The 72089-nt window shown below is 39.8% G+C and overlaps 2 protein-coding genes across 2 annotated transcripts in view; one reads left to right on the top strand and one right to left on the bottom strand.

The window, feature by feature from the left end:
* Positions 1 to 9511, top strand: part of NR2E1 (nuclear receptor subfamily 2 group E member 1) — an 18935-nt gene extending 9424 nt beyond the window's left edge. The window contains exons 4-9 of the mRNA XM_068551208.1: positions 356 to 591; positions 1872 to 2018; positions 4134 to 4230; positions 4618 to 4767; positions 5008 to 5113; positions 9286 to 9511. Of these exons, the coding sequence (XP_068407309.1) occupies positions 356 to 591; positions 1872 to 2018; positions 4134 to 4230; positions 4618 to 4767; positions 5008 to 5113; positions 9286 to 9448 (899 nt within the window). The 3' untranslated portion in view covers positions 9449 to 9511. The remainder of the gene's footprint in view (positions 1 to 355; positions 592 to 1871; positions 2019 to 4133; positions 4231 to 4617; positions 4768 to 5007; positions 5114 to 9285) is intronic.
* Positions 9512 to 26496: 16985 nt separating this feature from the next.
* SNX3 (sorting nexin 3) lies at positions 26497 to 70888 on the bottom strand. The gene is made up of 4 exons (XM_068551456.1): positions 70566 to 70888; positions 35302 to 35397; positions 28756 to 28880; positions 26497 to 27258 (listed from the first exon to the last, which is right to left on the bottom strand). The coding sequence occupies exons 1-4, from the start codon at positions 70725 to 70727 to the stop codon at positions 27153 to 27155; spliced, it is 489 nt and encodes a 162-aa protein (XP_068407557.1). The 5' UTR covers positions 70728 to 70888; the 3' UTR covers positions 26497 to 27152.
* Between the last annotated feature and the right edge of the window lie 1201 nt (positions 70889 to 72089).

Here is a 72089-nt window from a genome sequence, read left to right as displayed (position 1 = left end):
CGGTCGAGACCTAGCTACTCCTGCCCAGAGGGTCTCTGGTTTCCCTGCTACCTTCCCTGGGTGCGGAGGAGCCCTCAACCGACAGAGAACACACCTAGTCTTGCCTGAGGCTCGGGTATTAGTGTGACACTTTGGGCCGGGCTGCTCTTCTCGGCTTCAGCTTCCTTATGCAAACAGTGTAAGGGTTAAACGGTCTCAGAGCGCCCTCCACCCTCACATTCCTTCTCCCTCCTTCTCTTCACCTCCCGGGTGCCCTTGCCTGTCCAGACGCAGCTTTTGGCCCGAGAGCGCGGCAGCGTCTAAGTGTCACCGAGTCTCTGATCTCGGGCGTGCGCCGGTCTGTCTGTCTCTGTAGCCGTGCAGCATGAGCGGGGGCCTCGGACGTCCACCATCCGCAAGCAGGTGGCCCTATACTTCCGTGGACACAAGGAAGAGAACGGGGCGGCCGCGCACTTCCCCTCCGCAGCACTACCCGCGCCGGCATTCTTCACCGCGGTTACGCAGCTGGAGCCCCACGGCCTGGAGCTGGCCGCCGTGTCCGCCACCCCTGAGCGGCAGACCCTCGTGAGCCTGGCTCAGCCCACGCCCAAGGTCAGTGACCTTGCTGGGCCCGAGACCTTTCCGAGTGGAGGGCGGAGAGGGGCGCGCCCATTCTTTCTCAGCTGGCATGGCTCAGCCAAAAGATGGAGAGAGAGAGACCTCACGGGGTGCTCGGGGCTTCGCCGAGCTCTGCGGGGAGCTCTAGACCTCCCTCTCTCCCCTGTTGAGCTAGGGGTGCTCAAATTTTAGTGTGCAGTAAAGTCACTCTCTGAGCTGACTACAAACGTGGCCGCCTAGGCCCATCCCCCTTTCAGCAAATTTGAGGTGGGGCCCAGGAACCTGTGTCTTTAGAAAACACCTAGTGTAAAGCCCTGGCTGAACTAAGAGGGCAGCCTAGGTGTTCCTGGAGGACAGAAGAGCAGAGTTTGTTTTTAGAAGAAAGAAGTTGCCTACAGCTGGCAGAAGAGCTCCTGAATTGCAACTGCAGGGATCTAATCTCTTGGGCAAAGCCATGGGTCCCTAATGCAAGAGAGAAATGTGGAGCTCACCTTGTTAGGACAGTTTGAAGAACCTGGCTTCATTTCCCACTCCCCGTACTCTCTTCTGAGCCGCATGAATTTACACAAGAATTGAGCCTCTACTAACAGGGACACAGTCAGAACCACCTCAAAAGGCTGCCACCTAGGGACTACCTTCCAGGCTTCCAGTTGGTACCTACCCAAAGCCCCCAATCCAGGCCGAGAAGGGCTCCAGATCTCTCTCCCCCTGAGGAGGGCCAGCTGCAGCCCCACACTGCAGGGAAGCCAAACACCTGGGCACATGCACACACACAATATTTGATATTGCTTTCTTATCCTTGATGTGTATAATAAGCTTGGGAAAGTAGTGTTATGAATATGTCGTCAGTTATGAATGGGAATGCTCTATGAATGATTAAGATGTCTAATTGAAATATTTCCATAATATACTAATCCTTTCTAAAAATACTCATATGCATATTTGTGTTTGGGATGCCTATTAATTTATACTTTCTCCACATCTATTTTTATTTACTCAAATGCAAGAAGCTCTTGTCTAAATTGGGAGACAGGCTTGGCACTTGGCTCAGCCTGGGGAAAATTTGCTGCAGGGGATAGAAAAGCCAGATGCCCCTCTTGAAGGAACAGGCCGCCAAAGAGTGGAAATGAGCCTCTCCCATCAATTATTATTCCCCAAACTCTATAGATATTCCTATCTCCTTCACTGGTCTAATTAGAAAGTTTAAAATTTGGCTCTTCTTGCAAAGCTGCAGTTTCCTTACTCCCTGGTGTTTCTCTGTCTTCCCCACCCAGTACCCCCATGAAGTGAATGGGACCCCAATGTATCTCTATGAAGTGGCCACAGAGTCAGTGTGTGAATCAGCTGCCAGGCTTCTGTTTATGAGCATCAAGTGGGCTAAGAGTGTGCCAGCTTTCTCCACGCTATCTTTGCAAGACCAGGTATGACCAAGAGGGCGCTGAGCTCTTGGGGGAAGGGGATTGGGAAAGAAGCAACAGTAGTCAGTCTTAATGAAACTAGAAGTTACCTGGATAAATCACCAAGGCCAGGCAGGCATCCGTTCTTAACAGCAGTAGGAAATGATTTTTCTTAGCTTCTTGCTGTGGGTTCAAAATAGCTAGCTATGGAATCCTTACTAAGAAATGTAATTATGTTATTTCAGGAAAGTTGGATATGATCTAAAAAAACGCAAATATACAAGACCAATATCTTTTTTTTAGTTTAATTGAAACATCAAATTTAATCACAAATTTTAAAAATCTTAATGATTTTTAAAATTGTTAATAAAACAATATTTTCTTAAGAACACTGGAACTGAGAGACATAGAACGTGATGAGAGTATTCCCTTGTAAGATTTTGGGAACTAGTCTCATTATTTTATATTTGCAGCTTTATATTTTCCATTGTGATGCTCATAGTTTTGGCCACTGATTGATCAGCATGAAGGATTAAAGAGTGCATTGCACACCTCCCTTGATTCTTCAAGTGCTTTTAGAGTTTTTGTAAACAAATAGGTCTGGTGCATAATCCTGTGGTTGTAAATGACATTAAGAGGGAGAAAACAAAGTATGTGCCTTTAAAATTGCATCTTACCGAAACTCAGAAGTTTTGTTGTTAGGAATATCAGAAATGGCCTCTGCCAGAATTTTTCTGCCCTTAAGGGAAAGAAATAAAATGAAGTGTTCACAAAAATTGGCTGTCACCAGCACATTCATGGAAATTAATGACAAATTTCCCAAAAGGCTAATAAGTAGCTCCAAAAGCAAAGGATTTGTTTCTTTAATTCATTTGATACCTAATTAAAGCATAATAGTGCCCCTTAATATGAAGTACATTTCCTACAGAGAGCCCTGGCAATGTGCTCAAAACATTTAATCTTCTAGCATGGGATGTTCTTTTTTTCATGGCCTGGACTTTCAGACATGTTCAGAATTAGACATTGTTTACCTTGCATTTTTAAAGTATTATTTTCTGTATTTAATGCAATAAAACTGAAAATAAAGCACTTTGAAAATTAAACCTTTTGGTCTAATTGTGATTTTGGTTACAAGCCTTCACAATTCAGCCCTTAGCTCTCAAAAGAAAACCCTCTCACATCCAGAACTGACTGTTTTTTGAGAGATTTTTCAAAAACAAATTTTTCAAGATGGTTAGTTTCTATCTTTGACCAGCTTTACTGGTTGACTCTGACCATTTGCTCTGTGTATGTGTGTGTGTGTGTGTGTGTGTGTTTGTGTGTGTGTGTGTGTGTGTGTGTGTGTAAGTTGGCTATTTTTTCTCAAAACAAGTATTTGTAGACTATTTAATCCAAACAAAATTTACTTACTGTCTGCCACTTAGCCCTTCGGTGGAAACCCTTCAACAACAAGCAAACTGCAGTGAAGTGGAATCCAGTATATTAATTTCGAAAAGGAGCCAGATTTTCATTTTAAATATTCAGTAGCACATTTTAATAGAATGAAAATGACAAGCACCTTGATGCTGTCCACTTATGAGTCTCAGAAAAATCAGGCAGTGAGATGAGGTAAACTCAGCAAAACCCGATTAACATAATTACACCCTGATTTCCCTGCATGCCTCTTGGGAATTAGTGATCCGCTCTCCCAGCCCAGCCCGCTCAACCCTCCAGGAAGATGGGGGCCCACATCTGCATGCTTAGTCTGGAATCCTCAACCCCTGATAATATCAACATTTTCTATGAGGGGAATCTGCCTGCTGTGCTGCTGGTGACATTTCATAGAGCCTGGGTCTCCTGAGAAGTTTCTAGGTGGTCAGGAACAAATGGATGCAAGAACAAGAAGGGTAAACCCTTTTCCAAGGGAAGCAAAATTTGGGGAACTGGAATGGCTGACTCTCAAATGCATGTGCTTAAGTATAGACACCTTTTAATAAAGGAAAACATGAGAAAATAAGGGAAAGCTAGAATATTCAGAGGAAAAACTATCAGGACAGGCATTTAAAACACTTCTTAAAATGATGGAAATTTACATATTGAAATTGTTTATAAATTTATAAATTACACACTATATTATATTATACATCTATTGTATGACAGCTGATGCTTTTGGAAGATGCTTGGAGAGAACTGTTTGTTCTAGGAATAGCACAATGGGCCATTCCGGTTGATGCTAACACTCTACTGGCTGTATCTGGTAAGAATTGCACAATTTAATGACTTTGTTGTAGAAATTACCATAAAAATACATTACTGAAAAAAGAACAACATGTAAAGAATAACAAATTCCTGCTGAACAATAGAGTATACCTGTCATTTATAAATCTATATTTAAATGCAAATAATGTTGTTTTGTTGTATTCATGACTGCTTGCATTGTTATTTAAATGCAAATTACTGTGTTTGTTATCATCCAAGAGAAGATTTTATATTAACTTTCATACAATATAGCCAGTTTACATGGAATCAGATATCTTAGAGTGACAATTGAATAGATATTGATATGCAGGATTTTGTCAAAAATCAATATTAAATCATGAAAATGCCTTCATGTTAGAGCATTTATTGCATATTTTTATTCTAGGCATGAATGGTGACAACACAGATTCCCAGAAGCTGAACAAGATCATATCTGAAATACAGGCTTTACAAGAGGTGGTGGCTCGGTTTAGACAACTCCGGTTAGATGCTACTGAATTTGCCTGTCTAAAATGCATCGTCACTTTCAAAGCTGGTAAGCAGACACAAACTGCTGTCTCTTCTCCTTCCCCAGTTTTGCCATCACTAATTCAGCCACCTCCAAGTCCAAAAAAGAGGTGATGGTTTTCAAGAGAGCTGATACTCTTAGTCTGACTCCATTTTCGATAGCCATGGAACCTGCATGTTCTTCTGCTGGCCATCCACTTCCAGAGAGTGCTTTCCCCATCTGCATTTCCTGTGCTGCCTATCACAATTTCCTGGTCTTCATTTCTAGTTCCTACACACAGTGGTTCTGAACTGAGAAGTTTCCGGAATGCTGCCGCCATCGCAGCTCTTCAAGATGAGGCTCAGCTAACTCTCAACAGCTACATCCATACCAGGTGACCCTTGTTTGCCTTGAACATGTACTTAAGAAAATTGCTTCCATTGTGAATGTGTGAGCAGACAGCAAAAAGCCAGTTCAAACATTGTGACTAATTATCCTGTTGCCAAGCCAGTTAATTTAATTAGAATCTATGTCCTCACGTATTTCGAAGGGTAGGTGAGAGGAGCAAATCAAATTAGATTACAAAACTGAAAGCACTGCCAGACACCTTACACCTTTCCTGGATGAACAAGTTGATCCATCAATATAGCTAAACACATTGAGGTGAATGGGCCCAGATACGAGAAAGGTGAAAAATGAAGGCTAAAGTGTTATGTTAGTTGATATATTAGAGAGTGGTCACACGATCCTTTAAAAAAGGCAAGTGCCTTTCTTTGGATGCCAATCCCAAATAGAAGGACCAGAGAACTTTCTAAAGAGGTCATCTTTAACCCCATCATGACTGCTGTCTGGCTTTGGTGATTGGTATCTGTTGAGCTATTTTGAGTCATAGCACCCATCATGTTACTTCTGGCCAAGCAAAGCCCACTGACAGAGGCTGTTCTTGGCTATTTGTAGAAACTCTCCGTCACTGGGGTTCCAGCAGTGCTCCTCCTGGCCCACCAAATGGGCAAATCCACCACGAGGTCTACAGACTTTCTGATTCCGTTTTCAGACGAAAAAAGCAAGGCTTTTAAAGAGCAGTGAAACCTTGCTAGCTTCCTAAGTTACGGCTGCAGTAGATCTGAGGTTAGAATAGAGTTGCTCTTCTTACTTATTCTCTAGATTGATCTTGAAGAGAAGCCCATGGAAACCAGTCTCTATCATCTCAACATCACCCATAGACACTATGCTGGGAGTAACTAAATCAAATGGGTAGAGGCAGTTAATGCTTCCATTACTGAAGGGGTCAAAGAAACCCCAAGTCACCTGTATTCATTTGGGATGATACCACTTCTGCAGGGATCTCCTTATTTCTTTTATAAATCCTCTTTTGAATACTAATGAGTAAAACTGTTCCCTGTCCCAGAGTCGTTGAATGTAGATTTCGGAATTCCTATTCCTGAAAGCTTTAGGCTTCACAGTAGATCTTCAATAGCCAACAGCAACCGATATCTATTGAGTGCTTACTGTGTGCCTTACAACCCAGCATATTATGATTTTCCCTAAAAGTAGGGCGAGTATACAAACAAGTAAATTTGTAAAATGTGAGTTTAACAACAACAACAAATTTTTCCCTGTCCATGGAATATCACTGAAACTGTGATGAGTGATAGAGCCTGTGTATGTTTTTCTGAATTAAAGTTCCGTGGTTTTAAATTTAAAATCCACATTAACTTTCAGAATGTATATAGTAAGCGCTTAAGTTTGTTCAGAATTATAAAATGGAACAGTACATAATTTGGGCACTTTTTCCCTACTAAAAACTAAATTGTATATCATAACTGACCTCTGACATTTAGAGTCTTTAAGGTATAAAGAACATCACACCAGGAGAATATGATACTAGGTATTGATTCAGTCAAGCCTTTGCTGAGTACTCGCTTTGTGCAGGGTGGCTGGTGAGCACTGTGGAAGACGAGAAAGGACAAGATACTACCCATGATCATTACAGGAAGTAGGCAGAAGTGTTACTCCAACTCAGACCAGGGAAGAGAAAAAGCAAAGTAGGGAGTGAAGAGAGATGAATTCTAGTTGGAGGGAGTGAGAAAAAAATCTGCAAAGTCTGATGGATGGAGAAGACATGTGAGCTAGTTCTTGGATTCCAGCAGGAGAGAAGGGGACCAATAGGAGGCAGAAGAGGGGCTGGTAGAGGTGCCATGGAAGGTGCCAGAGAGGGAGTAAGGAGAGTCTGAGAGAGCCTGACGTTTCAGGAGCTGCTTCTAGGACGACCTGAGAGAGTTAAACCACAAATTAACAGAAGTCTATTTTAGAGAAATGACAAGTATACTACTTCTCTGTCACCCTCAAAACAAGGAAATTATTCATGGAAGGAACACATCTGCTTTGACATGAGCCTTTCATTTCATGATATCAGCTACAGCTAGAATTTAATATTAATATCTAGAGTCATACATGTGACAAAACTGACTATACCTTACTGCTTAGCTCCTTCAAATCAGCGAACATTCTCCTCTAGCACTTTCCTGTCTAGAAAAACAAAATCTGAAATGGAGAAGTTAACGTGGCAAACTGAGCTAATTGTGCATTAATTGTTAAAGCTGCAAACTGAGCTAATTGTTACAGCCCGGTAAGTGATTTCTCTAATTATCTAGGACATAAGGAGAGGGCTAGAAATTGGCATTTCAAACAAACTATGTATAACTACGTGTAACAACTATATATAGCTATATATAATAATAAATAATTTAGTTATATATAATAAACTATATAACTGACAATCAAATACCCAAATCTGTGACAGACACAGAACACTTACACCTGGAAAGAAAACTTCCAGTTATGTATGCTGATGGATGAAGTCAAGGGCATAGATACTCTACAAAATAATTTTGAGCAGTCAGAGGGCCCCTCTCTTTCTTTCCTTCTCTCTCTGTCTCTGTCTCACACACACACATACACATGGTTATTGTTTCTGGGTAGTAGAGTACTCCACATATAATAAACACTTAATTTGTGTTGACTGACTAACCAGCCCCTTCCTAACTAGAGAATAAAATAAGTGGGTGAGTAGGTGAGTGGATAATCTACTCACAGAAAATCAAGAGTTAATTGTCTATGGAGTCACCAAAATACGTCCTTTCTGAAAGTAATTATTTCCCACAGTGTTTTCTCACTGTGGGAAACTTCAGCATGTTGGGTGGATGCTGCAGACACGGTGGGGGCTTATTTAGGCAGCCACTGCTTCCCACCCACTGCAGGGGCCTTCTCTCCTCTGCCTGCCTGAGAAGGGAAACAGAGCTGTCGAAGAGAGTAAGTGGCCAAGGTGGAAGGGAGACGTGGGTCTTGGGATTACTTTCCAGGAAACGTAGGAGATGTTTTTGGCAAGTAGAGTAAGCGGTGGGATTTATGTATTTTTTTAAATGTAGAGGACCTCCACCGTGTCCATACCACATTATTAAAGGTGGTCTGGTGGTCCCTGTCCATTGGTGGTCATGAAGCTGGGCAGTGAAAGAGCCAAATGAGGTCCTCAGAGGCCCAGAATGAATTATCAGCCTCATATCAGGTTGAAGAGAGGGACTCTCTTGTGCCCAAAGCTAAGAGACAAGCATGAAAGTTGTTCCCCTGGACTCTGTTTGCATGGTGGGGTTATTGGACAGTTAAACTCAATGTTCAGCCACCTAACTCCTGTGTAGGAATTGATATCTGTCAGTTTCTAGCACCTGTGGCCGTGGATTGAACCTGGCTGAGTCACAGATAAGTGTCTCCAGAGGTCAGTCTTTTGGGTGGTTTGTGTCAGTGGAGGGAGACCTCCTGGTGGACTGTATTGACACCTGATTCCAAGCTATTGACTGAAGACGCATCAGGGCTGCAGCGAGGAGGTGGCTTATAGGCATCTAAAGGCAGCAGAAAATTGAACTTGCACATCTGAGCACAGATGCATGTTGGACATCAAGAGAGGAAATTGTTCAGCAATTTCTCACATCTTTAATTATATGCCAATTTCATTGACATGAAAGTTGGGTGGCACTGCCAGCCAACAGAACTTAGTCTTTAATTTGCAGTGTAATAAGGAGGGAATTATTCCTGAGAGTGACTAAGTATAGTGCCTGAATAATAATTTAGAGAATTGCTTAGAAAAGGAATCCATTTTATTTGAGGGAAATAGCCTCATGAAGGAGTCTTGAGAATCAGAAAATGTGAATGTTGTCACTAGTTTTGTCATCAGTACCATTGGTTGGTTTCTACACTGGCAACGTTAAGTTTATTATTTGGTCTAAACTTAGTACCATGTTTCTTAAAATTATTTTTTCTCCAAAAAAACTGCAACCCCTGTGCTAATGAGGAGACAGTCACCGTGTGCTTTTGGCAGCGTCATTATGTTCTCCATGCCTCGATTATTCCACCTGCAAAACAGGGACAGTAGTGCCTGGCTAGGACTCTGTAGTATGTTATTAAAGAGGCTGAATCAGGAAATTAAGCTGAAGATGGTGTGTGTTCAAGGATGAGATATTAAGCCTGTTAGTGATGGATCTTACCTTGCTTTCATGGCTTCTCCTATTCCAGATATCCCACTCAACCCTGTCGCTTTGGAAAACTCCTGTTACTTTTGCCAGCTTTACGTTCTATTAGTCCATCAACCATAGAGGAAGTGTTTTTCAAAAAAACGATCGGCAATGTGCCAATTACAAGACTGCTTTCAGATATGTACAAATCCAGTGATATCTAAGCTCTCCAAGTCCCTACTTTTCAGGATGGGACAGTATCTGATGAACTTCTACCCATGGAGAACAAGCCTCAACTAACAAACCCTTCAGGAAGCATAAACCTGGGAATGTGTAGCCTTCAGGAAAAAATGTCAATTGACACAAAACAATTCCAGTAGCTCTGACCTGCTGCCTCACCCAGGGTGGGGTGGCCTGGAAGGAAAGGGGGTGTAAGAGGACCGCCTGAGCAGAGAGGACTCACTGCTACCATGCCCTGGGAGGGGACCGAATTCGGGGTTGCCACAGGCCAGGCCATTCTGCCTCTTACCTGGAAGATCAGGCTGATCTATCAACAGCTGAAACATAAGTAGAACATTTTTTTTCCCTTTTAGCGTATAAAGTTGGGTAACCAAATATAGTTCTGTGTATAACATCATACAGCAGCCTTCAGAACTATCTTATGTTGAAGAACTTATTTTAAAAATAATGGTTAGGTTTTAAATCAAAAGTTTTATCAAAAGTTTCCCTTCTATTGTACTACTTCATAAAGTGGCCTTCAGAACTGAGTTAATAAGTGAAAGGTAGCTTATGCTGTGAGATTTGCTTTTTTCTCTCCTTCCTTTCTCTTTCTTTCTTCCTCTTCCTCCTCCTCCCCTTCCCCTTCCCCCTTCTCCTTCTCCCCCTCCTCCTCCTTCTCCTTCTTCTTCTTAATACCATAGGCCAGGCAACCTTGTCAAAGGAATTGGTGGACGAAAATGAGATTCTCACCAGGACTTCAGGTTGGATAACATCTAAAAATAGAAGAGCTTTACTAAAAGAACACAAGTCGAGGGAGGATGAATAAAAACAGCAAAACCAAATAAAGTGGAGATGAATGATGGAGTGAGGCAGACTGCTGTCCCATTAACATAGTGCTGAAACCAAAGGCAATGGGGGTCCAAACTCGTGTTTCCACGAGTCACACCAGACGGTAAATGAACAGAGACATGAGACCAGAAGGAACTTCAAGGAGATGGATGCTAAAGGGCTTCTTGATCCAATGCTAACAGCCTGAGACTCTTCAATGCCTTTCAGAAAACCGGTTTCTAGTAAAGCTTTGAATGCCTGCACGTGCACACACACACTTCGTCCTACACTGTAAGCTGCTCCTTTGGTATGAATCTCTACTTATGGAAATGTAGAAACAAACATTTTAAAATAGCTGCTGTACTTTTCACATTTTGATTTATTAGGTACTAGCACTGAGGAAAAATATTCAGCACTTGGACTATTATAGGATGAGTAAAACTTTCCTTGTATAAAGTGAATTAACTGATTTGTGAAGTTAAAAGGTTGTACTCATTGTATTTACAAAGAATAAAAAATATATTGAATTTAAATGAACTCTGCCTGATTTCTTAGCCTCCCTCCCTGGCTGGTTCTTATCCACCAGTTATAAGGCGGCCGTGGCAGCTGGTGTAAAAACTGAAGCTCAGAGCACTGCAGCCTGAAGAACTGAACCACAAAGGCAATTTCCTTTTTACAGTGAATCCCATTTGTAAAACGATGAATAAAGAAATAAAACATAAGATTCCGTTCTCTGCAGCTCTCAAATGTAATTGCATCTGTTAGAAAAATTGCTGTGTGAGGAAGAAAGAGGCCGATTAACAGAGTCTTCATTCACTCACTCCTCTGTTTCTAACTCTCTTGCCAACATTTCAGTCCTGACCAGGAACTTAAAATTATTTAATGATCAAAAAGATAAAGTGTGAAGAACCATATTGGTGAGTAAGATGTGGAAAGAGCGGTAGAAAGTGCGTTGAGATGTTCCCAGCAAATCTCAGGGCACTGGTCCCACAGCCAGAAGCCGGTGGTGGAAATCAGAGTTGCCCAAGGCCATGGGCACTATGCGTTCCTCCTGGGCAGCAGCTCCAGCAAGAGTCTGGAGCAGAGGCACTAGCATCTCTTGGCTAAACTGACTTGGCAGATAGCATGTGTGGAAGTTCAATCAGCCATCCACTCCTAGTCCACTAATTCCACTGAGAAAAAGAAGTTGGTCTTAAAGGAAAGCAAGTTACTCAAAGATGTGTACAAGAATGTTCTTTACAACACTGTTCATATTTAAAAACTAAAATGTCCACCAACAGAGAATAGATAAATTGTGGTAAATACAGACAGTGTTACCATAGTTCAAGTGAATGGACTAGAGCTGATGTATAACATAGGTAAATCTGGAATATGGTGTTGGGGGAAGTGAATCCCAGAGGATACATACAGATTGGTTTTAATATAAAATTTTGCAACCTACAGAACAATACTCCACCATGTTTATAGATATACAAATGTATAGCATGTGTTTAAAACAAACACGAGTATGGTAAACACTAACTGTATGATAGTGGCTACCTTTGGGAATGGATGGGATTGCTGAAGGGTACCAAGAAGACCCTCCCTCAAATGTTTCTGAAATGGTTGATTTCATAAGACAAAAGAGAATTGGAAACAAATATAAGTTCAATGACAAGATTTGGCAAAGATGAGCAATGGATTCAAGGCTGTTCATCCATGTATTAGTCAAGTTTTACTTCAATAATGCTGAATTACAACCCCCAAGACTTTGAACAACAAACTTGTATTTCTTGCTCATGGGACTGTTGGGCTGGGCACCTGGCTGCAGTTTGGGTTCAAGTGGGCTCCAGCGTTTCCTCCTTCTGGACTAGCATCTTCCCTAGAGCAACTTCTTTGCATGGCAGAGTGCAGAAGTGCAAGGGGCTGAGCCAAACCATGCGAACACATTTAAACCTGCTGCTCCCGACATGTGTGTTCACTTTCCACCAGCCAAAGCCAAACACATGGCCAAACCCAACCTCATGGGGGCAGGGAGTGTACGCTTCTCATGGAGGAGGAGGAGGGGGGAATCGCTGACATAATAAAAGGATAAAGAAGATGTGGCACATGTATACAATGGAATATTACTCAGCCATAAAAAGAAACGAAATTGAGTTATTTGTAGTGAGGTGGATGGACCTAGAGTCTGTCGTACAGAGTGAAGTAAGTCAGAAAGAGAAAAACAAATACCGTATGCTAACACATATATATGGAATCTAAAAAAAAAAAAAAAGGTCATGAAGAACCTAGGGGCAAGATAAAGACACAGAATAAAGTCCATTCTCTACTAAAGAATGGACTTGAGGACACCGGGAGGGGGAAGGGTAAGCTGGGACAAAGTGGGAGAGTGGCATGGACATATATACACTACCAAACATAAAATAGATAGCTAGTGGAAAGCAGCCGCCTAGCACAGGGAGATGAGCTCGGTGCTTTGTGACCAACTAGAGGGTTGGGATAGGGAGGGTGGGAGGGAGACGCAAGAGGGAAGAGGTAGGGGGACATGTGTATATGTATAACTGATTCACTTTGTTATAAAGCAGAAACTAACACACCATTGTAAAGCAATTATACTCCAATAAAGATGTTAAAAAAAAAAACTATTACAGTCATAATCTAATCTATTTGAAATACTCTCAGTAAAGTTAAAAGGGAGTAAGTTTTCTGTGACGTGCCACAGAATACTGATTTCCCACCGGAATTGCCTTTGTTTGGGGCATCTCTGCCATTACAAAGAAGAATCAAACCTGGCTTTCGTAAATCAACTGTAGTTTCAAAACAAAACAAAACAAAACCCTGGCTTTCAACACTTGAGAAAGACCAGAATTAAAAACCCAGTAGCGCTCTCTTCTGGGATTCTGAAATCTCTGCTGTATGCAGCCTGTATACTTTAAGAACCTCACAGCTTGCTTAGATTTTAAGGCAGACATCCTCTAGGGCTGCTGTTGTGGGGAGGTGTCACTGCAGTCTTGGATATACAAATTCCAGATATACAGTTTCAAGGTCTGCAATCTGAATATACCAACAAGAGAAGGTGAACCCAGCCAAGTGATTATTGCAGTCAAAAACCAGTCTTCAGTGCTTCTCCTTTGACAAATGCTTTTTCTGAATCTGGGAGGGTCACCTTTTAAGAGCAGTAATTGTGTACGATGACAATTAGATATGGAGTCTTACATTTGTGTTTGAATTACTTTTAGTTGTTCTTTGATGCTAGGGAAGAGAAAGAACAGAAGATGAGTTCAGAAACTGAATTGAGATTCCCAAATTATTTCACTTGTAGTTCAAGATTTTCAGTTCAGTTTAGGAGCCCAAGAACTGAACCCACTGGCCAGAGACCTGCACTGTGGTTGCTGTCCTTAATCATTTATATAAAAATGGAAACCCTCTGTGGTGATTGTTTCGTGATATATAGAAATATCGAATCACTGTGCTGTGCGCCTGTAACTAACATAGTGTTACAGGTCAATTACACCTCAGTTTTAAAAGAGGAAAGGACATGTAATCACAGTATTCTAATAGGTTCTGCAGTTAACAATTTTTTACATTGTTATAATAATACAAACACTAATTATTGGTATAATTAAAAATATGATAAAATTTTTGGGAGAGGATGAGGGAGGAGAGGTGGAGGTACTAAATCTTCATCTCATAATATTTATACATTTAAAAATTGCCTTTTCTTTTTATTGTATCTATGAGACGATAGATGTTAATCATTTCACAATACGTAAGTCAAAGCGTCGTGCCGTGCAAGTTAACCGTATACAGTGATATATGTCAATTATTTCTTAATAAAACTGGGGGAAAAACAAACAAGGTAGAGAACAGGAAAAAAAAAAAAAAAAAGGAAACACTATACTTCTCTGAAGTTATTTGTGTATGTATGTGTGTCTCCCTCTCCCGACGGTACATATGGCTCTACTTCATTCGTTTTACCATCTGCCTAGTACTTCACTGTATGGATGGACTACAGTTTACCCAACGAATTCCTTATTGGTGGACTTGGGTGGCTTGCAGTTTTTCACTGTAGTAAATTAAACTACAAAGAGCTGTCCTTCTATGTACACTTCTGTGGACTTGTGGGGTATTTCTGTAGGATAAATTCTTAGAAGTGGCATTTCTGGGTCACAAACATTATATGCATTTTTAATTTTGATACATACAACCAAGTGGCTCTCCAAAAGGGTTGTATCAATTTGCACTCTGTGAAGAGGGTATGAGAGTGCCCATTTCATTGCTCAGAATTTAAAAGTGCTTAATCAGACACAGGCTTGATGAACACTTCAGAAGCTGTTAGAAAAATACAGAGAATACATATGTTTCAATAATGAATATGCCCCTGCTACTGGACTGGTGAAGTTGGTTTCACTTTGCACCCATGGTTAGAGCTTGGTTCCCTAAAATTTTCAATCCAGGCCACTTCTGTGAACTTTTGACAGTACCCGTATCACAATGAAGGTTGAGAGACAGTGGATAAATGAAAATATAGAAGGAGCTGGGCAGACACTTTCTGTTGCTAAGAAGCTGCTCTAAGACTCTCAAGTCACTCATTTTACAATAACATTTTTTATATTTGCTTATGGAGGGAGATCCCTGGTGGCCTAGTGGTTAGGATTTCAGGCTTTCACCGCCACGCCCTGGATTCGATCCCTGGTCGGGGAACTGAGATCCCACAAGCCGTACGGCATAGCCAAAGAAGAAAAAAAGAAATGGCTTGTGGAAATTGAATAATAATAATAACCCTCTTTAACTGAATGGCTCCAATACCTTTACACCATATGGCTTATTTTTTTTTAATGCAGTCTGTTTTTCAAATTCTGTTTTTAGGTTTTTGAGGCTCATTTTGGAACACGAGGTTTTTTTCCTCCACGTATTGCTGACCTGCATACAGACCGTCAGGGAGGGTTGTCAGAGCTCTCGACCACCGCTGAGCTGGGCTTGTTGGCAATGTACAGAGGGCAGTCTCTCTGATGAAGAAAGGAGGATGCCGCCACATATCCTGGGCATCTTTCTGACGTACCAAAGTATTGCAGTGTTTTGCTGGGGAGCTGTGAGTAGGGTCAGGTACTGAGGCCAGGGTCATAGGTTTGATACTCAGGGGAGCCAGGTGGCCTTATTTTGTCTGTGGCCGTAGTACCTCTAACGTCCTTCAATGCTTATGTCCCAGGACACTGAGCAAGTGGCAGTGGAGGCCTGGGCTCCTCTACTGTGAAGGCTGGAGAACAGCTCCCAGCTCTTGTCCCACCAAGTGTCATCCAGGCCACCTTCTTTGCATTGACCCAGCCATGAGCCTAGAGGAAGGAGCGCTGGCCAGGGTGAAGAGAACTGGGGTTCTAGTTATGACCAGTGTGACCTCCGGCAAGTCAGTTAACCTCTCTGCACCTCAGTATTTTCATCTGTGCAAAGGAGCACTAGGCTTAGTGATGCCTAATTTCCCTTCTTCTGTTCTCATCATTCTCATCATTATCTTTTAGTTGGGGCCAGGAGACCGCTGGAAGAAATTCTCCTTGGTGGCAAGAACTAATCAGATTGATCGGATTTCCAAACGTGCTCAACCTTGACTACTTTCCTCCCAAATCCTTTCGTTTCAAATTGTTCTCAATCTTGGCTGCACATAGCATCACTCCAGGAGCCTTCGGAATGCTCAGTGCCCAAGCTGCATCCACACCAGAGCAATTACACCAGAATCTCTGAGGCAGGGCCTGGGCACCAGTATTTGAAAGCTCCCCAGTGATTCCAGTGTGCGGCCAAGGATGAGAGGCACTGAGGTGGCCTTCGGTTGGGAGGCCTGGGACAGGGGTCATGTTCAGGCTCCCAGATCGTCTGTGTCCCTCATCCCTCATGCCTGGTTGCTCTCCGCCTACTCACTGGTGACCTTTAAAAAAGTTAATTCTTTCCCCTTTTTCCCTGCTCTGGCCTGTCATTGAGCTCACCCAGCTGATTGTGGCGCTTATGATTGAGAACCTCTTCTGACCGCTTCCCTTTCCCCAGAAATTAACGTGATCATTAAGGCTTATAATTTCACTTACCAGTGCTATCAATCAAGGGGCTGCGAAACAGAGTTGAGTGCTTTTGTAATTGGCAGCAGCCTGTGATTCGGAGCAGGGCATCCAGGGTCTGTGAGGAGGCTGGAGGAGGGGAGAGCTGGTGTGCAGGGAGGGGCTGTGCCTCCTTGAACTGACTCCCTCAGCTCTTTGTGACTGGCTCCCAGAGGGGCCAGTAAGCTCTCAGTGTCGTCTGCCCTGAATGTCAAGGCGAGGAAGCCAGTTCCTGCTGGCAGCGCTTCAGGCTAACCCTTGCCCACCCCAAGCTCTCTGCAACGGAAAGGAAGGTCTCTTCAGGTTCTGAAGAGAGGAATAGGAAAGATCAGTGGATTCTTTATACACTGGGCAACTCACATCTTGTCAGGGAGGAGCAGTGGGTCCAGATTATCTGTAGTTCAGAAGTGAGGTTAAGGCTGTCAAGCCTAAGGGAGTGACGCGTTCCTCCCTAAACCGCTTGCTTAAAGATACCTTGGAACCCCATAAATAGCAGTTGAGCATGGAGCAATGCATGCTCTGTGCCCCCTCCCCCAGCCCAGAGTGACTCCAGGCTTCTTCCTGTATGCTGGGAGCTGGTGATCAGAGTGGCCCTGGGACTACAGCTGTTCTCCCTCCTGGGAGGATTGGGCTGGCTGATGGAGTTTCTAACAAACACAGTGCCTAGTGGAATATCTCATACATACGTGGTAGGTGGATTATGGGCCAGAGGTGAAGGGGTAGTTATTTTTATTTCAAATAAAACAACAATATTAAAAGTGACTTTCTTTTATTAGATAGTAATATAGGAAATTTGTAGGGGAAAAGTATGTATAATTCCACCTCCCTAACACTATTTTTATTTTTGCCTATATTTTCTAGTTCTTACACATGTACCTCTATATTTTAACATAGTTGTAATCAGTGAACATATTTTCCATTCTGATACTACTCTTAACATTCTATCACTAACATTTTTTACAGTATCTATGAAACTTCAGAATTCCTTTTGATGTTTTCATAATAATTCAGATACTTGGCATGTGCCATAATTTACCTCTCATTCAGTTTTGGGTAATTATTAACCCAAATGTTTAATAAAGTAAGTTCACATTATATGGAACAACACACATAAGACCTACCCATGTAAAATGTTAAAATGTAGTTTCCTGGTTCCTACCTCCTGAGATTGGGATTCAGCCAGTGTGAGGTGGGGCCTGGGCATCTGCATTCTGACACTCCCGATGCAGGTGGTCCCAGCTCCGTAGGCTCAGGCAGGTGAGTGACATCTCCAAGGTCACATAGCTGCTCTGAACTCAGAAGCTCCCCAGCTTCTACAACTGAATTTTGCAGTCCATATAAAAGACCAGTCCCCTGCTTCTCAATATGGAATGTGTCTACTGAGTTAGTGCCTACATCAGGAGCTTACTTTTCTTCTCACTTATCTCCCAGGGCTCCTTCCAAGTGCTTCCCCCTCAGCAGTACTGGGGCCCCAGGACTCAGTGTGCTTGAGTGCTCCCAGGAAGGGAAAAGAGTCTGGCCAGTGGTGTCATATTTCTTCATAAGAACTAGAGATCTAGTTCCCTGGTAGCCTAGTGGTTAGGATTCCGGGCTTTCACTGCCATGGCCCAGGTTCAATCCCTGATCAGGGAACTGACATCCACAGAGGTCAAGGATGGAAAACACATTTTCTTTTCTCAACAAATTCTTAGAAATCACAACGACTCCCTTAAATGTTTTTTCTTTGGTCTTTTAAGCAAATTACTGACACATGCACAACATGGCTGAATCTTAAAACGTTTTGTTGAACAAAAGAATCCAGACAAAAGGAGCACTGGCTCAAGGACACAGAGCTTGGGATTTGAACCCAAGTCTGGGTGACTTTAAAGCTTACCCCTTTCTACTAGTCCCCAGCCTGCCTCTTGGTTTCTAGTCTGGGCTGTGGGTCTGCTGTTAGGGGAGGCCCTCAGTCAAGTCCCTTCCTATGTCGGAAAAATGAGAGGCTTGGATTGAATTGCTTCTAAGATTCCTTACAGTTCTAATGTCCTATGATTCTGTAAGTCTAGTTCATTTAAACCATTTACTTATTTTTGAGTAGTTTACAGTCACATGATATAAAATTCAAAAAGTTCCAAAGGGTATGTATACATGTCACAGAGCAGAGGAGACTAAAGAGACATGACAAATAAATGCAATGTGGTGTCCTGGATGGGATCCTGTGACAGAAAGAGGGTATCAGTAGAAAAGCTGGTGAAAGTCAGTTTGGAGTTTAGTTAACAGTAATGTACCAAGGCTGGTTTCTTAATTTTGACAGAAATACCGTGGTCATATAAGATGAGGGGAAACCGAGTGAGGGGGTACATAGGAACTGTTCATATTATCTTTGCAACTTTTCTGTAAATCTAAAATTATTACAAAATTAAAAGCTTTTTTTTTTTAAGAGTTCATATACAGTGAAAGGTTTTCCTCTCAGCTCCATCCATTGGGCACCCAGTCCCCCCAATCAGACAACCAATGTTTCTTGTTTCTTATATAATCTTTCAGAGATATTCAATGAATAATCAGAGAAAATATCTATATTATATAAATATCATTTCTCAAAACAGAAAGTATGTCTGTGAGGTAAATTCCTGGGAGTGGAATTCCTTGGCATATAGTTTTGATAGTTATTGCCAAATTGCCTTCCACGGTGGGTGTGCCATTTATCCTCCTGCTAGACACTGTGTTTGAGGGCCTGTCATTTCACCAACAGAGACTCTTGTCTGAGAGACCAGTTCACTTCAGTTTAAGTCATACTGTCAACTCCCAAAATATTCATGAACAAACCTCTCTAGAATGCTGCCAACAGAACATGCGTCCATTCTGAAGCACGTAGCCAAGGCACGCAGGGCGGCTGCAACGGCCAGAGGCAGCAAGGCTATGAAGAAGTGAGAGCAAATGAGTAAAATTCCTAACTTCAGTCACACTGTCCTCAGGAGAGGACATTCACAGAAGGCCATTGTCCATGCTCCCCAGCACACAAAGGGTCAAGCCTCACAAATTTGCTCATAGTGGGGAAAAAAAACCTCAGCAGGTCAAAGTGTTCAGATTACAGGTCCAGGAAAATCCCTTTGCAGAAAGAAGACAGCAAATCCCCAGTGCGGTTGAAAACAAAACTTTCTTCACCCTCAGAGACTCTTCAATGAATAAACCAGTTAAACATGGTTTGGATTTACTGAACATGAAAACAACTGGATTAAAGTATAATCTAGCTAGAAAGGAAAGGAAATGTACTGAGAAAGCTAAGTAATGACAAAGCTGCAGTGTCTACATGTGCCAAGCAGGGATGGCCATTCCAGTTTTATAACCAAATATTCTTAAATGTTTAGCTTTCCTTTAGATCAAGATAATGAATCCCTGCTTGCATTGGCCTCTTTGATAACAACACTGGCATCAAGGCAGCCGTGTGAGCACGAGGGACAATGATGCCCAGGAGGCCGGAGGCCCTGGCTGTCAGGATGCATGTTCTGGCCTGGGCCCTGGCCTGACTGCCAACAGTCTGTGCAATCCATATAGAAGGCAGCATCGCACAGGCACAGGCTTTAGAATCAGAAAGACCTGGGTTTGTATCCCAATGTCACTTCTTACTGGCTCTGTGACCTTGGACAAATTACTTACACTCTGTCTCAACTCTTCTCTTGGTAAAATGAGGATAACACCCATCCAATAGAGTTGTTTTGAGAATTAAATGAGGTAATAATGTGAAAAGCCCAGGCTGAAACCTAAGTCCTCAGCTGATGGTTGGTCGGTTGTTTCCCAGTTTCCCTCTCATGCATGCACACCAGAACACTAATACCGAGTGAACCTACCCCACGCCACGCAGACTCAGGCACATCCAAATTACATTCTATTACAGGAGGCTTCTGAATTTTTCACACTGGGGGTTCCTAACCGAAGATCCCTACTCAGATGTTTATAAAAGCACAAAACACATAGGAATACAAAGGAAACCACACTCAACCAATTTGTTGAAATACATTTATCCAAGTATTCTTTTTTAACTTGTAAAAAAATATGTGCTTTTTTAAAAACACGTTAAATGAGATCTTGGGGCAGGTCTAACACTACAGTAATTTTCAGATAGTGAAAGTATTTCAAGATCTGCAGCAATAAATGTGATATTTGCATTTTTAAATTAGTGACAGTCACAAGTTCTGCTTATACTACTACTCTGGTTTGCTACTACATTCATAATGAAAAAATGCTACATTTCAGTTACAGAATACTAAAGACACAACTTTTTTCCCATCCAAATTGAGACACCAGGTTAAGAACTCGGGTATTATAAAATATCACCACCTCTGGCCTCAAGATGACTGATAAAAGGCATTTAGGACTTCCCTGGTGGCGCAGTGGTTGGGAATCTGCCTGCCAATGCAGGGGACACGGGTTCGTGCCCCGGTCCGGGAAGATCCCACATGCCGCGGAGCGACTAGGCCCGTGAGCCACAACTACTGAGCCTGCGCGTCTGTAGCCTGTGCTCCGCAACGGGAGAGGCCGCGACAGTGAAAGGCCCGCGCACCGCGATGAAGAGTGGCCCCCGCTCGCCGCAACTGGAGAAAGCCTTTGCACAGAAACTAAGATCCAACACATCCAAAAATAAATAAATAAATAAATTTATAAAAAAAAAAAAAAAAGAATCCGCCTGCCAACGCAGGGGACACGGGTTCGAGCCCCGGTTCGGGAAGATCCCACATGCTGCACAGCAACTAAGCCCACGTGCCACAACTACTGAAGCCTGCATGCCTAGAGCCCGTGCTCCACAACAAGAGAAGCCACCGCAATGAGAAGCCTGCGCATCGCAATGAAGAGTAGCCCCCACTCACCGCAACTAGAGAAAGCCCATGCACAGCAACGAAGACCCAACGCAGCCAAAAATTTAAAAATTAATTAATTAATTATTTAAAAAAGGCATTTAAAAACTGTCAAACCAGCACTCCTTTATTTTACTCTTCCCCTCCGGCTTCTTTCAAGATTTTCTGTTGGTCTCTGATTTTCTGCAGTTAGAATATGATATGCCTGTGTTGTTTTGTTTTGAATTTATCTTGGTGTTCTCTCAGCTTCCTGGATCTGTGGTTTCTTGTCTTTAATTTTGGAAAGTTCTCAGCCATTAGAACTTCAAATATTTCTTTTGCTGTGTTCTCTTTTCTTTCTGGTATTCCAGTTACACGTGTGTTACACCTTTTGCAAAGATCTCACAGTTTTTGGAAGTTCCGTTGTTTTTTCTATTGTTTTCTCTTTGCATTTCAGTTTGGGAAGTTTCTACTGACCTATCTTCAGATGCACTGATTCGTCCCTGTTTTATGTTGAGCCTAGTGATGAGCCCATGGAAGCCATTCCTCATTTCTATGACAGTGATGTTGATTTCTAGCATTTAATTCTTTTTTTAAAAAATAAATTTATTTATTTATTCATTTAATTTTTGGCTGCATTGGGTCTTCGCTGCTACACGCAGGTTTTCTCTAGTTGCTGAGAGCGGGGGCTTCTCTCTGTTGCAGTGCGCGGGCTTCTCATTGCAGTGGCTTCTCTTGTTGCAGAGCACAAGCTCTAGGCATGCGGGCTTCAGTAGCTATGGCTCGCGGGCTCTAGAGCGCAGGCTCAGTAGTTGTGGTGCATGTGCTTAGTTGCTCTGCGGCATGTGGGATCTTCCCAGACCAGGGCTCAAACCCGTGTCCCCTGCATTGGCAGGCGGATTCTTAACAACTGCACCACCAGGGAAGCCCTTGTCTCTTTCTTAACTCTGGGTTTCTCTCCTCCTCAGAGTCTGTCTTGCAGCTTTTGGCTGTAATCCACTATTATACTGGAGCCCTGGTGGTGTGGTGGTAAAGTGGGGGGCAAGGGCACATTCTGTAGTTTCCAGATTAAGTCCCAGTGTTTAGTTGGCCTGTGACCGTCACAGGTGTTTCCCAGGGGTATAGCTTTACCCCTGTGCCCCTTCCTCCCTTCTCTGGCTGCAGCATTTCCCTGAAGTCTTGACCCCTGTTGACTGTGTTTTATTTTTCCTTTAGGTGAGATAGGAAGGCTAGAGGGGCTGGTGTGGGAAGCATGCCCTTCTCCCATCAGGGATAAGGCTCTGGAAGTCTTATCCTGGAGAGTAAGCCTTTGTAATAAAGAAGGTTCTGGTATTTCACACTGATTATTCATCTCCTCTCCCTGCCAGAGACATAGGGGATCTTTCTTGATCTTCACCATGAGAATCTTGTGGGGTTCCTGGAGGTAAAGCCCAGGTACATGTGGGGGTCCCTCTAAGACTGTGGTCTCCAGGAGTCACTCTTGTGCTACAGCACACTCAACCCCCAGCAATTCAGTATCAGTATTACCGTATGTGTGTTCCTTACCAGTTTATGGCTCTAGCAGTTCCTGCTCCGGGTAAACAGGTTTTGACTGAGTCTGGCTAGATAAGCCTCTCTCCAGATTTGGGGGTGGTGATTTGCTCTGCAACCTCAATTCACTGATGGGTGGGTCTAAGAAAAGTCATTGATTTTCAGTTTGTCCAGCTTTTCCTTGTTGTAAGACAAGGGTGCCAACTTTCAAGTTTTTTACACGTTGGGGCTGAAACTCAAGTCCGATTTATTTTATTTGGAATGGCCTTTCCCCTCCCTCCACTTGAACTCTTGTGTCTCTTCCATCCTCACATTTGCCATGTCTCCTGTCTGTACTATGTGAGTCTTTTCATGCCAGTGTCCTAACAAGACTGAGTTTCTTGAGAAAAGGGCCTTTGTTAACCTCTGGTCTATGTTAACACTTTGCTCATATAAAATGCTTAGTGTTGCTGTTTGATTTTACTGGGTCACTTCCATTTACGGCACTCATTCTATCTAACAGTAAAAAGCATCTGTGGTGAGGCGTTAACCCAGCATCCTCTAAACTTCCTTTTGTGCTTTTAAATGACTTTTCCCGGTCTCAAGGTCCTATTTTCTTAGCAAAGTTGGAATAAGGCAAACTTGATTAACTGTAAATCAAGATTTACAAAAGTAATTTCTCAAGATCTGATAAGTCCTGACTTTTTCTCAATTTCCTGATTTCTTTTTGTAATGACTTAAGTAGCCAGGTTAAGATCAAATCTAACCAAATACCAGGAAATCAAAGGGCCTCCTAGCTAAGTGCCCAAACTTGGCTGTTTCAGAATTACCTGGGAAGCTTAAAAAAAAAAAAATCCTGGACTCAGTCTTAGGCAGTAATTGTGGTGCACAGCTAAGTTTAGGAAAATAAGATACTTCTGATCAGCTAGCTCTCCATGCCCCAAAGTGCTTTTTATACCCACACTTAAAATCAAACTAAAAAACAAAACAAAATCAATTCATTCATTCACTCATGCTCAGCCTAGAGGACATTGGAAACGTTACTGGAAATTCACCCTTTCATTCAATCAATAAATTTACTGAGCATTAAGTAAGGGCTGGGTAGGTGCCAAGTCACAGCCCTGGTCCACAAGAAGGAAGTGAACCAAGGCATGGCTTTTAGAGGCAGACATCCTTCCAGTCTAAATCCAGAGCCGTCACATCCTGGGTAACCTCGGGCATATTACTTAAGCTTGCAGAGCCTCAGTCTTCTCGTCTGTAAAGGATAATATTATTTACTTCATAGGGAAGTTCTGTGACAGAGATCACAAAGGAACTATCAAGGAAAACATACTCCATCCTCCTAAAACAGTTTCTAACTTGTTTCCCAGTCCAAACACTTTCATATTGTAATAATCACAGCTAGCACTTACGGAGCAGTTAACCTATAAACCAGGCAGTGTGCTAAGCTCCCTGTTCATCCATACCTCAAACAAATTTTATCTGTAAAGGCTTAGAGGCCAGCAGCCTCCTCCTTTCATTGGCTATATTCACCCAAAACAGGCAAAGCAAGCTGAAGCAACAGCAGTGGCCCTTAACAAGAGGGCTGAGTTAAAAAGATGCAGGATGTAATAAAAAGGAGCTGCTCCCTCATGTCCAGCCCAGAGGTCATCATGACTACTGAGGGTCATGACGGCAGAACCACCGAGCAGGAAACCAAATACCAGATAAACCTATCCAGGAACTGCCAAGGGCTTAGTGGTACTATTTGCTGCTGCTACTGCCACATCTGTGATTCCCACTGCCATTGGATAGCCATCATTAATTCTTTACATGTCTCAGGCACTGCTGTTCTGTGGATTTTACATTTGGTCCTCAACAACTATAAATTACTAAAGGCACCACTGCTGTTGACCCTTTACGTCTTGCAGGAGTTGGGACAAGGTGATAACTTACTGAGAGGACCCGGAGCCTGAGACTCTTGCTGCATAACTCACTGCCAGTTTAACTTCTATTCTTTTAGGAAGACTCTTAAGGGCTTCTGGAACTTCCTCCTATATCATTAGAGTTAACAGCGCCTGCATTTTTACTTCACAGGGTTAAAGGTGTCGTTTTAATACAGACCATGGTTTCAGTTCTCTAAGAGACAACACTGAGAAGTACCCTCCTACATTAGGTAAAAACATGTTACCTAGAATAAACAACCTTTCATCTAACTTGAAACCTTCAAGTTTCTAAAAGCAGGCCTGCCCTTAGGAAATTGTAAAGACTAAAAGTAAGCAGGCCAGTACAACCCATCCTAAGCCACACTATTCCCTTGTCTATAAATGATCAAAAGCAAAAGAATTCCACAGTGAGCAGAAACCTTGGCACTGTTGACATTTTTCTGTTGTGGGAGGTGGTCCCGGGTACAGTGTAGGCAGTTTAGCAGCATCTTTAACCTTCTACCCACTAGATTCCAGTAGCATCCCCCAGTTGTGATAACCAAAAATGTCTTGCGAGGGGCTTCTCTGCTGGCGCAGTGGTTAAGAATCCGCCTGCCAATGCAGGGGACACGGGTTCGATCCCTGGTCCGGGAAGATCCCACATGCCACGGAGCAACTGAGCCCGTGCGCCACAACTACTGAGCCTGCGCTCTAGAGCCCACGACCCACAACTACTGAGCCCGCGTGCCACAATTACTGAAGCCCACGCACCCAGAGCCCATGCTCCACAACAAGAGGAGCCACTGCAGTGAGAAGCCCGCGCACCGCGACGAAGAGTAGCCCCCGTTCGTCACGACTAGAGGAAGCCTGCGTGCAGCAACAGAGACCCAACACAGTCAAAAGTAAATTAAAAAAAAAAAAAAAAAAAAAGTCTGGCGACATTGCCAGATGTTCCCCGGGAGGCAAAATCATGTATGCTTTAGAGGAATTATTGGGTTTAGCAGAACTACCATTACTCTGTTCTGCATACCAAAAACTGACCACCTTTGATTTGACTGCTCTAGCTCACTGAGACAGAATTCACAGTTGTTTAGCTCTGTACTTTTATGGAACTGTGACATATTTAAGCAACAAAAGGTACTACAGAGCAGCTCTGACTTCTTCCTATGATATCCATCTGCTTGGGGGACATCCTAGTTTGGTCAAGGCCTAAGCTGATTTCCTCTCAAATGGACTGACCTGTCTCTACATGAGACACTTCTGGAGTGCAAGGGCAAACTTTCCTTACCTTGGAGTTTAACTCTAGGTCATAACGGGTCCCCAAACCACCAGATGTTGTGCAGATTCAAATTGGAGACCACATCCTGGCTGTAAAGGTCTGGCCGCAACACAAGTTAGGCAGCAAGGAGTCATGCATTTGCTGGTTTCTTATCAATAATACAAGTCAGCTAGAACACTGCCCTTCTCCCTTGGTTAAAGAGGAGAAAGTGTGCCACTATCCTAAACCAAACTAAAGAGAAAGCATGAATCTGCTGACTAAGAAAACGGTTATTACACCCTTGCTAAGTTTGTTTAAACAAGTCACTCAGATGAGCTAGGGAAAAAATTCTTCTGAAAAATAGGGGGCATGCTATTGACTTATCTTAAAAGGCCTTTTGAAAAGAATGACTTGGGATTATAGAGCATTTTCCAAATACACAAAGTGCTTCATAAGAACTCAGTAAGCTTTAAGGAATGCTTTTCCTAGTACATCACTTTTGTTGTTGTGTAAAAGAAAATAGCCCCATTCAAAGGGTAGTAGCATATTTGATATCACCACTGCTTAAAGAGGAATGGAGTTACAGGAATGAGAAGTATATAATTAGTAAATAATCCCTCTCAACAAGTGAGTTAAGTAGGAAAGTCTTCTGAAGAGAGAAAAGAAAAGCCAGAAGCAACACAATCAGTGCATATCAGAAATGCATTTTTATTTTTATTTGAAAACAACTTAAATTTTTAGACAAATGATTTTAGTATATAAATTTGATTTTGTTTTTATACAGAATATAAAGATTTCCCTCATTGATCTTCCATGTGAAGGGGATTACAAGCCTGAAGGGAGATACTTTCTGCACACAAGTGTGTATATCTTACGTGTAGGGTACTGGAAGCCAATGTGTAGTGTTTCCACACATAAATTAGGTCAAGTGATACCACATATTAAAAAGGGGATAAGAGAAAAATTCTATTAATCAGATTCAAGAAGCAAACATGACACAAAAACTGCAGGTAAGACCAAATGAGTAACTTTAGTTAGGACACTGCAAGTTATCCTAGAGTAACAGGTTTGTGAAGCTAGAGCATGTACCACATTAAAACAGCAAGAAAGAACTATTTATATAGAAAGGCTGGAATGAGGGATTTTTTTCACGAAAGCAAATTAACTTGTAAACTGCCAAAACAAAACAGAACAAAACTGAGCATTATGAGTGTTAGTATACTGAAGGCATATTATACCAGTTTTTGTGCAGCATGCTAAAGTTAGTTAGAACTTCTTCACTGGTGCATATGAATCATTAATAGTCACGGAAAGTTTTTCTTGCCCCTTCTTGCCAAATTTCAGGCATGTCTTATTTTAGATGGAGTATAGCTTTTATCTATAATTTCATCCTGTAAAAACATATGAAGACAACGTTCATTCTGTGCCAGAGGATGACCAGCGACCCTAGGAATAAAAGATACAAATTCAGTCCAGTATTTTATAAAAGTGGGGGAGGGGGACCAAACATACACATTTTAAGGTTAGGAAGCATGAACAATTTAGTAATAATAAGTGTTATTCTGGACTGCCCATAAAGCGATGGTCTATCAACTAACAGTATATTTTCTTTCCTTCAGTTCATGAGGGTAATTTAGAAAACATTTAATCACTAGTTTTGCACTGCCTCTGGCGTATGTACGCAATTAACTTCTTTACATATTAGTTGGTATATTCGTAAGAAACCTAAACGAATTTTAGTGTTAAAAGTGAAACAATGTCATTGATTCTAAGAATCCATTTTAAAGAAGGAAAAGATATAGGACTATAGTTAGAAATACACTGAAGTTCAATAAAAGCCCCAAAATACTAAGAAATAGGCACAAATGTTCAGGTTTTTTTGTTTTTGTTTTTTGCTTGCTTTTAAAGGTTTCTATCAGACTAAACACAAGATCAGACTGGGCAACCAGACTTTATTTCAGAATTTAAAAACATCCAAGCTAGCACTGCCTTCTCCAAAAAGAAAGTATGTTCATAAGAAGACAATGAAGGTTGTGTGCTCTCAGATAACTAAAAGTTAAGGGCTTTGTATAACTTTCCCTCTGTTTACCACTCACAGATCTTCAAATTACTAGATAAAAATTAAAGTATTGCTAATAAATAAGCTCACACAACCATATTCTCTAGGATTTGACTTTATTTGGTCAAACTTAAGGCCAAATGCACAATTATAGTGAGCCCTTTCCAGGCATAACTCTTCCTATTATTTTGGCTTTTAAATAATGGCTATATTTAGAGAATTCCTGGCAGTCCAGTGATTAGGACTCTGCACTTTCACTGCTGAGGGCCCAGGTTCAATCCCTGGTCGGGGAACTAAGATCCTGCACAGTGCAGCCAAAAAAAAAAAGAGGCTATATTGCAAATAGGAATAAAATTAAAAGCTAGAGTTTGAGTTTATTAAGTTTCTAAAGTAAAAGATAAATGATACAGTCTCCTTACATTTTCAAAAGAATATATTTTGCCACAAAAATTTTAAATGTGCACCTTTACACAAGACATGCTGATGATACTTCCATCTGCAATCAAACAAAATGATTGCAAGTGTATTGTAAGTTTTACTGTTCATGCTAGAACATACCTTAAATCAGAAAGAATCATAAGTAAAACTATTTTTTAAATGCCGTAATTTTAAATGTAATTTGCATAAATTAACCAAGAAAAACAAATACAAAACTTAGGTCAACACAAAGATACTCGTATCACTCACTCAAGTGTGTTAATATTTATCATGATATTCAACTTGTTATATATTTTCACTTTGTTTAAATGATACAAAAAGTTAGGAAATGACCAAAAAGAAAAAGCACCAGTTCAGTCTGATATCTAAATTAATAAACAGCAGTCACCTAAAGACATCTCAGAACACTATTCACTCTTAGACCTTGAGGAACAGAAAGCACTTACTTGTTTATAAACTGCTCCAGCCCTTGCTTCCTTTCTTCAATAAAATTGTCATCAAATATTCCATCATCTCCTCTAAAAGGAAGCTGACGCAAAAATGCTTTCCCAGGGAGTGGGGGAACTACAACCTAAAACAAGATAAGGAAAGAAAGTTCTTGAACATGCTGGCTGAGTTGGGAAAATTTATAGAGCATAACACGAAGACAAAGGATATCTTCACTATGAGAACCATCCCATTGTTAAACTAGTTTAAATATACAGTTAAAGGGAATCAACAAAAATACACTGAAAAATGATTCAATGTTTTGGAGGCAAGATAACCAAAATGCCAGAATAGTCCATCAAACCAAAGCTCCTCAATGGCAGGGCCCACAGCTTAATTTTCATTTTTCCTGGACTTATCAAAGCACAAGTATACAAAGAGAATAATCAATACTGAAATAAAGGCTACCATGCCCCTCAGTTTTGATGTCACTTGGGGAAGACAATGCTTTATTACAATGGTAACTGAAGAGATCAAACTCAACTCTCGATTAAATGAAGAAGTAAAATACTAACAATGTTCTTTCTGGCATGGGCAGATAAGAATTCTGTGGTAAATTTCTTCCATCTCATACCATCTGCATATAATCTTTCCTACCTGTGTTTGAGGTGATGACAAAATAATCAACTCTACTTGTTGCCACTCTTCCATTTCCTAGGCTAAGAAGCACGTCAACTTTCTCCCAAACCCATTATCCTATCTTTCCCCAAAGACCTGTCATTTCTTCCTTCCCACACTAGAGGAACATCCCAAATTTTCCCTGTCAAAGCCTAACTTTCCTCTAGGGACAACTTATGACTGATCTCCCTCTTCTGGGAATTATCTGGAGCTCAAATATTTGTTTGAATTAAATAGCACCTAGCTATTTATTTCACAGGTTAGTTGGGTTCTCTATCTCAGGATTTCTCAACCATGGCACTATTAACATTTTGAACTAGATAATGTACTGGGGGGAGGGGTTTCTTGTACACCGTAGAATACCTATTCAACAGCATCCCAGGCCTCTACCCACTAGACACCGCTAGTAGGCACCCCACAGTTGTGACAATAACAATGGTCTCGAGACACTGTCAAATATCTCCTGGGGAACAAAACTGCCTCTGGTGGAGAACCACCAATCTATCCTCTTAATGCTTTCAAATCAAGGACCCTCGTCTCAGGCTTTTTATGGTTATTTTAAGAAAAGCTGGGCATACAACAGAAGCTCAAATATCTGTTAAATGACTAACCACTTAGGTGAATCTTATGTTAAAACAGAGAAAAGGTGTGGGCAAACAAGTTAAACAAGGAGAAATATAAATAGTAAACACCAGTAATAAAATTATACATATTCTAAGAGGTAAAACCTAAAACCCTTGATGCAGAGTTTCTATCCTAAAACAATAATTCAACAAGGTAAAAAAGGGAAAGATCATACAACTTCTTACAGATCAGCAAAAAACAAAGAGCAAAAAAGAAACACAAAACCAATGCCCAACATAAACCTTGTAATTCCTTCCTAGATCTACTCTCCCCAGATACCCAATGATTAAGACATCTAAAGATTTGTCTTTGTCAGTTTGCTTTAACATTCTTAAATCTCTCCCCTATATTAGCATTTGTCAAGTTGAAGAGTTAAAACCTGCAGAGAACTTACAATTAAAAAACAGGGATCATGACCACTAGCTGAGCGCCAGTAGAATAGTTTATATGATGGGCAGGGAAAAACATCTGTATCTATAAAGCTATTATAAAAAAAGGAATATAGAACCAGTGTGTTACAGAAATGACCACCATTAATTCAGGGTAGAATTTAGCATGAAATTTAAGATTAAAGATTACTATGTATTATCATCCGTAGAGATACGTTCTTACTAATACTCAAAATACTCATTGAAATGGATGGTGAGGTTGTAGGCAACAGGATTAATCACCTACAAAAATCATGAGTGGTTTGTCCAGCTAAGATCCCAAAGATCTTCAACATCAAATTATTTTTGCTTAAGCAGTCTGAAAAGATCTACTTAGAATTCTTACACCAATTTAAAAGTAATGAGTCTGATGATATGTGTGTGTATGTGGGGCAAGAAGTGGACAGAAGCATATCTGGCCAGCATAATATAGTGAAAGCATACTGAAATAAAAAAAGCTAAAAGATTTAACCATAATGACCAGTAAATACAATAAATGTCATTTACTTTCTAGTCTAGTATAACAGATCTTAATTAAAAGTACTAATATATAAATAAAACAACTTGATTAATTGTTCTTAGCAATACTAATGTTAAGTACAACTTTCACACAGGTTAAATGCCCCAAATAATTATCTGGTCTAATGTTAAAAGTGAAGTACTGTGCGTCAAAGGACAACATCAAGTGAAAACAATCCACAGAATGGGAGAAGATTTTTGCAAACTGTAAATCTGATAAGGGACTTGTAAGAGTTGTTTTTTTTTTTTTTAGTATATTCTATATACAACTCAATAATAAAAGAAACTCAATTAAATGGGCAAAGGAGCTGAAAAAAAATTTCTCCACAGAAGATATATAAATGGCTGATAAGTACGTGAAAAGATGATCAACATCATTAGCCATCAGGAAAATGAAAACCACGAGATACCACTTCACACACGATAAGAAAGCTATAATAAAGAAATCAGATAATATTAAATGTTGGTGAGGATGTGGAAAAACGTGGAACCTTTACACATTGTTGGTGGGAATGTAAAAATGGCATAGCTGTTCTGGAAAAAAAGTCTGGGAGTTCCTCAAAAGGTTAAACAGAGTTATCATATGGCTGTAAATCCATTCTTAGGTATATACCCAAGAGATACAAACACGTATGTCCATACAAAAACCTGTACATGAATGTTCACAGCAGCATTATTATTATTTTTAAAATATTTATTTATTTATTTATTTGACTGCGTGGGTCTTAGCTGCGGTTTGCGGGACCTAGTTCCCTGACCCAGGCCCCCTGCATTGGGAGCATAGAGTCTTAACCACTGGACCACCAGGCAAGTCCCGCAGCAGCATTATTCTCAATAGTCAAAAAGCAGGAATGACCCAAATGTCTGCCAATGATAAATGGATAAATAAAATGTGGTTTATCCATACAAAAGAATATTTTGGGGAAATAAAAAGAAATGAAGTAGTGATTAAAAATACAATAGGATGAACCTAGAAAACACGCTCAGTGAAAGAAGCCAGTGAAAGAAGCCAGACACAAACGACTACATATTCTATGCTTCTATTTATATGAAATGCCCAGAACAGGCAAATCCATACAGAAAGAAGATTAGTGGTTGTTTAGGGCTGGGTGAGGAGAAATTGGTAGTGATTACTAACGGGTATGGGGTCTCTCTTATGGAGTGATTACAATGTTCTAAAACTGACTATAGTAATGGTTGCACAACTTTGTGAATATAGTAAGAACCACTGAATTGTACACTTTAAATTGGTGAACTGTATGGCATGTGAATTATGTCAATAAAGCTGTCATAAAAAAAAGTGATGTATACATTCATGAAATGCGTATTAAACACTCCAGTGTGCCAGGTGCTATGTTAAGCAAAGCCAAAAGCCTATCAAGACACTCTTCCCATAATCAAACAGAAAAAGACAAACATTGTATGATCTCACTTATATGTGGAATCTAAAAGAGCTGAACTCACAGAAACAGAGAGTAGTAGATGGGCTGAGGGTGGGGGAAATGGGGAGATATTGGTCAAATGGTACAACCTTTCAGTTAAAAGATGAGTAGGTTCTGGGGAGCTAATGTATAGCATGGTAACTATAGTTAACAGGATTGTATTGTACTCTTAGAAGTTGCTAAGAGAGGGCTTCCCTAGTGGCGCAGTGGTTGAGAATCTGCCTGCCATGGCAGGGGACATGGGCTCGAGCCCTGGTCTGGGAAGATCCCACATGCCGCGGAGCAACTAGGCCCATGAGCCACAACTACTGAGCCTGCGCGTCTGGAGCTTGTGCTCCACAACAAGAGAGGCTGCGATAATGAGAGGCCCGCGCACCGCGATGAAGAGTGGCCCCCGCTTGCTGCAACTGGAGAAAGCCCTCGCACGGAAACGAAGACCCAACACAGCCAAAAATAAAAATAAATAAAATAAAGAATTACAAAAAAAAAAAAAGAGTAAAATATTAAAAAAAAAAAAAAGTTGCTAAGAGAAACAGATATTGAATGTTACCACCACTAACAACAAAACAAAACAAACAAAAACCCCTATGTGAAGTGATAGATGTATTAACTAATTTTATTATGGCAATCATTTCACAATATATACATATATCAAATCATTGTGATATATAACTTAATGTTATTTGTCAATTTTATCTCAATAGAGGTGGGGAAAAAAAAGACACTTCTCCCTATGGTCATAAAAAATTTCTTCTTTGTTACCCAAAACTTTCCTAACTTGTTTTGTACATTTAGATCTTCAAACCATCTGTAATTTATAGACAGTGAGTTATAAATCTTTATTTCCAAATAGCCAAATGTTACAACCCCATTTACTGAATATAAATTCCTTTCTGCACAAATTGACAATGTTATTTTTGTTATGAACTAAGTTTCCAGTAAACACGTGGTCAGCGTCTAAATTCTCTGACATTCTGCTAATCTATTTGTCCATCCCTAAAGCAATACTACATTGTTTTAATTACTATAGTCTTAACATATGCTCTGATGTCTGCAGGTGCTAAATTATTGGTAAAAATAATTTTTGGCTATTCTTGAGCTTTCTCTGATTCTAAAGCTCTATATGAATCTGCAGGTTTATAACGAACTCCACTAAGATTTGTATTAGAATTTTACAAATTTATAAATAAGTTAGGAGATACTGCCTTATTTCTGTCAGGTCTACTGCTAAAATGCCACCTCTAAGAGAGGCCTTCTCTTGACTATCCTATATGACAGTAGATCTCCTGGCACTCCCTATTTCCCTTAGTTTAATTTTGTTTTTTAGAGCATATTACCATCTGACATATTATATATCTTACTATCTTTTTCTGGTCTCCCTTCACCACTACCCCAGCTTACCCAATAAAGTGCCATAAAAGTAGGGACCCTTCATTTGTTCACAGCTCTATCTGCAACTGACAGAACACACAGAATGAGCTCTCAAATGTTTATAGAGTAAATGAATCTTCAAAAGTGAATATTCCAAACCAGGAATGTAATATTTCTGTTTATTAAGGTCTTCTTTTGATCTTTCAATGAAGTTTTAAAGTTTTCTTTACATGGGTCTTATATTTCCAGTTTTACTTGTAAGTATTTTATACTTGGATATTCTTTTGAGTGAAACTGTTTTTCCATTTTTGATGGAATGCTATGATTTGTATATGTTGTTCTTGTATCCAGCCATATTTTTCTGGTTAAGGGCGTTTCCCTTCCTTTTCTACCTTAGTATGCTTCAGAAGCGAGAACGAGTTAGCCTTAACCTACTTCAGGGCTCCTACCATACCCACTTCTTATCCCACTACACTCTAGTCACAAGATAACTTTTCGTCATTCTGAGTGTACTTTTTTCATGACTCCATGCCATATATGTCATTCTGATGTAGGGCTGAAATAAGAGACGTTAGAATGAGACCTTGTTCTCTCTATTTTGCAGCCAAAGCCACCAAATTTCTTCTAAGAGAAGACAATTATTATCAGGAATATATGACAGTGTTCTAAAACTGCAGGTAGCAACCCGACAGTAGATCACGGCCATCATTTAAAAAGCTAATCTGAGGAATATCAGCACCTGTCACACAGAGTAAGGTAAGTACTGGTTTATGAAACTTCTGTTATATGTAAATGTGTGATGATAAAAAAAAAAGTATGGGGCTTCCCTGGTGGCGCAGTGGTTGGGAATCTGCCTGCCAATGCAGGGGACACGGGTTCGAGCCCTGGTCTGGGAGGATCCCACATGCCGCGGAGCAACTGGGCCCGTGAGCCACAATTGCTGAGCCTGCGCTCAGCAGGCCTGTGCTCCGCAACAAGAGAGGCCGCGATGAAGAGTGGTCCCCACTTGCCGCAACTGGAGAAAGCCCTCGCACAGAAGCGAAGACTCAACACAGTCATGGGTAAATAAATAAATAAATAAAAGAACGTGAATTTCTTTAAAAAAAAAAAAAAAAAGTATGGAGTCAGTAAAAAAAAAATTGGAAATACACTGATATAGGAGATGTACTAAAGAAGAGAAACTTAGCAAGGGGAGGAGAGGAAGGTGGGACAGGAAGATCACGGAAAGGAAGGAAGCAATAGCAAGAAAGTTCTAAGAAGAGTTATCTAAGTGTGAGTCAGCAAAGGCCTCAACTGGGCCACTGAAGTAGACATGAGAAGGAAGAGTTCTAAGGAAAAACTGCACACTTCCCCCATCTCCTATGAAGTAAAATGAAAGTGAACTATTTGAAAAAAAAAAAATGTTTGCTTTTACTCACTTTATTCAAGATAATTCTCCTGAGAAGTCTTAAACATTAAAATTTGGAATGTTTTGTTTTAAAGTCACATCACAAATAATTCTTACCTTGCTCTCTCTTTCTAATTCACTTCTCAGCCATTCAAAGTCACTGTATCTTCTTCTAACGGTAGATTCCTTCAGCTTGAAAATAGGCAGATTTGTCTGAAACAAACAGAAAATCACTCCTAAATTGAAGCATGTTACAGGGACTTCAAAAAAGTGGGGGGTTGGGGGAGGACCTGTTTGTCAAATTGATAATATGGCAAGCCTAGTTATGTTAATATAAGAAAATCATAAAGTTATTAAGATGACATTTTTTTACCTTTAAATGTAAAAAAGTACATTTTTTACATGGCTGTTAAAAAAGTATTTTATTTATACTAGAATACAACTTTTATTTATTTATTTATTTATTTTTTATATTTATTTTTGGCTGTGTTGGGTCTTCGTTTCTGTGTGAGGGCTTTCTCTAGTTGCGGCAAGTGGGGGCCACTCTTCATCGCGGTGCGCGGGCCTCTCACTATCGCGGCCTCTCGTTGCAGAGCACAGGCTCCAGACGCGCAGGCTCAGTAGTTGTGGCTCACGGGCCCAGTTGCTCCGCGGCATGTGGGATCTTCCCAGACCAGGGCTCGAACCCGTGTCCCCTGCATTGGCAGGCAGATTCTCAACCACTGCGCCACCAGGGAAGCCCAGAATACAACGTTTAAAAATGCACATTTGTACATATGCTTTTGGATGTCATTCTGCCTGAGGTCAGTTACATAAATATAGGTCAGTTTTTCTATTTCAGTAAGCTGTAAAAATGTCAGGAGTGAGATGAAGCTAGCTCTGATTGCTATACAGTTTAGTATACAATGCTCATAGGGGAAACAGACCTTAACTACTTTGAAATGAAATACAAAATATTTTGTTATTATGACTAAATTAGATGTTTCATAGTGAAAGAAAATAATGCAGAATTATTCTTAATAGTCTTCTTAAAAATGCGAGAAAACAGCAGGGAAAGAGTGCAATGCACTCTTACCACCAATAGGAAATTAGGAGTCATAGACATAAGGTCCATCTATCCAGAGCTTACAGGCTGAGGGCAAGTTTAGGAACTGAAAACATAATGCCCAGTACCTTGAGGTTACATCGGAATGGAAGACTATTTTTACAAGAAAGAACGCAATGACTACTTCTGTCAAATTCTAAACTTAAAGTAATAAGAAAGATTTCTATTATCTTTTACTGATCCTAAAGAGAAAATATACTACCAAATACAATTTAAAATGGTTTACGATTGAGGGCTATTAGCAGAAGCTGTATACCACTACAATTTTATAATCAAGAATAGATTTTAAAATGCACATAATATCACAAAGTTGGTAGGGACAGAAATGACCTAACACAATTAATGCCATACCATACTGAAAATGCTATTTAATACTATATACTCTCAGATTATATTTTGTCCTTTATTCAGTCTTTACACTTGTAGAATGACAAACTGTTTTAAAGCTGAAAAGAAAAAGTGTCACCCGAAGGAAAGATTGGCTTCTTACAGGGACATCATCATCATGTAAAATTCACCCCTAAGAAAATTCCAATCATTTGTTAAACTTAATGCCACTAGTGAGTGTCATTCAGCAGAAGTAAAGCTTTTTATTCAGGACCGTAAACCCATTTTGCAGTGGTTTCAATTTTTTCCAACGTGTATTAACTTCTCTATGTAGTATACCTTATAGCTTGGAATCTTCTATAGATGCTATTGGGCGTAACACTGTATAGGTTTCAAGCATGAAACCAAATCTCACAAGAGGTTTAAAAGCACTTGAATTTTCTTTCCCAGGTAACCACAACATTTGTTCATTGTATTAATGACTAAGAGCAAAATTGCACCTAACAAGACTCTTATTATACTAAAAGTCAAGCTTATATTTAGAGATGCTGGCTTGCTGTACAGAGGGGTATTCTCACTCCCCACAGGGAATAAAATTAGGTCCCCTGGAGAGCAGGATGATAATTCCCAGAAAGAAAGCACTGGATTATTTCTCTCTAATTTCACCCATTGGCTTTTTAACCAAGTTCACCCTTCCGCATTAAAATATTAAGTCTTTGTAAGTGTCTAAAGATAGAAAGGCCTTTACAGAATTGAGTGTTTTCTGCAGGTGAGACTTTACATTTTGAATTCCCTCCTCTCAAATTACTTTACAAAAGGGATTAGCTGCTCTCTTTATTCAATATGTTAAGATCAAGCTTGTGAATAGAGTTCCCTAAGAATTTTCATACTTATGGGTACGGAAGTCTATAAAGTTAATCTCTGAAACAACATATCAAGCTTACAGGTACAATGTTGAGGGAAGAATGCCAATTCAGCTCATTTTACCTCCATTTTCCCTTTTGAACTTTTGACACAAGCATGATTATATCTGATTCACTTTAATAGACGGGTAGTGGGAGGGAGAAAAAGTCCATTCCTTTCTATGATTAGCTAAGAGTTTGATAGATTATATATTAAAAAAGGATCATGGTTAGCTAAGAAAATTTCATGGTTTTCTCAGCTGGTTATAATTTCTCTTTATATGAGGACTGCTTTAGAGTTTCTTGTGTTTTTTTTGACATCTTTATTGGAGTATAATTGCTTTACAATGGTGTGTTAGTTTCTGCTGTATAACAAAGTGAATCAGCTATACATATACATACATCCCCATATCCCCTCCCTCTTGTGTCTCCCTCCCACCCTTCCTATCCCACCCCTCTAGGTGGTCACAAAGCACCGAGCTGATCTCCCTGTGCTATGCGGCTGCTTCCCACTAGCTATCTATTTTACATTTGGTAGTATATATATGTCCAGGCCACTCTCACTTCATCCCAGCTTACCCTTCCCTTTCCCCGTGTCCTCAAGTCCATTCTCTATGTCTGCGTCTTTATTCCTGTCCTGCCACTAGGTTCTTCAGAACCTTTTTTTTTTTTTTAAGATTCCATATATATGTGTTAGCATATGGTATTTGTTTTTCTCTTTCTGACTTACTCCACTCTCTTATGTCAGTCTCTAGGTCCATCCACCTCACTACAAAAAACTCAATTTCATTTTTTTATGGCTGAGTAATATTCCATTGTACATATGTGCCACATCTTCTTTATCCATTCATCTGTCGATGGACACTTAGGTTGCTTCCATGTCCTGGCTATTGTAAACAGAGCTACAATGAACATTGTGGTACATGACTCTTTTTGAATTATGGTTTTGTCAGGGTATATGCCCAGGAGTGGGATTGCTGGGTCATATGGTAGTTCTGTTTTTAGTTTTTTAAGGAACCTCCATACTGTTCTCCATAGTGGCTGTATCAATTTACATTCCCACCAATAGTGCAAGAGTTCCCTTTTCTCCACACCCTCTCCAGCATTTATTGTTTGTAGATTTTTTTTTTAAACGCATTGTTTACTTTGTTTATTTATTTATTTATTTATTTTTGGCTGTGTTGGGTCTTCGTTTCTGTGCGAGGGCTTTCCCCAGTTGCGGCAAGCGGGGGCCACTCTTCATCGCGGTGCGCGGGCCTCTCACTACCACGGCCTCTCCTGTTGCGGAGCACAGGCTCCAGACGCACAGGTTCAGCAATTGTGGCTCACGGGCCCAGTCGCTCCGCGGCATGTGGTTTGTAGATTTTTTTATGATGGCCATTCTGACCGGTGTGAGTGATACCTCATTGTAGTTTTGATTTGCATTTCTCTAATGATTAGTGATGTTGAGCATCCTTTCGTGTGTTTGTTTAGAGTTTTGATAAAGTCACATCAAGTAATTCTTAGTATTATTTGCCCATTATTTTTAGAGTGGTAAGTGTGCCTGTTAACTTCTCCCCGATCATCACAAGGACTTGCAATTCAACTTGATCAAAATACAAATGAAAGATGCTGAGGTTTTTTGTTTAAGCCACTGGACTATCCCTGTTGATTACAAACTCTCATGATTGGTCACTTTCAACTTATTTAACCCTTATAAAATATTCTATTTTGGTTTTCTAAAGAGAAAAGAGTAAGGATAATTTGTTTCCCCTACAGTTTTGGGAGGATGCAACTATTACTACAGTTTAAGAGCATCTATAAAAGGGCATAGTGCTAGATAAGATGAGGAATATAACAATGAGTAAGATGCAGTCCCGGCCCTTATGAAGCTTATAATGTGTTAGGTTACAAGATAAGCATATAAAAAGTTAAATTTACATGGTTAAAAATATCATACACCATAAACAAAAAGTTGAAAGACCACAAAAAACTGTAGACAAATATATGCAATAAAAAACAAAGAAATAATTTCATTAAAATGTAAAGAACTTAAAAACTAATGAAAGATGAATAACCTAACAGAACAGGCAGAACACACAAAAACTATGTCAATAATGTTCAACTTCACTCACACAAGAAATGCCAGTCAAAACAGTAAGATCCCATTTTCATTTGTCAGACAGGCAGGTATTAAATTTTAATACCCAATGATGGTGAAGATAGATAGGCATCTAAAAAACTTGCTGATAATAGTGAAAACTGGTACAACCTTTAAGGAGGGTGTTTTGGTGATATCTATCACTCTTTTAAATGCATTTATCTTTTTTTTCTTAGTTTAATTAAAATTTTTTTCAATTAATTAATTTATTTATTTTTGGCTGTGTTGGGTCTTTGTTGCTGCATGCGGGCTTTCTCTAGTTGCGTTGAGCAGGGGCTACTCTTTGTTGTGGTGTGTGGGCTTCTCATTGCAGTGGCTTCTCTTGTTGCGGAGCACGGGCTCTAGGCGCGCAGGCTTCAGTAGTTGTGCTACGCAGGCTCAGTAGTTGTGGCACACGGGCTTAGTTGCTCCACAGCATGTGGGATCTTCCCAAACCAGGGCTCGAACCCGTGTCCCCTGCATTGGCAGGCAGATTCTCAACCACTGCGCCACCAGGGAAGTCCCAATGCATTTATCTTTTGAGCCAACAATTCCACTAGGAATTAATCCTACAAATATTTCCACATATGCAGAAAGGTATCAGTGCATAGAAATTTACTTTAGCATTGTTTATATAATAGCAAAAAACAAAAAAAACACAACACACACACAAAAACCCAGAAAACTAAAAATCTTATTAAACTGTTACAAATATAAAATGAATTATTATACAGCTTTTAGAAAATATAACTCAGCCATAGACTGATCAAGAAGCCTGCCTGAGACGTGTAAAGTATAAGAAGTTTCAGAACAGTATCTATCTACAGTATGATACCATTTGTATAAAGAAAAAAGAAAAAGCATAAAGGAACTGATGATTGGTTTGGTCAGTATTCCTTTAACACATGGAGTCAGTCATACTACAGGAAGACAGTTGAGAATGGTGAAAATAGTGTGAACTACATGCAGAGAAGAAAGAAGTATATTTAGGAAGTAATTCTTGTATATTCTAAACCATAGAAGATGATGGGAATTAAAACTGAAAAGCCTGAATGTCTGGCTAAGGTATCTTCCTGTGAGCACCAGGAGTTAACAAACATCTCTGAACAGGAAAATATCTTTAAATCAAAAAAGTATAACAGAGAAGTTACTATGAATTCAACAGATTAGCTACATGTACTACTAAGGGGCAGCATGAAAACAGATGGTTCTATTCTCACCACACACAAAAGCATTTTTTTGGTAACTATGTATGATTCTGGATATTAACTAGACTTATTGTGGTGATCATTTCACAATGTATACAAATATCAAATCATTATGTTGTACACCTAAAACTAATACAATGTTAGATGTCAGTTATTTCTTAAAAAAAGAAAAAGGTTGGTTCTAGCTACTTTTAAGTTTTATCTGCTTGAAGAATATGGAAAAGAGACAGACAACTGAGGCAAATTATAGCAAAAATTCTTCAGAGGTTTTCTTTTGGATATCATTTAAAATGCTCTTGACTTATCCAGAGACAAATAAAGTGCTGCATTCTGAAACTAAACGTAAATCAGACTTAACTATGGTTAACTTAAGATGACTAAAACCTCTGAAATTTAAAAGGCAAGATTTAGTATTTTCTCATCCTTACATTCATATTTTCCTCCTAATTTCAAGAAAAGTTGCTCTAGGGACTTCCCTGGTGGTCCAGTGGGTAAGACTCCGTGCTCCCAATGCAGGAGACCCAGGTTTGATCCCCGGTAGGGGAACTAGATCCTGCATGCATGCTGCAACTAAGAGTTCACATGCCGCAACTAAGAAGTCTGCATGCTGCAACTAAGAGCCCGCATGCCGCAGCAAAGATCCCATGTGCCACAACTAAGACCTGGAGGAGCCCAAATAAATAAATAAATAAATAAAAAGAAAAAAAAAAGAAAAGCTGCCCTAGTTGCTCAAGCTGAGCATAAACTAGAAACCACTGTTTTCCTCTAGCTATGGTTCATTTTACCTAACAGGTAAAAGTGTCAAACTCAGCCATTTGTATGAAATAACAATATTTGAGGAACAGTGACCAGAGACAGGCAAGATCAGAGACAAGCAAAACTAAAGTCCATCATTAGGCAGGAACCATAAACTAAGACACAGCCGTCAGCTATTTGTGTAGGTATGTGTTATTAGTAAATGCTGAAGGTGAGCTTAAGTAACCTTGGCCTATTTTAGACTTTTCAGTTTCATTCATGGAGTTATGAACGTTCTGCAAAGCAAAGACAGAGGCTCCTATAAATATTTACATCAACTACTGTCATACATGTAAGAAACCGCAAATTAACCATAATTTAAAGCTATGTCAGGGCTATGGCCCAAACTAACACTTAAAAAGCAGAGAATTATAATCATCTGCCCCTCAAAAAGTTAAGTTGGTTGCCTGGAATCCATAAAGTCTATAAAAACTATTTATTCCACATTGAAAATATGCTTTTAGTAATCATTATAAGCCAAATACTAGTTAAATGTCACCACTACTTAATAACATTTCTTTGGAAAACTATAAAATAGGTTACCTATATTAACAAGGGAGGCAAAAGCTGAGAATACAACAAGAGTGATCAGATCTGGCACTGAAAGGAGCTTTTAAAGTCATATCTAAATATAGAACATAATATTAAAAAGTCAGAGCTAAGAAAGTCAATCCATAATCTCTACTCCATATCCTATTCCTGCTACTGAAGTCAAAGACGTCTTCTTCAACCTGGTTATGCTTCAGAATTACCTGAGTAGTTTAAAACAACTTCTTAAATGAAGAATAACACAAATAGAGAAAAGTGCACAAATACATTGAGGGTACAGCTCAATAAATTTTCCAGTGGTAGTAATCTGAGTAGTCCTAAAACAAAACAAAACAAAACATGGGGCATCCCTGGGGGCGTAGTGGTTAAGAATCTGCCTGCCAATGCAGGGGACACGGGTTCGAGCCCTGCTCCGGGAAGATCCCACATGCCACTGAGCAACTAAGCCTGTGCGCCACAACTACTGAGCCTGTGCTCTAAAGCCCGTGAGCCACAACTACTGAGCCCACGTGCCACAACTGAAGCCTGCGCTCCTCAACAACAGAAGCCACCTCATGAGAAGCCTGCGCACTGCAACAAAGAGTAGGCCCCGCTCGCCGCAACTAGAGAAAGCCCACGTGCAGCAACGAAGATCCAATGCAGCCAAAAATAAATAAATAAATTAATTAATTAAAAATAAAGAATCAAGCACTGCCTCATTATTGCTCTCTCTTTTTTTTAACGTTTAAAGTTTTTACTGATTTGACACAAAACGAAGATAACATAAAATTCTTTACAAGATTCACACTGGTAACAAATTGGTTAAGCAATGTCAGTTCAGAGTATTGAAGCTTAACACTGCACAAAGAAAATTCAAAATGCCCATAAATATGACAATTCATAAAATGAAAGAAACTTGATAGAGACTTCCTAAATTTGACAAGCCCCAAAATCTTCATGGCATTACAAATAATGATATATGACACTATTTTTTTCCTAAACTATCATTAGTAAAGAACAAAATTTTATTCTCCATGCTGGAGGAAGGAATGTAATTTTTAAAAATTTTTTCTATGTAAAATATTATAAAATTATTGTCATATGTAGAAGTAATCGAGTATGCAACAGCAAAAACCTCAAAAAAATATAGAATGGTGTTAGGCAGTTAGTAATATTATGTTAATTTCTGAATTTTGTGACATCAGTAATATTCTGCAGTTTTCTTTTTTTAATTGAAGTATAGTGGATTTTCAATATTATATTAGTTTCAGGTGTACAACAGAGTGGCTCAAAATTTTTATAGATTATACTCCATTTGTTATTATAAAATATTGGCTATATTCCCTGTGCTGTACAATATATCCTTGTAGTTTATTTATATATGCCTTATCTCTTTAGTCTCCTTCCATCTAGAGCAATCCTCCTGCCCTTTTGCCATTTAAGACATTGGCAATTTTAAAGAATGTATCTGAGATACATTATACACTTGAGTTTGTCCTTTTCCTCATGACCAGTTTCATGTTGTTCATTTTTGTCAGGAATGTCCTTACAGAAGGAATGCTGAAGCTTTCTCAGTGCCCGACATCAGAAAGCACGTGATGTCAGCTTGTCCTATTATTGGATCACTTGGTTAAGGTGAGGTCAGCTAGATTTCTCCCATGTAAAGTTACCTTTTTTCCTCTTTATAATGAGTTTTTTTTTTTTATTCTTGCACTTACCCTTCATAATAAAATTCAGTGCCATTTGGAATTTACCCAGCTAAATTTAAAACTTATAGAACTGGCAGAGCACAGAATGAATTCTTCTTGGAGAATTAACATTTTTAGGTGAAATTACTTGCCTGGCTTTAACCATTAAGAGAGAGACTGGCTTACTGCAGGAAAGCCCTACTCTCTGCCAAATACAGTGTGAACATGCAGATGTGTAAGTACATTATGTTCACAATTCGTTGATTCAGAAAAATTAAGAAGACTTATAGTCTACTTGGCTAGAATGAAGCCATGGATATTTGTTACTTGTCCTATGCAAAACTCAGGGCAATTCTCAAGCTTCTGTGTAGCTTATGAAAAGGAGATGGACTAATCACTGTATAAGAAACCTGGGGCATTCAGAAAACTAGAAAAGAACAAGACTAACCACTTGAAGAGAACTATTCAATATTGTTTTATTGCTCTTTATTTTTCCTAATAATACACCAGAAACAAAACTGCAAAGGGATGAAATGTTATGAGAGAGGCCTATATGCCTGATACTCTTTTTTTTTTTTTCTTTTTATTTTATTTATTTTATTTTTGGCTGTGTTGGGTCTTCGTTTCTGTGCGAGAGCTTTCTCCAGTTGCGGCAAGCAGGGGCCACTCTTCATCGCGGTGCGAGGGCCTCTCACTATTGTGGCCTCTCTTGTTGCGGAGCACAGGCTCCAGACGCGCAGGCTCAGTAGTTGTGGCTCACGGGCCTAGTTGCTCCGCGGCATGTGGGATCTTCCCAGACCAGGGCTCGAACCCGTGTCCCCTGCGTTGGCAGGCAGATTCTCAACCACTGCGCCACCAGGGAAGCCCCTGCCTGATACTCTTAAAAGGCTATTTATATAAAACAGAAACCAGTCATTTCCCACAAGGTATTACTAATCACATAGGGTAAAATCATCAGGAATCCAAACAGACATCATATACTAAAGAACAGATTTTGAAACCATGGTATAGAGCTCTAAAACAAATGCTCCCTTCATGTCCAAGCAGAGGAAATGGCCACATTATTGGTCTCCATAAAGCTAGGTCTTACGCACTTACACAGGCTGACCTATTAAAGTCAGCAGCTCACAGATACCCTATATGTAACCTGATTATCACTGATAACCAAGCAGAAAACCAAGCCTCAAAACGTGGTCACCTGAATATAGCTTAACAATAGATATTAGAAAAATGTTTACTAGGTGTTTCTAGTATTTCTTCAGATAGTGTCATGTGTACATTTGAAAAAAGAGACTGGCAAAGACATCAAAAGTATACTCAATAGACCATACTCTATTCAACCAATCCTAAGAGATGTAAATGGATGCCTCACTACAGTTCTCATTAAAAGGTTGTATTTCTCCAAATATCTACATCTAGAGATAAAGGATAAGCTGAGAAGTGCTTAAGCTATTACCTCGCCCTTCAGTACTTTTGATACTTGTTTTACCCAAACTGGAACAGCATGAATAACTGGAGATATGGTTTATAACCTAGATGAACTCTAAATATGGCTTGGGAGAAGTCATTGAAGTGAAGAATAAGCTTTTAGTCTGGAGAACCTTTGAAATGTAGATTGTCATTAAGCCAAGGTATTTAGTTTAGTTTCTTTCTTTCTTTTTTTAAAAAATAAGGACGTGGCCTTCCTGTGATACAATTTCCCGTTATTTTAAAAGAAGTATCCTTTATGGTATAATTTCTGAAACAGTAGAGAAGAAATTATCTAGACTGGTTTAATGTATAAACCAAGTAATTCCAAATACTTTTCCTACTTTGTCCATATTCTTCATTTGTGAATGGCAACAAGATTCATTTGTGAGCTCATGCAAGGTTTTCAATGAACAACCTTTAATGGAATTGTGCAGTAATAATTCTACTGTAAAGGACAATTTGTTCTTAATAGTTCATGAACACTTACATAATCCTACAGGCTTCTGCTGAACGAAAACCGCCTATTAACAGGGTAACCTTTTTTGAACAATTTTTAAAGTGCAAAACAACTTTCTATCTCTTTCCAACGTGCCTAATTGTAAGAATTGCCTCAAGAGGTTTTATATTTTTTTAAATTTACTTAATTTATTTATTTTTGGCTGAGTTGGGTCTTCATTGCTGCACGCGGGCTTTCTCTATCTGTGGCGAGCGGGGGCTACTCTTTGTTGCGGTTCGCAGGCTTCTCATTGCGGTGGCTTCTCTTGTTGCAGAGCACGGGCTCTAGGGCACGTGGGCTTCAGTAGTTGTGGCACATGGGCTCAGTAGTTGTGGCTTGTGGGCTGTAGAGTGTGGGCTCAGTAGTTGTGGCTCACGGGTTTAGTTGCTCTGCAGCATGTGGGATCTTCCCGGACCAGGGATCGAACCCATGTCCCCTGCGTTGGCAGGTGGATTCTTAACCGCTGCGCCACCAGGGAAGCCCTGGACACTATCTTAATTCTTATATCTTATCATATATCATAAGATATATCATATCTTACCACCAGGGAAGTCCCTCAAGAGGTTTTAAACATACTCCCATCCCCACAAACTCCAAATGCCCTCATCTAGAGAATCTCATTCAAATGAGTATGGGTTGGAATCCAAACATCAGTATTTTTAGGTGATTCTAAGGTGCAACCAGGGTCAAGAACCACTGCCCTAGACTTACTAAGTGTGAAACAGGGTAGGGGGGTACTGAGGAATCTGTATGGTCACCAGTGATTCTAGTTTAGCCAGGACAGATAAGGGCAGTATTTTACCTCCTCAAGGATAGTGATCTGGAACTAACACTATGAGAACACTGAACTGGAAACAGGATGCAAAGTCACTGTAAGTAAAACTATAATGTAGAAACCAGTGAGAGAATATTAGTTAAGAAGCTCTTTTCAGTAAGTGTATTTTAAACTTCAATATATGCATTACCAGGCACATATGGACTACAGAGATCTAAAAAGGACACCCTCCTTAAGAGATATTTACAGCATAAAACTGGTGGGTGGAGGGAGGAAAGCAAAGTAGTCTTCCAAGATTTATTACCTTTAGCAGTTACAACCATAATTCATCACAGACTTACTGTTTAGATAAAAGGGTAGAAACCTGCACTAGAGTAATCAGCGTAGAAATGAAATAGACATAAAACATACACACATGAATATATTAAGTCTGCATGGCAGGCTCATAAAAAGTATCCTTACCAAAAAAAAAAAAAAAAAAAAGAACAATGGTACATGCTCATTTGCAGGTATGTCATTTTGATACATTACTGACCCTTGAACAATGCTGGGTATTAGTGGCGCTGACCCTCCTGAGAGTTGAAAATCCAAGTATAATTTATAGTCGGCCCTCTGAATACATGGTTCCTCTGTATTTGCGGTTCTGCAAACATGGATCCTGTAGTACTGTAGTATTTACTATTGAAAAAAATCCGTTAATAGGTGGACCCATGCAGTTCAAACCTATGCTGTTCAAGGACCAACAGTATATCCTTTCAGACTTCCATATATACAAATTTTATTCTTATTAAAAATATCAGCTTCTCATTTGATATCGTTAACATGACTGTATACAGTCATCATCTATATGAGAGACAGTATAGTACAATGGTTAAAGCATGCAGCTCTGGAACCAGACAATCTGGTTTTAATCCCAACTCAGGCATTAATCAGCTATCTGACCCTGGGCAAAATGCTATGGATGAGAGCTAGATGAAGCCTTAATATAGATCCAGGGAACTGATATACCGTCTTTAGGACAAACCTCTGAAGGTAAAATTACTGGGCTAAAAGCTATGAGTGTTAAGGCTTCAAAATGTCCTCCAGAGAGGCTACTTTGCTGTAGACTAAGGAGGTACACAACTGTAGCAGGCTATTACTTTGGTGGCCTACAATAAACAATGCCTCTCGGTATCTTTCTTTCTGTATCCTCCATATCTTTATGTATCCTCTCCCATATCAGCCTGGCCATGTAACTGCCTTTGATCAATGGTATATTAGCAAATATCTATTGATTACAATAGGGCTCGTCCTCTTGGAACGCTTCTTCATAAAGACATTGTCTCTTGGAACCCAGTCACCGTTACTCTATTAGAAATCTAACTATCCACATGGAGGAAAACTCAGGACCTTATCATCAGCCCCAGCTTATCTCCCAGATGGTAGCCAGCACCAACTTCCCAGCTAGCTATATGACTGAGTCATCTTAGAAATAAATCCAGCCCCAATCAAGCTGCTCCAGTAGATATCAAGGAGAACAGAGATAAGCTGTCCCTTCTTAGATCTGACCAAACTGTAGAACTGTAATAAAGTGAAAGTAAATTGTTGTTTTAAGCCACCAAAGTTGGGAGTTTTGTTACACAGCAATAGATAACTGAATCAGTAACCTGACTTTGGTAGAGTCATGCTAATAATCAAGAAGAGACTGAGAGGATAGTATTTCATATATAAAAATGTGATACCTAAAGAGCGAATAGACTTAAAAAATGTTTAAACTCTTTGCTGTTTACTTTTTTGCTTCCTTATCAGCTCTTGACTATTTTCTGAGTAGCTGAAGTTCCCAGAAAATCCAAAAGATTTTACTGATTCTGGATTATTCAGCAAAGGAAGTGTTCCTCCATAACTTAAGAAGCTGATCAAATGAGCTGAACCTGAAGATTTCCTACTCTGAACAAAGGCAAAGTTTTAAAATAATGGTTATAATTTAAGATTGAGTTGCTTTCTCTACAGTAACTTGATATATCTCTAGGAATAGATAGTATGAAATAGTTTGCCACCAATATTATAAAAGAATGAAGCTGAGGTGTTTCTTCAAAGAATTACCTGGAAAACTATAAAAAACATCAAAGAGGGTATTTAATGAGTCTTAATTCTCTAAGACATGAGTGATCCCCATAGTAATAGACTCCTTTCTCTTCTAGTCAGAGTGATTAGCTATAGTAAGAGCAACTAGACAATGATATTAAACACTATATACACGCATGCTTTAAATTTACAAATTGACAGCAGTGTCATTACAATATTTTATTCCTTTCATAAAGCTGCACAAAGAATGATTATTGTTCTAGTAACCTGAAAGTACTCAAATCACTAATGCAAAATCTTTTTATTAGAAATAGTAAGTAACTCTCTAAGAATCCTCATAATATACCATGACTAACAGCACAGGTCATAAGAGGATTTGTAACTTGTCATCAAAGGTTTCAATACATTAATAATTAGGTCAGTATAATTTAAAAAAATTTCTGGTCAGCAGATCCTCTTTAACTTAAGTGTAATCAGTGTTTGAGGTAGGGCTGGAAAGCAAGGCATTCTGGTTCTTTCCCTTATAATTTAGGTTCATTTCAGAGTACTCTGTCTAGCCTCTTTTCTTCTCATACTTTCCCTTCCATGACCTCTCCTCCAAGCTGTGTTGTGAAGTTTGTAAGAAAAGGAAATCATTCCAGATCCTTCACCTTTAGCCCCCGAACCCTACTTGAAACCCTATAAATATTTAATATTTATAAATATTAATTATGAAGTCTCATAAGCCATTAAACTGATGTTAGAATGCTAATAAGTATACAGAATAAAAGGCATTTACTGAGACTCTACCATGAACGCTGACTAAGTATATTGACATGGTCCCTGACTTAGATTTTATACAGACAAGGATAGGTTAGGGTTAGGAGGTAGACACTAAGGAGAGTGGAATACCATGGGGCAGTTTCTGTGAGATAGTACTCAATTTGGGGAGTACATTATGATAAAGACATGTATGTACAGCCTGTCAAAGGCCTTAAAGCTAAAAGAAAAATTTTCTAAGTATATTTTCATGGCTGCTTACATCATTATGTATCAAAAGTTTTCAAGTTTAGATATGGATGAAAAGTTTAAAGTCCCCGTTTCTTCCATTCACTTAAGGTATTCAAGGTAACAGCCATTAAGGTTGTATCTCAGAGAGAGACATAAGGTTTAAATAACTGTTGTAACACTTTTAGTGGTGGAAGTTCCTCACATGATACATTGTTGGGGGAACAAAATGCAAGCAAATATATATGAGTATATATACATTCATTCTGTATTTCCTTTGTATGACTGTAGACTTAGCATAATAGAAGCTAATCACAAATCTGTGACAATGATTTCTGATTCCTGGAAGCAGCAAACAAACAAACAAAAAACCAGATAAATTAATCAAGCAGACCTGGGCTCAAGCCCTTCTCTGGAACTAAACAGTATGACCCTGTCAAGTTACTTTCCCCCTCTATATCTGAGTTGCAGTATCTTTAAAATGAAGATACTGCCACTTAGCTCAATTAAATAGGAACTATTATTACTTCACACATATTATCACTTATTGGATATGCAGTGTAAAGTTTCAATTTATGGCTGAAGAAACTCAAAAAGAGGCGATATGAAACTTGTTCAAGGTCACATGTCTACTAATAGGCAAAGAGATAGAGAGGATTCTTACCTATGTTCAAGGTTCATGCTCTTAAGGAACACTATGGTTAGAGTACCTGACCCAGAACAGATGTTAAATAAAAAAGGTTAAAAACTCTACTAAAGGGACTTCCCTGGTGGTCCAATGGTTAAGAATCCACCTTCCAATGCAGGGGACATTGGTTCGATCCCTGGTTGTGGAACTAAGATCCCACGTGCCGCGGGGAAACTAAGCCCGTGTGCCACAACTAGAGAGCCCGTGTGCCTCAACTACAGAGTCCACGCACTCTGGAGCCCATACGCCACAACTAGAGAGAAGCCCACATGCTGCAATGAAGAGCCTGCATGCTGCAACTAAAACCTGACACAGCCAAAAATAAATAAATAAATTTTAAAAAATCTACTAAACATTTAATAAACAGTTCAACAACTACTATGTGCAAAGAGCTAAGCAATACTTGGTTACGAGGCTTTTAAAAATATTTAAACGTTGCATAAAAAGTGCTTCTGAGCACCCATAAATTAACATTAAATCATAATAATATGAACTAACAACACTGTAAATCAACTATACTCCAATATAAAATAAAAGTTAAAAAAACTTTTATTCACATATATACACTAATATGTATAAAATGGATAATAAGAACCTGCTGTATAAAAAAATAAATAAAATTCAAAAATTCAAAAAAAAAAAGAGAGTACTTAAAAAAAAAAGTTAAAAGGAGGGCTTCCCTGGTGGTGCAGTGGTTGGGAGTTTGCCAGCCAGTGCAGGGGACACGGGTTCAATCCCTGGTCCGGGAGGATCCCACACGCCGCGGAGTGGCTGGGCCCGAGCGCCACAGCTGCTGAGCCTGCACCCTAGAGCCCGTGAGCCACAACTACTGAAGCCTATGCACCACGACTACTGAGGCCCGTGTGCCTGGAGCCCAGGCTCCGCAGCGGGGGAGGCCACCGCGGTGGGAGGCCCACACCGCGGCAGGGGGTGGCCCCTGCTCACCGCAGCTAGAGAGGACCCGCGCGCAGCAACGAGGACCCAACGGAGCCAAAAATAAAATAAATAAATTTTAAAAAACCCAAAAAACCCATAATGCGTAAAACCTTGTTTCTTTAAAATATGGAACCTAAAAGAAAGGTGTAATGTGTGGACTAAAAATGTCACCTGCCATATCAGAAACAAAGGATGTTGAGGTCATCAAACCATCAGCCACTGCAGCCACAGTCCACACCACCCCCCCCCCACACTGTGCACCCTCAAGGGATTCAGGATGGAGAAAAACAGGATACTGGTCTTAGATAGTTAAGGTGCATATCAAAGGAATGATTTCAATGAGCCCAGACTCTTGCATCTTCCCATACATAAAAAGCGCTAAATTCATTAACTTGATGTCTGTTTGTCTTTAATTAATCTTTTGATGTTCCAACTACCTGGTATTTGTTGCAAAAACTCCTATGTATCCTAGCTCCTCCCTTACCTCTATGGAACAGTCCCTCAGAGCTATCTGAGAGGCTGCCTCCTGGGCTTGTCTTCAGCAAGTCTGCAGAATAAACCATAGTTCTCATCTTTCAGGTTGTGTTTTTTTTATTTTTTTTTCAGTCAACAAATGTAAAAAGATAAGGGTGGAACTGCTGGAATGGTGGGGTAAGGAGCTTGGTAAACTCTCTCCCTCCAAAAAAATCAAAGATAAAACTAGTAGTTCTACCAGTGAGGCAAGCTGTCCAAACCAGCACCATTGCTGCTAGAGGGAGACAGATCACTGATCACGAGTAGAATGCAGAAAAGTTCCATATACAGGGGTGTTGTTAACAATAGTGATCTTGGTGGCAAACAATTGGGGAAGGCCAATACTGCAGTAGACCAAGGTTGCAGTACTGACTGGGGCAAGAAACAAATCAGCAGACTTGCCAGAATTTTAGCAGGGATATCCTGAGAATGGCACAGCAATGACAGGCCTTGATAAGCTCTCACTTACCCCTGGTGGTCTGAAAGGCTATGTGCTTGCACAAAGCTGTATGCAAGCTCAGAAAAGACTGGTGAGGACCCTCATTATCCATACATCTGTAACTGAATATGAGGTCTTTCAGAGATACAGGAGAGAGAAAGACATGCTGAAACAAACTTGTAACCTGGCTATACTTTCAATTCCCCAACCTACATACGAATACACTAGCAAAGGGCAGAAGCCTTACTAGCTCAAGGTGTTTATGCAGAACCTCTGACCAGTCACTGACCACTAAAGCAGTCCTGATCCAAGGGTGACCCTCTAGGAAGCCAGGCTTAAAACACACACACACACACACACACACACACACACACACACACACACAGAAAGAGAGAGAGAGAAGAAAAATATCAGCAACTGCAAACTACAGACTTAGTGCAGGCAAGTCCTTAAAAAAAATAAAGATATAGCATCAGAGCTCCCCTGGGAGGAAAGCCAAGAGGTGATCTAGCTTAACAGTCTCTAAAATGTATCATCTAAAATGCTTGGTTTAACAAAAAAATTATAAAACATGCAAAGAAACAAGAAAGTGTAACCCATATGGGGGTGAAAACAGTCAATAGAAACTGTCTCTGAGGGTGTTCAGTTGTTGGACTAAGCTGACAAGGATTTCAAAGCAGCTATCACAAATATGTTCAAAGAACCAAAGGAAACCATACTTACAGAATTCAAGGTATGATGACAATGACTCAATGAACAGAGAATCTCAACAAAAAGAGATTATAAAGAAGAACCAAATTGGAATTCTAGAGTTGAAAAGTACAATAACTGCAATGAAAAATTCACTGGAGGGGCTCAACAGCAGATCTGAACTGCCAGACAACAGAATCAACAAATCTGAAGATAGATCAACCAAATTTTCTATTCTGAAGAACATACAGGAAAACAACAACAACAACAACAAAACAGTCTCAGAGACCCTTGAGACTCCACCAAGCATACCAACACAGGTGAAACGGGAGTCTCACAATGAGACAAAGAAGAATAAATAATGACTGAAGACTTGCCAAATTTGACTAAAATCTTTAATCTGCACATCCAAGAAGCTCAATGAATTCCAAGTAGGAGAAACACAAAGAGACTCTATACACATCATGGTAAAAATGTTGAAAGACAAAGACATGCAGAAAATTTTGAAAGTAGCAAGAGAAAAATGACTCATCACATACCCCCCAATCCCCCACAATAAGATTAACAGCTGACTTCCCCCTGAAACAATGGGGACCAGGAAGCAGTGGAATATTCAGAATGTTGAAAGAAAACACAACAACAAATAATTCTGTACCTAGCGTAGTAGACAGAATTCTGACATGGCCCCCCAAATTCCCACCCCATGGTGTACACACCTCCTTTTAAGTGTGGGTGAGTCCTATGGATGTCACTTCAATGATTAGATTACATTCTCTGACAAAGTGAAAGAATTTTGCATATGGAATTAAAGTCCCTAATCATTTTGACTTTGAGTTCATCAAAAGGGAGATTTTTGGGGGATGGGTTTGACTTAAATCAGGTGAGTCCCTTAAAAGAGGGCTTTAGTTCCTCTTAGACCAAAGAGATAGTCTGACTAGCCTTGAAGAGGAAGGCTACTATAAATTCTATAACCTCCAAGAAAATGAATTCTGCCAATTATGTGAGCCTGGAAAGAATCCCAAGCCTCACATGAGACCAAAACCTTGGCCAACCCCTGACTGTAGGCCTTGTGAGACCTGAGCAAAGGGCCGAGCTAAGCCATGCCCAGACCTCTGACTTATAGAAACTGGTAAGGTAATATTTTAAGGTACTGCATTTATGATAATTTTTAATGCAGCAGTAGAAAACTAATATATCCAGCAAAACTATCCTTCAAAAATAAAGATTAAATAAGACATTCCCAGATGAACAAAGACTGTAAGAATTCATAGTAAGCACATCTACCTTACAAGAAATAATAAAGAAAGCCCTTCAGGCTGAAAAGAAATGATACTAGATGGTAAATGGGATCCACATGAAGAAATAAAGAGCAGCAATAAAGGCAATTACATATGTAAATCGATAATACAGTAAAAAATAAATTTTTCTTTTCTTAGCTGATTAAAAAGACAATTGCATAAAACAATTATAAAATTATTGCCATTATAACATATAAAAATGTAACACATGACAATAATAGCATGAAGGAAGGGGGAGGTATATTGGACTAAGGTTCCTATTTCACTGGAATTAAGCTGGTATAATCTGAAGTACATTGTGAAAAGCTGTGGCATACTGTAATTCCTAGATCAAACACTAATAATAATTTTTAAAAAGTAAAAGGGTCTCAGGAATTTAAATGGTACAATAGAAAATATCTATTTAACACAAAAAGCAGTAAAGGAGGAACAGAGAAACAAAAATATGAGACATACAGAAAACAAGTATCAAAATGGCAGAAATAAACCCATCATACCAGTAATTTCATTAAAGATAAACGGATTAAGGGAGAAAATATTTGCAAATGAAATGACCAATAAGGGGTTAATCTCAAAAATATATAAACAGCTCTTACAACTTGACAGCAAAAAAGCAAACAATCCAATTAAAAAATGGGAAGACCTGAACAGATATTTTTCCAAAGACACACAGCTGGGCAAAAGGCACGGGAAAAGGTGCTCAACACTGTTAATCATCAGAGTAACGCAAATTAAAACCACAATGAGACATCACTTCACACCTGTCAGAATGGCTACTGTCAAAAAGACTACAAATAACAAATGCTGGAAGGATGTGGAGAAAAGGGAACCCTCGTAAACTACTGATGAGGATATAAATTGGTGCAGCCACTGTGAAAAACAGTATGGAGGTTTCTCAAAAACTAAAAATAGAACTACCATAAGACCCATCAATTCCACTCCTGGGTAAGTATCTGAAAAAAAAAGAAAACACTTATTTGGAAAGATGCACGTACCCCAATGTTCACAGCAGCATTATTTACAATTGCCACAATATGGAAGCAACGTAAGTGTCCATCAATAGATGGATGGATAAAGAAGATGTGGTATATAAGAGTGTGTGTGTGTGCGTGTGTGTGTATTACAGTGGATACTACTCAGCCATAAAAGAATGAAATTTTGCCATTTGCGACAACAATGGATGGACTTGGAGGGTATTAGGCTAAGTGAAGTAAGTCAGACAGAGGAAGACAAATACTGTATGATACCACTTATATGTGGAATCTAAAAAATAAAACAAACTAATGAACAAAAAAGAAACAGACTCACAGACAGAGGACAAAGTAGTGGTTACCAGTGGGAAGAGGGAAGGAGGGAGGGGCAAAATAGGGGTAGGGGATTAAGAGGTACAAACTACTATGTATAAAATAAATAAGCTACAAGGATATACTGTACAACACAGGGAATGCAGCCAATATTTTTTAGTAACTATAAATGGACTATAGCCTTTAAAAATTGTGAATCACTATGTTGTACACCTGAAACTTATATAATATTACACATGAACTATATCTCAATTAAAAACACAAAATAAAACATAAGTGGATTACATACTCCAATCAAAAGGCGGAGATTATTGAGACTGAATAAAAAACTTATATCCTGTCTACAAGAGACACACTTAATATTCAAAAACAAAAACAGGTTAAAAGTGGAAGGATGGGAAATTATATATAGCCTACAAATAACCGTAAGAAAGCTAGAGTAGCTATATTAGTATCAGATAAAACAGACTTTAAGACAAAAGAATTGAGATTCTTGGCAAAAGGTCTTGAAGAACTGCTTTCCTCCCTTGCTTTGGTAACTTGAGAGGAAAGATGATATAAAATTAAACAACCGCCCCTCCCCCATTATTCATTTCCATGTTTTTTTATGGTGGTAAAATGTACATAACATAAAAGTTACCATTTTAAGTGTACAAAGTGTGCAGTTTTAAGTGTACAGAGTTCTGTAGCATTAAGTACATTCACATTGTTGTGCAACCATCACTACCATCTATTGCCAAATAATAATACATTCTATAAGAATGTTTAAAATAACACATTCTATAAGAGAACGAGTAATGGATTCTTAAAACTAATCATTTACTGAAATCAGCGCTTTCTTCTCTTTTTTGACAATGCAATAAATAGAAAGCTGGAGCCAACTCTCAGATAATAACAGCAGCGGCTAATATTAAATAAACACGATAGTATTTAAAGTCCGTAACACACGTCATTTAATTCTCATGTAATTCTGAGGAAGATCCTAACACTCATCTTAGGATGGACAAAAAGTTCAGAGGGGTTAATTGCCCAAGGGCACTCAATTAGCAGGTAGGGCAAAACTGGGATATGAATTCATGTCCATAGTTCAAGTGTTAAACACTTAGAATATGTTAAACGTTATCTCCCAAAGAACAAAAAAATTAGTAGAGACTCTAAAAGAATGGAAGTCCATAGTACATAAGTACTCAATAGTTTTGTTCCTCTGCCCCCAACACACATAATACTAAGTCTGCCTCCAGTTCTCTTCTACCATCACTAGGTCGGGAAAGACTGCCCCAGATGTTTAGATCAACTGGGAGAGAAGTCTACCTTCCTTGAGAGGAAAACTTAAACACTATGATAGACCCATCAGTCAAAACCCAAAAAGAAAATTATGCATCAGGTCTTCTGTTGGTGGAATAACACCAGGGAGCCCTATAAAGGAATGGATGGAGAGTGAGAGAAACAAAATGTAATGTCAGGACAAGTATAGGAAATCACAGTAGTAAATAACAGCAACTACAAATTAAAACAAAATTTCTCTGCAGACTCTAGCATAGAATATAGAATTTCTAGCAATACTGACATGAAAAAACTGCTAAGATGTCTCTGAAACCACATGATACTCAATTTCCTAACGTAATAAAATGATCCTATCAAGAAAATAAGTCCGGCTTCCCTGCTGGCAGTGGTTAAGAATCCGCCTGCCATTGCAGGGGACATGGGTTCAAGCCCTGGTCCGGGAAGATCCCACATGCTGTGGAGGAACTGAGCCCGTGTGCCACAACTACTGAGCCTGTGCTCTAGAGCCCGCGAGCCACAACTACTGAAGCCCACGTGCCACAACTACTGAAGCCCGTGCGCCTAGAGCCCGTGCTCTGCAACAAGAGAAGCCACTGCAATGAGAAGCCCGCGCACTGCAATGAAGAGTAGCCCCGGCTTGCAGCAACTAGAGAAAGCCCACGTGCAGCAACGAAGACCCGATGCAGCCAAAAATAAATAAATAAATAAATTTATTAAAAAGAAAAAATCTTGCCTCTTGGGCAACTTAGGAAAAAAAAAAGAAAAGAAGTCTCTAACCTTTGTTTGATTAAAAGAGAGAAATTAAGAAAATTTCTCTCAATCAGTAAAGAATGGGGTGTGTGTGCAGTCAGTCACACCTAGAGTTTGGCACAGGGGTTAACAGTGACCAGATTGTGAGTGACCACTGACCAGAAACACAGTGAGACAGGGCAAAAAGGTAAAAAGCAAAACAAAACAAAACCTCAGGAGAAAAAGCCCTGTGTGCACTGGTCCCTTCATATATGAGCCATCCTGTAGACTTGAGGCCAATATTAATTATAGTCAACTAAAGACAAGTCAAACAAGTCAATCTGAATTCCAAGGAAACTGGACAAAGATATGTCTGGTAGTTTGAGTCTAAAACTTTAAATAGCCCAATATAGCTAATGGCTACTGTATTAAAGCAGTTTTAGACAAAGAATATCAAAAGTTCTAGAGAAAAGCAGATCAAAGAACATATTAGTTCTAAGTAATCCACTGAAGTATATCTATAACTGATGTCCTACTTCAACCTATAAAGCTTTTCTTAATTTTATTAAAGTTTGATCAGATTCTATATAATTATAATCCTTCTACAATGCTCTGTTAGCTTTGACATTCTTGAACTTTCTTCATAAAGAAGCTCTGGGTACCATACATATTTGATACATATTTTTATATGCTTCATAATCTTTTAAGTTGGATTTTAAAAATCTATTCTGTCACAAATGGATGTGGGTGTTTTAAAAGATTGTTTTTGTTCATTCTGAATGACTGCCTCAAGTTAAGGTTCAGGTTTCTTCTCAAAATAGAAACATAAAAAATCGTGTGACATCAGAAGAAATTATTTAGTTATACATTCACTGTTTGAAATCCTTAAATATATTTTAGACTTTGAGACCTAGAATCACAAGTTGCAATAGTCAAAATACTTTTCTCCTAAGGTGTGCAGTGAATGGAAGATACTTTTGCTTTAAGACTGCTTGGAATTATGGAGGGTCAAAGGCCTTACAATAAAGTATGAAATCTTTTCTAAGTTTTAATCAAGAGCCAATAACCTAAGGTATTCACCACCTAAAACATTATTTTACACTTGTCTAGTCTCAGAAGTTAGCCCTCTCTCATACAAAGGCAGTATATCGCAACAGCAAGGGTAAACAACTGTATCAAAGATTAGGTGGTTCTTCCTCTTACACTCAATCCTTTTAAAAAAATGCACTGTTAATCTTGACCTACACTTGGACAGCCAAAGTGACAGTCTTTTAGTAATTTTCTCTATAGTTTGGAAAACTAATCCTCTACAGGCTATTAACTTAAGTAACACGCTTAACTTTTTCCATGAGAAAAAATATTTTTCTCTGCCTTTGGTAAAACACCTTGGCAGACTAGAAGGCAAGGGATAATGAGAGCCGATGGTGCTAGATTCTGATGGAGAAAAGAAAGATACGGCTGTGTGGCCTATGACCAAGGCTCAGAGTCAGGCTGAGCCCCAGTCCCCACTGACTCTCATTCTCTTGGAGTGAGTCTACAGTGTTTCCTTCTGTTGGAAATGATCTTTAGGACAGTGGCATGTCATTCTTACTAGTTTCCTATTGCTGCTTTAACAAATTACCACAAGCTTAGTAGCTTAAAACAACACAAATTTTGGGCTCCCCTGGTGGTGCAATGGTTGAGAATCCGCCTGCCAGTGCAGGGGACATGGGTTCAATCCCTGGTCCAGGAAGATCCCACATGCCGCAGAGCAACTAAGCCTGTGCGCCACAACTACTGAGCCTGCATGCCACAACTACTGAAGCCCACGTGCCTAGAGCCCGTGCTCCTCAACAAGAGAAGCCACCGCAATGAGAAGCCTGCACACCGCAACAAAGAGTAGTCCCCGCTCACCGCAGCTAGAGAACGCCCGCACACAGCAGCGAAGACCCAACACAGCCAAAAATAAATAAATTAAATAAATAAATTAAAAAACAACAACAACAACAACAAAATAAAATAAAATAAAATAAAAAAATAATTAAAAAAAATAAAAAAATAAAAATAAAAAAACCACAAATTTATTATCTCACAGTTTTGGAGGTCAGAAGCCCGAAATGAGTCTCAGTGGGCTAAATCAAGATGTCACTAGGGCTGCATTCCTTCTGGAGGATCTAGGAGAGAATTTGTTTCCTTGTCTTATCTAGATTCTGGAGGCTACCTGCATTCTTCAGCTCATGGTCCTTTCTTCCATCTTCAAAGTCAGCAATTAGATCACTCCAACCTCTGCTTCCATTGTCACATCTTCTGTGACTGACTCTCCTGCCTGTTTCACTTATAAGGACCCTTGTGATTATACTGGACCCACCCAGATAATCCAGGATAACCTCTCCATCTCAAGATCCTTAATTTGATCATTATCTCCAAAGGTAATATATGTAAGGTAACATATTCACAGGTTCTAGTTATTGGGGAGTAGAAATCTTTGAGGAATTGTTATTCTGCTCCCACAATCACCCAAGCCACAGGTGCCACCAACTATGACATTTGGAGATCCCTAACAAGTAATGTGTGGTAAATAAATGTTGCCACAAATTCTTTGAAGCTCCTTCCATCTGAGAGGTGGAGTCTATTTGAATCTAGACTAGCTTTATGACTTGCTTTGACCAACAGAATGTGGTAGAAGTGACAAGCAAGTTTCAGAGCCTAAAACTCAAGAGCTCTTGCAACTTTCTATCTTCATTCTCTTGGAATGCTATTCTAAGACTGCCATATAAGGAAGCCAGTATAGCCTACTGGAGAATGAGGCCGTATAGAAGACAATGAGGCACCCTAGGGGATAGCCAGACATGCCATCATATGCCAGACATGACAACTCTCCAGCTCAAAAGCTGGAGAGCACAGGCAAAAACTAGCAGAGAAACTGCCCAGCCAAACCACAGAATGGATGGAAATAAATCACTGTTTTATATCATTAAGTTTTGGGGTGGTTTGTTATGCAACTGATACAATATTGGTTAGTGGGAAAACCAGCCTATACAATGTATATATATCTGGATGAGCTTTTGCAAGGAGGAATAGATAAGGTCATTTGGGTTAGGTTTGGGAGGAGGACAGCAGGTAAACTTTCTTGGCAATATCACAAAGCATGATCAGGCTGATAAAGGAAATGACTACTGTTAAGTAAGAATGACCCTGGTTTATTTCTATTATCTGTTGTAACTGGAAATAAGAGTCATTATAGTTTCTAAGAAGAGGCAGTCAGATAACTAAAACTATATCAAAGAAAACACAGAAGAAAGTACCTACCATACCACCTGAGATACAGCAATTGCCCAAGAGATGCTTAAAACAAACCATAAATAAAGAGGTAGAGAAATATGTACGAGCCAGATAGTAACAAGGGGTCCCAGGGCATAAAGTGGTCAGAATCCAGTATTAATACTGTGTGACTTTGGCAGGTTATTGACAACATCAGATGTTGGCAGTGAAGGATGGAAAAGACAGCTGCTCTCTCTGCCTAGAACACTCCCGGCCCATTCTGGCCTTACCCCCCCACCCCGTCCCTCATGCAGGCCTGGGTTCCTACTGCACATTATGACTATCTTCACCAAGTAGTACCATTAAATTGAACTGAATTGAACTGAATTGAATTGACCTACCTCCCTACCTCCAGTCTATAAGTTTCTTGCCTTTAAGGGCAAGACATATGTTAGCACAGTGTCTGGGATGTAGTAGGTGGTTCATGAATGTTCATTTATTGGACACTTTTAGGGAAAACTGATAAAAGAAAATGTCTAGTCCTGTTTCAAGTTGGTGTGAACTTGCTAAATGCAGCAACCATGTCTTATTAAACTTAGCATTCCAAGTGCTCAATAAAACAACTGGCCCACAGGGGCTACTCAAATGTCAAGTTAAATCTAAAAAGAAATTTAGTTAGATTAGAATCTTGAGAGAATAAAACTGGGCAAATACACAGATTACAGATAAGAACCATATCCTAACATCTTAGTGAAAAGCTCCATAATTTATTTCAACTTAAGCGTATCAACATCATCTGCCCTTTAAACTAAGATAAAAATTTTATCAATTTACTATATTGTCCCGTTTTGAGAGCTAATATTACAGTTCCTCAATTTTCAACTTAACCCCTTTCTACAACTCAGACATTAAACTTACCCATGTCAATAGTTCAACCAATACCAATTTAATCATTTAATAATGGTATACTGCCATAATATGTAGAGAGTTACCATGTAAGAACACAAAACATTAAATGATGATATGGCATGAAAAATTAATTCTGAGCTGAAAAATATCCAAACCCCAATCCTGGCTAGAACTGACTATAGTTTTGTCAGGCACCATCTTCAGTTTTGCCACTGGTTTATTGACTGAACCTCAACTACCATGAACCAGCTGCTTAACAGTTTTTATCAGCACCAACTTTCTCTAAGTAGTTATTCAAAGGAGTTTATAAAAGGCTTCAAGTAAGAAAATTAATTTTATAAACTAAAAATCCTTGTGCTTGGCCTTAATATGAATAGTAGATGTAATCTAATAACTCACAAAGTTAGATTGTGTCTTTGCAAAAACAGGACCTTCAGAAGGAAAAAATGGCATCTAATATTTCCATTCAGCACCCAAGAATATGACTATGCTTTAAAATCCTATTGGTATTTGATGAATGTCTAAGGAAAAAAACCTAACTAGCAGTGTTATATTTAACTACCATTTCCTCCATCATTTACTACTGGCATTCTAATTGAATGTTTTTTTCAAAGTCTCATGTTCTGAAAATAAGATTCTCCAAGTGCTTTTGATTTCCAATACTTCAATGCTACATAAAATTTAGACCAGGCATTGGCAGCCTTTTTCTCAGATGGCAAGACAGTAAATATTTTAGGCTGTTGCAACTACTAAACTCTGCCCTTTCAGTGCGAAAGTAGTCATAAATACTATGTAAACAGAACATTAAAAGGTGTGCTGTGTTCTAATAAAACTTTACAAAAACAGGGAAGCCCACAGCTTGCTGATCCCTGCTCTAGAGTGATTAGTGTCTTAAGAATGTTCTCAGTTATATAATATGGGGGAAATATTTGAGTGTAAATTTAAACAAAGATCTGGTAATACACAGAAGTATGCCTAGCCAACAAGATTTTTATCTGCTTCTATTTCCACCTGAAGATGATCAATAATTTCATGGCAAGAGAGGAGATACTGAGAACTAGACACGAGAAGGGGAGCTTTGAGGCTCCTTTGTTCCTCTCTATGGATTAGAATGCCCAAACTTCCTACAGAACAGAGAAGCTCATACCACAAGGACAGGAATGGAAAACACAGAAAGCAAACAAGCTATAGGTGGCAGGTGTGGAATAATTTTAGGAAAGCCAAGGAAACAGAGATGCTACATCATTGATAAAATCAAAGTCTAGAGAGCACAGAATTTAGAAAGTGACCATTCCAATACTGTTAGGCACTAAGTAATTTTATTAAAATGATTTAAAGTCTTCCTATGATTCTCTGGTAAGAGACACTGACCTCACTTATTTAGGTGGCTCAAACAACATACTCCATCATTCAATGTCATCAGCTAAAACGCTGGTCCTAAGTAAAACCGCCTACATAGTTTTAAAGTCACTGAAGGCAAAAAAAATGTTAATCATCTATTTTCAGTATCTCTAAACCAAACTCAACCCCATGATATACCTCTATCAATACGCCATGTCTTCATGCTTGCCTCCTTTCTCTACTCACCAAAATTTTCTCAGGAAGGGATGGAAACTTATTCACATTTAAGAATGTCAAAACGGGAGCTCAAATTTTATTTCTTACAAATCAAATGAACTTTCTCTAAACATTGAAATTTCAGTCATCAGCAAACAAAGGGAAGAATCAAGAGACATGATCAGAATGTTGCTAGAGCCACACCCTAGAAGGCTGATCCCAATCACTTATTTGCCACCGTGGTGAAGCAGAGAACAGTGTCTGTTCCTCCTTTCTTCACATGGCTGCCCAGCTCGACTAAATTCCAGCTTCCTTTGTAGCCAAATGTGGCAATGGGGCAGGAATATGCCTTCCCCTTGGCTAGAATGTGGATGTGATACTGGGAGCTGATAGTCACAATACCAGCCCTGGACTGCTAGAGACATCTTCACAAGAAAAAAATAAACTCATTTTTTGAGGTCTCTGTAAGACCAGTCCAAACTGTATCTTAATTGATACAAGCTTTCTGGCAAACTACAGCATATGTCACATTTTACTACCCTGTCCAATTTCCTAGATTCTAAGTTAAATATTTCTTTAAAAGAAGTAGAACTTTGGCTGAGAGCTTTAAGTCATTTAACTAAGGAATCAGTAAACAGCAGTACCAAGATTACACTATTGCTTTTCTTGGACACCATCTTTCTTATCTAATACTCAAAAAACTGCTGGCTCTGCTTACATGGAAGCAGCATAATATGGTACAAACATAGAAGTATCTAAAAATAACAGTTCAATCCTTTTTTTTTTTTTTTGTAAGCATGATTGTGAAGGTGAGGAGATGAAAAATCTCTCATGGAATCACCAAAATAGCTAAAAATTAAGCACTTGTAGATTTTCTACTTTAAAGGTATAGAGTGGGAATATTAATAAAATATAAAGATTATTTAAGTGGATATATATTTTGTCTCTTCCTGATTTCTGGCTTACTCTCATGATTATTACACAGGGATATAGACATGGATGGTGCAAGACAGGGGCAAAAAGATCTGGCTTGGCTGAATGTAGTCAATGTCTTCCCTTCTTCCCCCAAAGCTAAGCTGCTGGCATGCTTTCAGCTTAGTATCTAAACTGTCTCCCCTCTAAAAATAGTTTTCATCTTTGGCAAATATCACTGGTTTTCCTCTTTGCTGTAAGGATCTGCTTCTTCTTTTTTTCCCCCCAGAATTTGCCTTTTTAAAAAACTCATCAAGGCTACCAACCATTGTGGCTCCATATATTTTTCTTCATACTTCTCTGCTACCTGTCATTTCTCAGAGACAGACAGCATGGTGCCACCAGGGATAATCCTTGCTGCATATCAGTAAGGTGGCCTTGCTGGGGTGCTTTTTAGATTACCACTTCCCAAATCCCACCCCAACTCAATTAAAAGAGAATCTAAAGGGTTTCGGCAGTGCTCCAGGTGATCTGAATGTTCAGTGAGGGTGGAAGAAAAAGGGCTCTGAAGGTCAGAAAATATAGATTCAAATCCCAGTTCTGCTATTTAATAGCTGTGATTTTGGACAAGTTACTTAACCTCCCTAAACTTCATTTACCCCGAAGAATCCACTGCATGCCAAGCACAATGTCAGGTGTTGAGTAAGGGTGATCATGACAGTCCCTGTCCTCTAGGAGGTTATAGTAGAAGAAACAGGAACTAAAGGAAGCTGCAGACAAGCAAACAGACTTAATCCTAATAGGGCTACAAGGGCACCCAGGAAGGAAATCCAGTCTAGATTCCAGGGATCAGCAAAATCTCTAAAAAGGTAAAATCAAGGCTGAGTCCTGCAGGACAAGTAATGATAGATGAGGCTGCTAAAGGAAGACTTTTTAACAGAGGAGGAAGTGTGTGCAAAGGCCTGGATACCAGTCAGCTTCCTTGGGAGATACAAGTAGTTCAGCAGGACTGAAATAAGAATGAAGGAAGGACAATAGATGAGGACCAAGAGTGACTTCAGCTTTCACATTTGCAAAACAAAGATATCATCTGCTCTGCTTGGTTACCTCAAAGATCAAATTATACTATATATAGCAAAGTCCATTGAACAGAGCAGGTACTCAAGTGATAAATCCCCTCACTTTTCAGCTTTAACATAACATGAGAAAGCCAATCCACAACACACTTTTTCTTCAGGTCATCTCATCATAGCACAGAATTCAACAGTAAGCTCTTTTAAGCTATTTATTTTTCCTGGGTGCATCTTATCTACTGTGGATTACTGAAGAGTCAACTCTCAGGTCTCAAGGGTGCCAACACTGGGATTTTCTTCTAAAGGTTCAGACACTTGAGGGTTACCCAACACTAGGCAGTAGATAACAAAGGTTTTAATGCATTGTTTTAAATTCAATTAACTGCAGCTGTGAAGCAATTCTGACCCAGGACCAGAATACTTCAAATCCAACCCTGGCTCTGACACTAGTTAGATAATTTACTTTGGGTTAGAGACAACTTTCTGTGCCTTGGTTCCCTTATTTGTCAAAATGAACAACATAGAACAGACTCCCTTAACACAATATAACTGGGCTGCTTTTTAATTGCCACTGCCTCCCTCCCCCCATCTTAAGGGATGGGTTAGGTAAGATGAGACTCTTCAAAGCTAGCAAAATGCCTTTCCCTGACAGAGATCCTGGAGGTGAGCTGTAGCTGGCAGCAAATATGTTTATCAGACAACATCTCATGGCCAACTGATAAAGCTACACAGGTCCTGCAGATGTCCTTTGGCTCCAAAATGCCTTGATTCTTTAAAATACTATTTTGGCCCTTTAACAACTGATTCTTATAAATCCTAAAAACAAGTCTAAAAATTAACTTATTTCTGATCAGGATATTAATGACTCTCAATTTAAAATGAGAGGACTCATCCACAGAAGAATCACCAATACAGGTTTAGAATGGCAAATACTGTCAAGATGCAACTTTCACTATCTTTCTCATCACACTGTTTATTAGCAAACTTTACTATTCAGTGTTATGTTTTAATATGCCTCAATTTCAAAAAGCTTCTTTTAGAACTATGTGCAGTGATGAATATTAACTAAAATTATTGTGGTAATTGGACTTCCCTGGTGGCACAGTGGTTAAGAATCCGCCTGCCAATGCAGGAGACACGGGTTCGAGCCCTGGTCCGGGAAGATACCACATGCCACGGAGCAACTAAGCCCGTGTGCCACAACTACTGAGCCTGCACTCTAGAGCCCGCGAGCCACAACTACTGAGCCCGCGTGCTGCAACTACTGAAGCCCGTGAGCCTAGAGCCCGTGCTCCGCAACAAGAGAAGCCACAGCGATAAGAAGCCCACGCACCGCAACCAAGCGTAGCCCCCGCTCACCGCAACTAGAGAAAGCCCGCACACAGCAACGAAGACTCACCGCAGCCAAAAAGTTAATAAATAAATAAATTTATTTAAAAAATTATTGTGGTAATCATTTATATATATGTATATAGCAAATCATTATGTTGTACACCCTAAACAAATACAATTTTATATGTCAATTATATCTCAAACTGGAAAAAAAATACTAGTACAATCATAGGAAACATACTACCTTAAAATATGGAGTATTCTATTCATTATTTTTGTTCTTAAGTGTGAAATTTACTATGTTCTGAATGGCATCACAACTTCCCACATGGAATGCCACAAAATACATGTTTCTTGACAAGAAAATTCAATGATTTTAGTAGCTCAACTGCACATTAACATAGAAAATGTAGTTAGCTGATCAATGACTTTTAATTTAGAGGTAGCTGTATTTAGAAAGAGGTAACTTTTGAGTACCTATTATATACCAGTCACTGTGCTAAAGAGATTTATGTGCATTATGGCATTTAGCCCTATGAGGTAGGTACGGTCATCCCTCAGTATCCACAGGGGATTTGGTTCCAAGACACACACACCTCCATATTAAAATCTGCAGATGCTCAAGTTCCTTATATAAAATGGCTTAGTATTTGCATATAACCTACACACATCCTCCCTTTTACTTTATTTTTTATTTTTTAATAAATTTATTTATTTATTTATTTTTGGCTGCATTGGGTCTTTGTTGCTGCACGTGGGCTTCCTCTAGTTGCAGTGAGCAGGGGTTACTCTTTGTTGTGGTGCGTGGGCTTCCACATTGCAGTGGCTTCTCTTGTTGCAGAGCACGGGCTCTAGGCACACGGGCTTCAGTAGTTGTGGCACACAGGCTCAGTACTTGTGGCTCGTGGGCTCTAGAGCACAGGCTCAGTAGTTGTGGTGCACAGACTCAGTAGTTGTGGCACGCAGGCTCAGTAGTTGTGGCGCATGGGCTTAGTTGCTCCGCGGCATGTGGGATCTTCCCGTACCAGGGCTCGAACCTGTGTCCCCTGCATTGGCAGGCGGATTCTTAACCACTGTGCCACCAGGGAAGTCCTTCCCTTTTACTTTAAATCATCTCTGCATTACTTATAATACTTAATATACAATGTAAATGTTATATAAATAGTTGCTAGTGTGCAGCAAATTCAAGTTTTGCTTTTTGGAACTTTCTGGAATTTTTTTCTATTTTAGATCTGTGGTTGGTTGAATCCTCCTATGAGGAACCAGCAGATACAGAGGGCCAACTGTACTATTATTAGCATACCTATTTTACAGAGGGGAAGTGGAGCTTAGATTCTGCACCTTACTCTGCTAATAAATGATAAATCTATTCTTTGAACTCAGAGCTCAAGAAATATCCTTAACTTCACTCCTGTTCAAAACAGTTGTCTCTAGGTACAATAGACCTTAATTAACTTAAAATCTCCAGAAAATTAAAGTTACATTATAGCACAAACTTCATAAACAGTGACTGAATCTCCCCTTTAGCCTTCCCTTTAATATGCCAAAATAATTCTAGACCCTGAGCTTTCAAAAACTTTTAATCATTTATGGTGCTCTCTGCTATATCTACCATTAGAACAATTTTAAAAAACATTAACACTGTACCAATTATTTTCAAAAGCCCAGAGATATTAATCAAGTGATCCTAATAGTCTTAAACACTATCCTCAAACCAAAAGATAAATGGAGACTGGGAAACTTGCATTCTAAAGTGCCACCATCCAGATAAAATTACTCTGTGAATTAGAGTAATTTCAATCAGATCCTATAAAGTGGAACATTTTTCTCAAGATTAGAATTAGAGAGTAACTATAAGATAGTTTAAGGGCCCAAACTTTGGAACATAAAATGGTTTGCCACATGTCAAATTCAACAGCAGAAGGCAAGCAGCAGGAGCTAGGGAGAGCAGGAAGAGTTTAGAAAAGTAGTAATAAAAAAAATGACAAAATGACTTACCTATTCATCTCTCTGGCAGTTCTACCTTAATTTTTCTCAAAAATCACATGCTGCTAAAATAAGTTCTAATATCTTACTATATGGTGTCCTGAGTTTTAAGTTAACACATTACATTATTAAGAGAATCCCCAATGGCATTTCATAAGCATTAGAAACTCAATTACATTTTCTTAGAGGGCACATGACTTATGACCTAACAGTCATTAACACAAAACAAACTGGTGTATATAATCTAACAAACCAGTGTAGATGTGTACTTTGTTAATTCCTTAACTCATTAATCACTCTTAAAAAGGATTTTAATCTCCAGAATACAAATGATCATACCATAAACACTATTTTTAAGTGTCACATAAGCTATTTGGTAATAAAATATCAGATGAATTTTTTAAAGTAATTATCATACTAGAGTCCATTTAATATAAGGCACTCAGCATGATAAACACAAAGTTATTAAATGGAGGAAATGTAGGCAGGAGATTCCTCTTCAGTTGTGTGACAGGAAGTACTAGCTCTGGAAGTTTAGAAATAGGACTACCAAGCTCTGTTTTAGCACAAGAAATAAAGGAAAACATGCTAGTGAATAAGGGTAAAAGAGGAAGTTCTTTTTAGTGAACGATCTGCCATATATTTAAGACAATCCCAAACCATTCCAAAAGTTAAAAAAAAAGTGCCTCAGTTTTTTCACTTGGCTTACGTGATAATGTACTTCCCTAGGTACACTGGAGCTCAAATTTTGCAGTTTCACTGTAACAAGACTGCTTGTGGCCCACACATCCTTAGGGAGACAACGGTGGCTTGTAACATGAACCTGTTCGTTTCATATCTTAAAGTCTGACGACTGTTACATTTTTCTAGCAACACATGAAAAGTAAATCATTTTTTAAAGTAAGTTTCACAACAGTGAATAAACTGAACACTACTAAACTGTACAGTTAAAAATGGTTAAGATGTTAAATTTTGCTGTATTCTACCACACAAAAAAATGTGAGTTAATGACAAATTACTCCACTTAAATGTTAATAGTAACTTGTTATGTAAATTTTGATTACTCTAAAACCAAATTCTTACGCTTAATTTTTAGTAATTTGTTGTTGTTGTCATTAACAGCTGGATTCATTTTATGTAACTAATTTTTAAGGATACTTCCATACATGAGGAAATTCTTTAATTCTGAACTAGAGAGTGAAAGTGAAGCACTATTCTCAATTAGCATCTTTCAAATCATCTGAATTACTTACTGCCAACAAATACTAGTTATGAAATTATAAATGTGTTTCTACTTCAGCTGATTCCTTCATTCAGTGAAGTGCAAATCTCGAAATTAGGGGGGCAAGACCCCTAAATGAACAGGCTTTTCTTAAAGCAGTGGTAGTTCTGATTGTGAGGTAGGCAACACTCCCCACTCCTCAGCCTTTAGCACGACGGTGGCCCAAAATACTAACGTCAATCATTTCCAATCACCGTTCTCGCCTGGCTCAGCCCTACCAAATTTGTCAGGCTTTTGTGAACTCCCGTGAGGTTCTGTTCAGAAAAGCGTACAACCTAGGTGAGTTTGGTAGCTTGGGAAGGGCCTGAAGCAATCAGCTTGGCTTGGCCACCTAGGAGAAAAGTATCCAGGAAAAGAAAACCGGAAATACTTCAACTTTGCGCAAACCCCCTTTCTCAGTCACAGCTAGCTCCCTTCCCGATGAAGGGCTGTGTTCTCGAAAGATCTACCCCTTTCCAACTCAGATGTCATTCCCAGATCAGCTGCTTGAGGGGCAAGCGGCGCTCAACCCACGCCCTCTTCTTCGAGTACCTTCTTCAAGTGCCAGCGCTGGGCTCAGCTCACTCTGCCGCCCCCATCCAAGCCCTACACGAAGAAGGGCCCTGGCCCACGACCCCGCCCGCGGACAGCCGGGAGCCCCGGCCTAGGCGGCCTTGGCCGTTTGAGGGTTTGTGCTCCAGGGTCGGCTGGGGGCACCAGGGACCGCAGGAGGGGTCTCTCCGTAGGGGGGGTAAGACGGCCTCACCTTGACCCTGATTTCGTAGGTGGTGAACCGGCCCCGGCCGACTCCCACTGTCTGCGGGTTGCTCACATCGATCTCGAGGAAGTTGCTGGGAGGCCCGTAGGCGTCATTCAGGTTCTGCGGTTTAGTGATCAGCCGCCGGGTGTCCGCCACGGTCTCCGCCATTTCGCTGCTGCAGCCGCCGCCGCCGCCGCCGCCGCCGCCGCCGCGGGCTCCCTCCAACCCCTCGGCGTTCCACCGACCCCGCTGCCGCCGCTGCTGCCCGCCGCGGGGACGCCGGGCTCGCACGCAGCGGTCGCAGGGCGAACGAGCACGTACGGTGGGTGTTCACTCCGCACGCGTAGCTCCTCCCCGCGCCCCTCCGGCTTCCGCCTCCTGTCCCCAAGAGGGGAACAGCTGACCCGCCGGAACGCTGCATCCTGGGCCAGGAGCCCCAGGGGAAACCGCGGAGGGTGACTGCGCACCAGGCAGAGGAAGAAAAGCGCAGTCAGGTTACTTGTAGGTGCGAACAGGTTCCGGCCAGACTACAGCGCCCACAGTGCATCGGGCGAGCGCGCCGCCGCGGGTCTGCGGCCCAGGTGCTGCGGGACCGGGGGTGCGAGGGCGGGCGCTTCCTGTGTTTCTGTGTCCGTTTTGGCCTGGACCAGTGGGGAGAACGCCGGAAACGGTCTTCGCGGTCTTTGGAGCCGCGGGGACAAAAGTTAAACGGCGAGGTAGGGGAGGTTTGCCCGCAATCCGAACAAAACTGCCTACGCTCAGTGCCAACCTATCCACCGCCTCACTGTAAACCACTGAAAATGCCTTTCTAGATAACCTTGAATTAATGCCACAAATGATTTTGATATCAACTTGAGAGTTTCACCGTACATGTGTCTGGCTTGGTAAATTGAACGTGGGAAAGTAGAGTGGAATAAAAACAACGTCGCGAGATCATACCGTACGGTCGAACCATTTGGGGAGACTGGTCGGCCCTCTGAAACAAGATAACAGTATATGGGCTGAAACCTCCTTTGACTTTCTGATGTTTGAGTGATTTGCAACTTTTTCCCTTCAAGTTCCCACAAAGTACCAGTAAATTAAAAAAAAAAGCACTAAACGTATTGGTACATCATTTGAAGTGGAACTCAAAAAAGCCTTTATCAGAAATGAAAAAAAGACAAAACAGTTAAGTAGATAGCAGTTAATCTCCAACAAATGCAGACTTTGAGCGTTGAGGTAGAAGGATAGATGTCTATCTCTGCCTGGGGAGTTCTCTCCCTTGATGTTATAGTCTCACAACTCTTTCTGCATTTCTTTATATGTTGAGTTTCAGAAAACCCATTCACTTTAAATAATCTGATCTGTCCCTTAAGCTGAAAAATTGTCTGGATCATTAGCAACCATTCTTAATAAAAATAAGAAAAGTTGGTATTAAAAAAATTTACTTAAACATGATGTAGATTATTTTCAAGCAAACTCAACATTCATTCATTAAACAAGTATTTATTGAAGGCCCAGTAGGTGTTTTCAACCCTAGATACTAGAGGT

The sequence above is a fragment of the Eschrichtius robustus genome, chromosome 9 (genome assembly GCF_028021215.1).
Source record: "Eschrichtius robustus isolate mEscRob2 chromosome 9, mEscRob2.pri, whole genome shotgun sequence".
In the NCBI taxonomy this organism is placed as follows: domain Eukaryota; kingdom Metazoa; phylum Chordata; class Mammalia; order Artiodactyla; family Eschrichtiidae; genus Eschrichtius; species Eschrichtius robustus.
Note: the sequence above shows the minus strand (reverse complement) of the source record. Positions and strands in the feature narration are given on the sequence as shown.

Coding starts and splice junctions, on each gene's coding strand:
- SNX3 (XM_068551456.1), bottom strand. CDS start 70,727: ATGGCGGAGACCGTGGCGGACACCCGGCGGCTGATCACTAAACCGCAG. Junction 35,398..70,565: donor CCTACGAAATCAGGGTCAAG/GTGAGGCCGTCT, acceptor TGTTTGTTTCAG/ACAAATCTGCCTATTTTCAA. Junction 27,259..28,755: donor CTGGAGCAGTTTATAAACAA/GTAAGTGCTTTC, acceptor TTTTATTCCTAG/GGTCGCTGGTCATCCTCTGG.